The 72,089-nt window shown below is 39.5% G+C and overlaps 1 protein-coding gene across 1 annotated transcript; it reads left to right on the forward strand.

The window, feature by feature from the left end:
- Positions 1-29,048: 29,048 nt before the first annotated feature.
- Positions 29,049-53,942, forward strand: LOC130416963 (NACHT, LRR and PYD domains-containing protein 3-like). The gene is given in 10 exon segments (XM_056742323.1): positions 29,049-29,304; positions 37,381-39,175; positions 39,602-39,772; positions 44,736-44,906; positions 48,150-48,320; positions 52,485-52,655; positions 52,731-52,895; positions 52,985-53,031; positions 53,193-53,275; positions 53,278-53,942. Coding segments are annotated over 10 exon segments (3,519 nt in total). The 3' UTR covers positions 53,767-53,942.
- The last annotated feature ends 18,147 nt before the right edge of the window (positions 53,943-72,089 follow it).

Below are 72,089 nucleotides of genomic sequence, written 5' to 3' on the forward strand. Positions count from 1 at the left end.
TCAGGTATTGAAAACACCTGTGGATATCAGGGGGCAGCAATAAAGCCTAATAAGCACCAATTAGGCAGCTTTAAAATGACTGTGATACTCAGCTCCTTCTAGACATTTACTGGTGTGGTTACAAACATGGTGAGGTCAAGAGAATGGTCCAGGAAGACAAGAGAACAGGTGATTACTCTTCACAGGAAGGGCAATGGCTATAAGAAGATTGCAAAGATGTTAAACATACCAAGAGACACCATAGGAAGCATCATTCACAAATTCAAGGCAAAGGGCACTGTTGAAACGCTACCTGGTCGTGGCAGAAAGAAGATGCTGACTTCGACTGCTGTGCGCTACCTGAAGCGTAGAGTGGAGAAAAGTCCCCGTGTGACTGCTGAGGAACTGATAAAAGATTTGTCAGATGTGGGTACTGAAGTTTCTGCTCAGACAATACGGCGCACCCTGCGTAATGAAGGCCTCCATGCCAGAACTCCCAGGCGCACCCCCTTGCTGTCCCCAAAGAATAAGAAGAGTCGACTGCAGTATGCCAAAAGTCATGTGGACAAACCACAGAAGTTTTGGGATAGTGTTCTGTGGACTGATGAAACAAAATTAGAACTGTTTGGGCCCATGGATCAACGCTATGTTTGGAGGAGGAAGAACAAGGCCTATGAAGAAAAGAACACCTTGCCTACTGTGAAGCATGGCGGGGGGGTCAATCATGCTTTGGGGCTGTTTTGCTTCTGCAGGTACTGGGAAGCTTCAGCGTGTGCAAGGTACCATGAATTCTCTTCAGTACCAGGAGATATTGGATGACAATGTGCTGCAGTCCGTCACAAACCTGAGGCTTTGAAAGACGTTGGACCTTTCAACAGGACAATGATCCCAAGCATACCTCCAAGTCCACTAGAGCATCGTTGCAGATTAAAGGCTGGAACATTTTGAAGTGGCCATCGCAGTCACCAGACTTAAATCCGATTGAGAACCTCTGGTGGGACTTAAAGAAAGCAGTTGCAGTGCGCAAGCCTAAGAATGTGACTGAACTGGAGGCTTTTGCCCATGATGAATGGGCGAAGATACCCGTGGATCGCTGCAAGACACTTCTGTCAAGCTATGCTTCACGTTTAAAAGCTGTTATAACTGTAAAAGGATGTTGTACTAAGTACTAAGATTGAATGTCACTTGGGGTTGAATAAAACTGATAATGATGTGAGCTCAGAAAAGACATTTGTGGTTATTTCATTATAAATGTTATGTTATATTTGTCTGACCTACACGTGCCTCTGATTTAATTGTAAGCAGGATGACTGAATGATCATAATCAATGTCAAACCGACCAAAACAATCAATTTCAGTGGGGGTTGAATAATTTTGAACACAACTGTATATGGTGATAACAACACCAACAACAACTTCAGAATGTTTAAAATAGAGAAAAACAATCAATCCTAATTATAACTTACCCATTACTGGGTGTCCAATCAAGACCTTGAAGATCAAAACATCCCCATCTACATCTCTTCCGGATTCATCAGATAAGGTGAAATGACCCTCAGTCTGATTTTCATGTGAAAATCTAAATTTCTCTGTTACTAAAAAACCAAAAATTGCCCCATTAAATAATTCAATCCAAGTATAACACCACAAAAACCCTTCGTACACTGCAAAGGTTTGACCCCCACGTTTATCAATTGTAAACCTTGAATGCACTGCATATCACATTGAATAACAACAAATTTAAATGTAGAAAGTATTTATTTAGACAGAATAGAATGAAAATATGTGTATTTAATTACTAAAACATTTTGCATAAAATACTTACTTTTTTGATGAAATCTGTCAAAGTCAAACCTTTCTTCAGTCTGAGGTATTGTTATATTTTTGTGTACTCCTCTAAACTCCACTTTAGCAAGCATCTCCTGCATGCATATAAGTATTTTTTTAAACCAAGAAAAAAAAACTGGATAGAAGCAAATGTCTAACTTACTTTTCCGTTAGGCTCACATTGTGTACTGATGTACAGACAATAACAAGTTTTAGCATTATAAGGATCATGAAATTAAAAATGTCCATGATATTTAATAAAAAATACTAAAATGAAAGTATGATAACACTTTCCTTTTTGCATGCATGTATAATGCATTATAAAAGTATTTTTAAATCTTTGTAATGCACCTTTTAATGCATTTGTGTCTCATAATGTATTAACTGGAGAAAAAAATATTTATAACACTTGGCAATTCATTGTTACACTACACATTTTAAATTGCTTATAATTCTTCAACAACATATAATGCATTACAACACACATTATGAAGAATTATAATGCATTGTACCCTTTAAAAACTCTCCATAATGCATTATACATAAATGATTCAAGCAAAGTCTTATCATAGTATTGTATATCAAGGCTACAATAACTTTGTTTATTGAAATGCCGCTTACATTACGTTACACAAAGCTTACCTTAACGTTAAAGTCGATACTGACTGTCCGAGAAGAGAAGCTTCGGCTTGATCAGTAGAGCCCCCTGAGAGCGTGGTGGGGGAGGGCTTCCTTATTTAACGCTATTTAAGGAAAAAATATATTTGTTATGAACAGCACTAAATCAATGCCTCTTTCTAAGCACTTGTGTGCGGGGTTTCTTTAAAAAGCCTTTATTACATTTTTCTTTATCATCACCCTAATCATAAAACAGTAAAAAAATCCCACAAATTATAAACATAACAGTTATTTACAAATGTGTATTAAGTACCACTTAAATTAATCAAAAACTGACAATGCTTATTCGTTAACGGTAAAGTCGATACTGACTGCAATTTAAAACAACCCCTCATAGCGATCGAATAAACGCTTACCTTAGAGCTGAACTCAACCATAACATGACAGGCAAGTTATATTGCTATAATATTATTGACTGACCTTTAAAAGACAGAGATGAGTGTGAACGTGGCTTTCTGCCTGTGAATCCGATTTATTTAACGCTCTTAGAGTTTACAACTGCCAGTCACGGAGCACTGTTGGAGTTATTTTTTTATTTAAGTTTCACACTCTGTTTAGACACCACCTCTTCATTTGATTCAACCAACTACAGTGTGGGGTTAACTTTAATTAATGTTAAATTAACTCTAAACTCTTAAACTTTCCATCAACACCATCATTTTAACTCTGTTGAATTTGCTGTGTACTGTTTTTTAAGTCAATAGGTAGATATTATTCTAATTCAGTATGTACTGTTATACTAGAGGTTTCCGACGCAGTCATTGACTACATCAGGAATGTCCACACTCATGGAGGAGCACTATTCTGCTAGAGTTTAGCTTGCCTCTACACATCCCTTGGAAGTTTGTAGTAACATTGGAAAATGTTGTCTCTAGTAAGACCTTGATTAGATGGTTCATGTGTGTTTAATTGGGGCTGGAGCTTATCCAAAGATATCAATATGAACTTAATAAGTTCATAAGTTCAATAAGTCACTAAAATTTTAATGAATCGGGAGGAACAAAACGCTCAATATGGCTCCCTCACGAAGCTTTTTGCATGCTATTATCTAAAGCAACATGAAAAATAATGTTTTTAAGCGCATTTGATCATAGGAAACAAATGTGTACAGTTTACGTCATTTTTAAATTTTGTTTTTAAAAATGTTGTTTAATTTAGCCAGTGATTGTTTAAATATCAGTATTCCCTATTCACGTCTTGTTTGAAATACATAATAACATCCCTAACTGTCGGAGGCGTGTTGCAAACATGGCCACTGAGTGGCATGACTTCCCTAAATAGTCTTTATGCTAAATTCAGCATTCAGTGGCCCTCCAGGACCAGGATTGGACCCCCCTGGAGTACCTGTTCCCTTTCAGTCGTTCTCTCGACGTTGTGTCGAGAACGACAGATGGGGTTCACCCTTGAGGACCAATCAACTCTGACTACCTTAGAAAAGGCCAATGAAATTTGGCAAATGAAATTTGCATGCTGGTCTCCGCCCCCGGATGTCAGGTATAAAAGGAAGCCGGCGTGCAGCATTCATTTACCTTTTGTCCTTAGCTTATGACTACGAACAAAAAGAATTCAACGAATTCTTTTTCTACATTGCCGGATCTACGACGTAGAGCAACGGATCGTGCCTACCTGCAGCGACCTTCCCCTGGGCGTCTCGCCGGTTCCGGAGGTGTTAGAATTTTTTTCTAAAAAGGTCCTTTTCAGGACTGACCATTCTCCAGCGCGGCATGTCCCACTGTTCTCTTGGGTGCGGCACCCTCATCGAGGAGGTGGATGGACTCGCTCGCTGCGTTAGGTGTCTGGGCGTGTACGTTGACACATCTTGCCCGCCCTGCGGGTCACGGGTGGCTGTCTTCATGCGGGAACCAGCTACCCTTTCGTCTGCTACTCGGGCTGTGACATCTGTGGCTACGGCCCCGATGACAACCCACGTTAGCAGCGTTAGTGATATGGGGAACTCTGCGAATGTAAACCCGCCAGCCAAGTGCTCACGGGCCGATCGCAACCCGATTCGCTCTTCTGAACGTTCCCCAACCGGCGGTGGCATACCGTCCAGATCCTCAGGAACACACTCAAAACGATGTGTGACGTAGATGAGATGTCACTCGCAGCATCGGAGGGAGACTGGCATCCGACTCTGAAGAATCCATGCTCCACCCCCAGCGGTCGAGTACAGGTGGAAGCAGAAGTGATGTCATACTAAGGTCATTCCTGAGGTTGGAGCGTGGTGCAAACCGCGCCCACCCCAGGTGCCATGTTTTTCCCGGAGGTTCATGAGGAGCTGTGTAAAACTTGGAACGCCTCACTCACGGACCGTTCCAGTGAAACCAGCTCTGGCTTCCCTCAATGGTGGGGCAGCCAAGGATTACGTCGAGATCCCCCGGGTGGAATGTCCGCCTGCGGTGCACCTGTGCCGCGGACGGCTACCACCTGGGGGGAATCGGCCACGCCTACAGTCCAAAGCGCGTAAGACTTCGTCATCATTGGTGTCGAAAGCTTGCGATGCCACAGGCCAGGCTGCCTCCTCTCTTCGCCATGGCCATCCTGCAGGTCTGCCAGCCAAGGCGTTGAGAGAGCTCCACGAGGGTAAGGCGGACCCGGGTATAATGCAGGATCTCCGTGCCGCCGCTGACAGCGCTCTACGGGCGACCAAGGCGGCGGCACGGGCCCTGGGTCGGACGATGTCCACGGTAGTGGTCCAGGAGAGACACCCCCGGCTGTACCTTGCGCAAAAGAGTGACACCAAGGAAGTCCGCTTTCTTGATGCACCCATCTCGCAGGGTGGGTTGTTGGTAACACCGTCGAGGACTGCGCTCAGCAGTTTTTGACAGTGAAGCAGACAGTGGCAATTAGCCACATTTTTCACGCCGAGACTCGGCCGCCTAGAGGCCTCCGAGATCCCGCGTGACGTCTGCTTCCCGTCAACCCTTCTGTGCCCCCACAGGCGACAACCCTGAAGCGGAGGTCGAGGGGGAAACCTCCACCCCATCAGCAACGTTCTCGCGAGACGTGACACTGATGGGAAGACCCCAGGGGAACAACATTGGGCCCGACCTTCACAGCCACGGATCTGATTGGTCGGTACGGGACGGCTCCTGCCTCGTCACCAAAGCCGGGCCCTTTTCAGGGCCTGGCGCCCACTTACTCGCAGAGTTTTTCCGTTCTCCCCGGGTGTACTTGCAGCCGATCGCACACTCTACTGGACTGTGTCCGGCAACCCGACCTCACTCCCTGGTGAGGTGTTGGGTCGTACACACAGGACAGCTGCCACCACTGTCAAACCAACAGTGCGTGCCGTTGTCACTCCAGGCAGGCAAAAAGCCGGAGCCAACCATCCCTCTGATGAAACCCCCGCGACATACGATTGGCTCCGCCGGCCAACAAACCACCCTCCGTTGGAATGGTGAAGCAGGCCGTCCCCTTGGTCCCCCTGTCACAGTCCCTGGGAGCTTGGCAAAAGTTGCCCACACTGTCTCGGTGGCTGATGCGGATGGTCTGTCTTTGTGACGCGAGCCAGTTCGCCAGGAACCCTCCCAAGTTTCGGGGAATCATCTCTCCCTCTCTCAGAGGCAGGGACGCCTCTGTACTTTGGGCAGAGGTCTCCACCTGCCTGGAGAAACAGGCAATCGAGTCTGTCCCTCAAGCCAAGATGTACAGCGGGTTTTACAGCCCGTACTTCATCGTTTCCAAAAAAGACGGATGGGTTGCGCCCCATTCTGGATCTGCGTACCCTGAACAAGCTCCTTCACAAGCTGCTGTTCAGGATGCTCACACAGAGGTGCATCTTGACATCTATCAGGTGTCAGGATTGGTTCGTGGCAATCGATCTGAAGGACGCTTACTTTCATGTCTCTGTCCCCCTCGACACCGGCCGTTCCTACGGTTCGCGATTCTAGGGGCGGGCATATCAATACAGAGTCCTCCCTTTCGGTCTGTCCCTGTTTCCACGGGTCTTCACGAAGATCCTGGAAGCCGCCCTGTCTCCCCTTCGGGAAAAAGGTGTGCGGGTACTAAACTATCTCGACGACTGTCTTATCTTAGCACACTGTACACAGAGGGACCTGGTGCTCCGGCATCTACATCGATTGGGATTTCAGGTCAACCGAGAGAAGAGCAAACTCTCCCCAGTGTAGAGCGTCCTCTTTCTCGGTATGGAACTAAACTTTGTCACCATGATGGCACAGTACGCGCCCACTCAGTGTTGTACTGCCTGGAACACTTCAGGCAGTCGGCGGTCCCTCTGAAACAATTTCAGAGGCTCTTGGGCATGGCGTCCTCCGCGGGGGTAATACCCTTTGGATTGATGCACATGAGACCACTCCAACACTGGCTACAGAGTTGAGTTCCGAGGACAGCTTGGCACACCGGCAGCAGGTGCATGGTGATGATGCCCTGCTGCCAACGCACCCTAACCCATTGGTTTTCCATGACCTTCCTCCGAGCGGGGATTCCCCTCGGGCAGGTTATGAGGCACGTCATGGTGACGAGGGACGCCCCGCTGCAGGGGTGGGGCGCAGTGTGCAACGGGCACGCAGTAGCCCCTGTCTGCGCTGGCATATCAATTGCCTAGAGTTGTGGGCTGTGGTGCTTGCGCTGAGAAGGCTACTGCCTCTAGTGCAGGGCCAGCATGTGCTGGTCCGCCTGGACAGCACGAGAGCCGTAGCGTACATCATTCGCCAGGGTGGCGAATGCTCACGGCAGCTAACATGACTTGCCTGACGCCTCCTCCTGTGGAGTTAGCAGGTGAATCGCTCCCTGCGGGCCACACACACCCCTGGCGAACTGAACCAGACAGCCGACGCGCTCTCTCGTCAATATACGCCTTGCGGAGAGTGGCGACTTCACCCCCAGTCCAGCTCATTTGCTCATTTTTCTACTGCAACTTCAGGGAGCTTGTTTTATCTACAATGAGTTATTCATTGGAGCACAAAGAGTGAAATAAAAGTGAAATTAATTCTTACCACTAAGAATAACTCTTTCATCATGCTGTACACTCTCCTTACTGGACACCTCATCTTTATCTTCCCTTCTCTGGCCCAATCCCACAGTCTCCTATACATCTTTAGGAGCTTGAGGATTTTGTGTCACATTTGGGCTCTCGACGGTCTCTTGATCCATATTTTTTCCTTCTCCTTTGCACTCTTTTACTTGCCATGGTGAACCTGAGTCTGCACAGGAGATAAGCTGTAAATCACATCATTAAAACAATGGGAGGGAGAGAGATTTTGACAATAAAACGAAGCAAGCAGTCAAAAGCAAATGCAATGTGAGTGCAGTCAGCAAAACTAACTTATACAGAATTAAATACATGTCACCTTACTCTACAATCATCTAAACAAGTTAATCGTAGAACAGTTAAACAATGGATGCAAGCACCATCACGTACCCATTTTGCGCCTCAATGATTCAATGCGATTCCGGTTTTAACCAATAGAGACCTTTACAAGGGTCACGTGATAATGCAGCACACAGACGTACAGTCGAATATGGAAAGTGAACGGGGACAATACTTTTAACACGAAACGCATGAAATTTGAACGCGTCAACACAATCACTATGTACGCATAAATACGAATGTTAAGTTCGGGTGTTTCGCGTCAGACCATTAACCAGCTAAAAGCGTTGCTCTGTTTAAGATTACATTTGCATTTGGGATGCGACAGCACATTGCTATACACATATATAAACATCAGATGACAATTATTTGGGTGAGAAATAATGCGCTGTTAGCATGGGCGTTAATCCCGGGGGGATGGAGTGGACATGTCCCCCTCTATCCTAGGGTTGTCCCCCCCTCGATCAATAAAATTTGCTATTGTCATAAATATATTTCTATTAACCTAAACTAATTGTGTAATTAGAAGAAAATAAAAACGTAAAAAATGCGTTTAAAGTAAAAAAACTGTTGAGTTCCCCCTCCCCTGCTCTAACAGTGGGTTGGCCCACTGCCTGCTCTCCCCGTTCATCTCACCTGATAATTGCGCAACACATTCAGTCAGGTATGCGGTCCAGTTCATCAGTGGTTGTTGAACTCTAGGAAGAAGGCTATTTTATTCACCTTAAATGAAGTGATTCTCTTTAATGTAGTTGATGCTGATTCATAAATAAATTAGTTGTTGCAAAAAATGCTGATCACCGATGTTTTTTCCATGAATCTGCTATGTTATCGATTAAAACGTTACTTAGCTAGTAAACGTTAGCTTGTAACATAGGATGTCACACACTGCAACTAACACGCCTAAGCCGTTGCCCATGCATAGTTATATTTTAAGCGTTCAGGGATGACGTGAACATTAACTGAGCATCTATTGTGAGCATCTATTGTGTGCAGTATGTGCGCGGCAGATAAGATAAACATTCAGTTTACTGAAACTCGGGCGATTCATCAACGAGTGTTATTTATACGCAATTGGTGCGAATGGGCACATTACATATAGACAGGCCTATGAAGAGATATACAGTATGGTGGTCAAGTCTACATACATCTGATTCTTAATACTGTATAATATAACCTGGAAAATCAATGCCAGTGTGTGTGCGGTTTTGTGATAGTTGTTTAAGGTTTTCTTGTTTGTCCTGGTCCATTAAACTGTTCACTGGTCTTTTCTGGATTTTTTTGCATTTTCTGCATGTTTGACCAATGTCCAGCAATGACTATACAATGTTAGATGTAATCTTTACACACTGACAACAATAACTCATACACAACTATTATATGTCAGTGTGTAAAGATCATCTCAACATCAGAGTTACTGCTGGACAGAGGTCAGACATGCAGAAGATGCTGAAAATCAGAATGTGCAGGACCTGAGGGATTTGTATGAAGATCAGTTTACAAGTTAAATAAACAAAAAAAACTTAAACAACAGTTAGACAACACTAAAACTATAATTGATTGTCCAGGTACATCATACAGTATTATAAGAATAAGTGATATGTAAACCATGAACATGATTCTGTTTTGTGGTCTATATGTGAAATAATTTGTTTAGGGCAGAACTAAATTAAAAACAAATCTTCAAAATTACACATATTTTAATAAATTAGATTTTATTCAAACATTTTCAGGATTCTGCAAGGTGTATGTAAACTTTGGGCCACTGTGTATATTCCATGTGCTATCATACAAGTAATTACAATGACATCCGCACACTCTTGTATTTATTCCTTTATTCTGTACAATGCAAGAAGCTGAACGTTTTAAGACAATGCGGTGAAAGGTTGTCCTTTTATGGGCTGTTTATCACTGCTTTCTGAGTCAGTACAAAGGTCTCTTTAATGTCCTTCGGTATTCTAACCGTGACTTCAATTGCTCCCTTATCCACATATGTGCATTGTGGTTGAAGCATGAAAAACATAGTTTGAACCCTTTCAATAAATACATTTTATTTAGGAACATCTGTAAAATTCAGTATTAGAATTTATATAAGACATAAGTGATGACATATGCTCGAATATACAAGTGTGTGTGCAGGGACCTTTAGTTGTATATAAAAAGATGTAAATATACATATAAGTTATACACCATACAAATAGAATATAAATATAAGCGTACCACAAAAGACGCGAGATAAAAAGCAATTAAATTAGAGATTTGAATTTATTTATTGACCTAACTAAAACAGAAAGATTAGTATGTCACGCATCAAAATAAGAGTCAAAATATTACACGCTCAAAAATGACCCGTTTACACAAAAAAAGTGTTTAAACACAACTAAAAACACTGCAAAAAATATTGCGTTATGGTGATACAAACGATCGTGTCTTCAAATAACAGGTCCGAAAACTTCACGTTTACACGGTGCAAAAAGTCACGTTTAAACGGTCACAATGACGCGTCCAAATTACACACGTTTTGCATTTTAAATATTGTCCCGTTCGCGTTCATTAGGAATGCAGATGGAAAGGAACAGTCTTTTGGTGTGGAATTTCACAAATGGTGTCTCTACCTATAGTATTGCAATTTCACAACAAAAATTATAAGATAATGCTCATTACATGGATGCAACGGAAGAAATTACTGGCCAAAAGAATTCGATGCGTACACTGCAGAAGAAAAATGAAGTTTGTCAAAGACAAGAGCAAAGATGGATATACCTGATAAGTAGGCCAAATAAAAGCATTAAACAGTTTTCTTGTCGTTTATTCATTTATGTATTAAAATGCAGGGTATGCAGTCGCAAACAGAACCACGGCCAACCAAGGAAATAATCTGTCAGGACTTGATCGATTTTTAGATCCCACATAGGACTACATGAGTGGCTGCTGTTTGTTTACCGGTAATTTATAAATAATACAAAAATGTCATTAAACGCCAAAAGTACCATTGGAGATATTACAGGGGTTCTCCTTAAAAAATATGAAGTGAATTTTGATAAATAATGACAACGTTTAGGTTATTTTCTATTATAATTATATACGTTTAACGAATAACTGCTTTAAACAGTACACTTCAAAATAAGAATCCTGGTGAATAAAGTGCTTATGATTATGCATATAGCCCCTCTTCACTTGACATGATTTCTATATTCTTATATTTCTAATATCGACTCAAAAGTCTTTTAATGCCTTTCTGTTAACACATTGTTTATTTCTGGATAATCCAATATTCATCAACCTCTACATATGGACTAATATTTTACATAAAACTATTTTATTATACATGTAATTATATAATGAAAACTGCTCAAATTCACTTTGGAGTGCATAACATTATCTATAAGGTCCCACTGGTACAAAGTTTTTCTTGATCTACCAATTCTATCTAAATTACAATATTTAAAATTCACAGCTGTTACAATAGGTGGCAGTAAATTAATATTTTATAAGTCTGTATATTAGCACTTTGAGGGATGCTTTACAATTTAAAATACTAAATTGTTTAATTTATAGGTTTGCTCAAGGATTGAGATTACACCAGATTGACATGTTGGAAGATTGAGTGACTTTCAGTTCAACAACACTCACAAAAATGACAAATAAACTCCGGAAGATACACTTAAGAAATAAATTCCTATTTTGTTGAATTGAACTGTGGTGTGCACTGTGAAATTGAGGAGTTTGTAAAAAAATGTATAATCCATGTGCTTGAACCAAAACAAGATGATAGAGTTTGTTATTTCATTAAAAGGTATGCAGACTATGCACAAAGGCATTGAGAAGAATGACCTAATGCACCAATTCAAAATTGGTGGACAATCAAGACATCAGTTTGTTGTAATTGATGAGTCCAAAGTCACTCATAAAAGGAAGGTAAATATATACATTTACTTAAATAAATGTCTTTTTATCAATCACAAATCTAGTTCAGTAATTTAATGCATTTGGTTAACAAAAATTTTGTGTGAACATTCCCCTGAAGTTCACCCAAAATAGAAAATTCTGTCATCACCCTCAGTTTGTTCCAAACCTGTATACATTTCTTTATTCTGCTGAACACACAGGAAGAAATTTGGAAGAATGCCAGCTCTAACCCCCCATTTACTGCCATAGTAGGGAAAATAAATATGTGGCAAGGGGGGCGTGGTTTAGTGACGTCTGTATCGGGGAGGAGAGACACGGGAAAGACGGTAAGCAAGTAGGTTGATTGCAGATTAAGATCACCTCCGTCTCATTTCAGTGATTGGTGAGGCAAGTTTAGCGGAACATGGGCAAGACAAGGATGGGTGTTTGGTCTGTTAGAAGTGCACCACAGTAGCCAAAGACCTATTCTTAAGGTGGACCCATCACGATCACGCAGAACTCAGATTCCAATCATTAAACGGCATGTGCGAAAGGGTTCAACAATATACAGCGATTCCTGGCAGGCATATATGTTCGGTCCCTGACTATACAAGGATATCGTCACTATCCAGTTAACCACATAAACAACTTTGTGGATCCACATACTGGCAGCCACACTCAGCATATTGAGAGGTGTTGGGCAACAATTAAAGGACAAGTTTGGAGACTGAGGGGGAACCGCACACAGAAGATGCTAAAAAGTCACCTGAATTTTATTGAATGGACAAATTTACACTGAATGTTTACATGCAGCAGGAAATACATGTTCATTTATCATATCAATTTAGCTCTGTACTATTGAGATCATATTTTTTATTGCAGTGGCCTCAAACTCATCAAAACTCCTGAAGGTCCATTAATCTACACAGTTAAGCTCTAACCAGCTCCAACTCACCTGCTTGGAAGTTTCTAGTCATCCTGAAGACATTGACTAGCTGGATCCAATCCAAATCAAATTTCTTTATTGTCTCTTAACCATATACACAAGTGCAACAGTAGGTGAAAAACTTAAGAAAACCGATCAAACAGTTGAGAGGCCTTTCCATATAGAAACAATCAGAACTATCAGCAGGCAGTGGTCCTTTGCATGTGAAAATGATTCCACAGTGATTTGAATCAGTTGTCTCAAATCCGTGGCACATATATTTGTTAAATGAATCTTTGACTTAACCCTTGAACACTAAACCATTGTCAGACAACATTGCCATGTTTAGTCAAACAAAAACTCACATTCAGACCCACTCTTCCATTACCAGGAAGAACATGACCAGTAAAAGATAGTTTATGGCACATTGATAAGAATGCAGTCCAAAGTCTCAAACACTTTTATCATTTGGTAGATAAAAGTCAGTTCAAAATTGAAAGTAAAAACAACTATGACGGTTCGCCATTTCAAAGATTAAGAGTGTCGTCAAACAAACACAAACTACACGGTAAGAACTAAACCATAAACTTCCCTTCAGCTTCTGATCTAATGTCTTTATATCTGATCATGTTTTTATTTCACTTTTTGTCCTGTTAATCGATCTGAATACTTATTTAAACCGATGAGATGTTGAAGAGCTCGAGGATTATCATGAAATCAAACATCAGAGAATTTTCACATCTGAAATAAATACATGATACTAGTGTTTGTTGTTATACTAAATTATTCAAATCATTTACTTTGTTTATGGTGTTTTGGGGAAAACTATTAAAGGTGCAATTTGGAAAAAAGAATGATCTATTGACAGAATATAGTAATATACATACTGTAACTATGTCTTCAGGGGTGTACAGTAAGGATGCACTGATACCATTTTTTGAAGACCAAGTACGAGTACCAATATTTTTTTTCTGGTGCTCGCCAACACCGATACCTGTATAATGTAAAATGAGGTTTATAAACCAGTATCTTACTGGTACATTTTTTTTCTTTTGTTTTTGGGTCTACTTAAATTTAACTAAATTCAAATTTTTTATTGATAAGTAGCACAATTTTACTAGCACATTTACTTCAGCTTGCTGAAGTAAACAATTTATGCTGTGGTCGAATTATAAAAAATTCAAGGTGGGGTGTGGTAAAATGTGAGTGTATTATAACTTGTTCAAGTAAACCAGACTTTTATTTTGACGGGATGCCGTAAAGCATGTTGTTTAAATTATCCAGTTTTATGTTGTCGGATCGCCGCAAATGGTGTTTGTTTATGTGTTTGTGTCCTCGTGCAGTGAAACGCTGGCTCTGAAAGCTTCACAAGCAGAATGCATTCTGGTTCAGTAAACGCAACCGTACCACTCTTTCACACACAATGACGCAAAGTAGAATACATATTTAAACAGTCTCCGTCACTATACAACTGTCATGAGTCTGCCTCATCATGTCATGTCTAATCTTGGTCTGGTGGCAGATTCATGATAAAGCCTTATGTTTTATGTGAGAGAAAGATGTTGACCCTATCTGCCTTCGATACTCTCTCTCCGGTCCTCGTCTTTGTTCCCGCCATCTTGTTCCTCGTTACCTTTCCCTAAGTGTTTCATCCCAAACACCTGCCCCTTGTTAATTATCCTTTGTATGTCTCCCCTGTAGTGTATTTCGGGGAAACTATGAATTTGATCAAAGTAAAACACAGATAATTAATGATGATTAACTATACCTATTTTATACACCTTTATCGGATTCAGCAGACCTAATAATATCGACAAACTAGATTCACTCGTCCACCAAGTGATCAGCAGATCATATATCAAAGAAATATTTATTTCCTGGCCTTGGAAACATAACACCCTTACTGTAGTACAGTACCGCTTCCAGAAATTATAACGAAATCAAACAGTTTAAGGGACGTCAATACGTGATAAAGAGACACAGCAACAATTCAATTGTAGATAACAAATGCGGGTTTATTGACTATACTAACGAGGAGAAAATAACAACTGACTAGATATAACACGTTAAGACAAACGTAAAATGAAACATAAAACAGTAAAGAAAAATAAGAGGTTTACAATCAAAAGGGTGGCAGGATTACAAACGGCTATTCACATCTGCATGAACCATCAAAGACAAAATCCTTGAAAAAGGGGTTACGCTTAAACGCAGCTGTTTAGAATAATTTCTAATACTTGCATTGGTCTCCTTCGAGTGTGCTTGGACAAGGTCGTGTGCCCGTGGAAGGTGGTTTCCAAAGTCTTGATGGTTTCGATCCATCGGTTTCCCTCTTGTAGCCGGACTGGCGGATGAAGTCAGAAGCGAACTTTGCCGAAGGAATTCTGCCGAAGAAAATCTGTCTCCGAAGAGAGAGACAGGTCTCAGGAGGTGGTTCGAACAGAACGCGCGAACAAGAAAGAGCTGAGCATCGTTTGCTCCGTTCACGGATGTTTTAAGCCTTGGGGGGTTCCACGCCCCTCCAGGTGAGTTATCCAATGTGATCAGCTGATTTTGGAGCGAAGCCCCGTTTCTTTGTTTTGCTTAGTAGCTCATTTGCATTTAGGATCACTTAGAGGTTTGGTGCTGTAAAACTCTTAGAATGACATAAAATCGATATGATCTAAAACACATTTTTGTGCTATACATCATCTTTCCAGTAATGAAGAGAGAAACATTTAGATATAAAACATGCCAGGGTTATAAGTACATTAACATGAAGTTCGTACAAGAATGGAAATATAAGCAGTATACAACCAAATACACATGCTTTTGAGGTTATAGGCGAGGCCGAATAACATGGGGACAAAGATACAATGTGGAGATGTAGGTTTAAACCCGTTTTAAACTTTTCTTTTGTGGTTAACAACAGGGAGACTTTCAAGACTTGACTGACCATTTGCCCTCATTCCTGTTTAACACATCTGGTGTCCATGCTTAGTGACAACGACCCCATCCTCCCTGTTGGGATTTCTTTGAAGTCCACCAGTGTTTGTTGGGATTTATCCCTGTCAATTAATGGATGTGTTACAAGAGGACAGTTGGATCAGACTTGCTGGCGCCGATTAGAGTTCCACTGAGAGGTCATGGTCTTAACGACCCTCAATGGTCCTCTTTATTTCAAAGCCCAAATCTGCTGACGCCGATTAGACCCATATTGAGAGGTCAGGGTGTTTTACAATGCCCAAAATGGTCCTCTTTGTTTCAACACTCGGATCTCTAATCACTGGTGCGACCCCTATTGAGAGGTCAGGATATTTTACGATGCTCCAAATGGTCACCTTTGATCTGGATAAGATCCGACACCCCATAAAACATCCTCATCTTCATAGTTCTTTGCTCTTGCATTGTATTTTGTGAACCTTGTATACTGTGTACTGCTGGTCCTGTTGAGCTATATCATCTGTCCAGTCTAGTAAGTGTTCTGTCTAGTTTATGTCAAGTGTAGTTTTAGTTAAGTGTAGTTAGTCCTAGTCCTCTATTGTCCTATTATTATTATTACCATGTTCTGTTGTCATACCCCCTCATGGGTTTTTGCTTAGTTTTTTTGTAAAATATAACCCTTTTGTTACCCTGTACGCTGCCTTGCAATTGGGTTCTTCGGAGCGATCTGTGACAACTACAACACCCTTTTGGAAGATTATTCTTCAAAGAACTCTGCGTGTCACCTTTTTTGGTGCTGTTTATATTGTCTTGAACCGTGTTAAAGGTCTAGAGTGGGATTTATAGCGGCCATTAGCGGTGATTTGCAACCAATCACTCAGTCCAAACACAACGGTGGCCACCACAGTACAAAAATATGTCGTTGCTTGTCTTCTATTGTTGACACAGGGAAGAGATCATGCAGCCATTAGAAAGACTGTAGAAAGAGCAATATATTATTTATTATAAATTTATTAAAGGGTCTGTGGATTTTAGGTATGAGTTTTTAAAGGCTTGTTAAATGTGCCAAAGGCCTTATCGTGTAGTTATCATAACATGTTAAACTGTGTCATTTGTAACATGGCCATTTATAATGGGGTCGTTTCTTAAATGGATGTGACCAAGTGAACCTGAAAAGTTGATTCCTCTTATGTGTACTATATGTGAATATCTGTGTAAGCGTGCGTAGTCAATATGAACCATTACTTCTTTTACAGATTGCAAAATAATCTGCCAATAGGGTAAGAAAATTATCTTGAATTGCGTGACTAAGAACAAGGTAAACCTGAATTCAAGATTCTATTTCTTACCATATTGGTAGATTTTTTTGCTTGTATAAGCACCAATAAATATAGGCCTACACAGAACAATATTGTTGGGATCACTTTCAGAAAGTGATTTTTCTGTCTGATGAACAATAAAACATTATATCAGTGTAGTACCTGAGACCGATCAGACACGCAATAACTAGCTAGATTTCTTAAATATTACAATAACCCCCCTCAACCAACCAGCAAAGTAGTCGGCATGGGGTCTTCACCCAATCTGCAACTAACACCTAGGCAGGACCAGATCTCTGGTGATCATACCAACCCACACCAGAGTATTTTACAACCGAATGGAATGTAGTGAGTTCAACACTCTTTACTCACTTTGGGGCTAGACACTCAATCCTAAATACATTTATATGGAAATAAACATATATTAATTTATACCTTTCCATGTATTGATGTTCTTGTTATGTCTGTTTTAAACATTTATTCAAAGTATCCATGAATGGTTGTATAACTACTAGAATTCATAAGTTCACCTGAGCAGATAATGAAGATAGCAGGAATAGTAAAGTATGCGTGTTTGGCGTGCTGTCCTGGGTGCAGGTTCTGAGCTCGCCAATTCCATCCGATCCCGGAACGCTCCCGCCCCCCAATAGGGGTGAGTGCGCCAAGCTCGGAAACGGCCGAACCCAGAACTCACCCCCCAAAAAGTGCAAGGATATGAGTTGGACAGAAGCCAGGTAGCGCATACACCCCAAAAACAAACCGCTGAGAAAAATGCTTCCTGGATGGTGGCTTGCAGTCGCCATGGGCTGGGGTGTCGTGCAGGTCCTGATGTAGCAGATGTTGTCATGGCCTCCGGATGTGGATATCCGAGGGAGTTCTTCTGTGATCGTGAATTAGGATCATGTTCCTGGGGAGCAACGAAGCTGGCTAGCTTCGGCCGGGTGACTTTTGCCTGTCTGCTGTGGCAGAGCATTAGTTGGAAGCACGGGCCTCTGTGGAGTTGTTCTCTGTGGCGTTGTTCTCTGTGGCGAAACAAGCTTCCTGATGCCAGGCGTCTGCTGAGGCAGAGAATGGTTTGAAAGCACGGGCCTCTGCTGGGCGGTCGCTGTGGCGATGCTGGTTTTGAGGATGAAAGGTGTTTGCTGAGGCAGAGCGTGAGTAGGAAGCAATGGTCCCCTGTGGGGCATTTGCTGCAGGCATGTTAGCTTCGAAATGCGTGACATCTGCTGTGGCAGAGTAAAGATTGGAAGCCCAGGGGTGGTCACTGCTGTGACTCCGGCTTCTTGTACGGATGGGGTGGAACATGTTCTGCTGCGGCAGAGAGAAGTTTGAAGCAATGGGCCCCTGCTTGGGCATTTGCAGCAGCAAAGTTACCTTCGAAATGCGTGGCGTCTGCTGCAGCAGAACACGAGTTGAAACCACAGGCCCCTGCAGGGGCAGTCGCTGCAGGGATTCTGGCATGAGCATGCATGGCCTCTGCTGCAGCAGAGCGTGAATAGAAACATAGGCCTCTGTGGAAATGAACTCCGCGGTGAAGCAAGCTTCCTGACGAAAGACGTCTGCTGTGGCAGAGCATGGTTGTCATTACGGCGATGCTGGCTTTGAAGATGAATGGTGTCTGCTGAGGCAGAGCATGGGTAGGAAGCATTGGGCCCCAATGTGGATATTCGCAGCAGCGATGCTGGCTTTGAAATGCATGTCGGCAGCTGAAGCAGAGCATGGTTTGGAAGACCGGGGCAGTCACTGCGGTGACTCTGGCTTCTAGCATGGGTGGGGGTTTGGAACATGTTCCGCTGCGGCAGAGAGAACTATAGACCAATGTGCCCCTGTGGGGGTGTTCGCTAACGCGATGCTGTATTCGTGCTGCTTGGCGTCAACTGCGGTAGAGCCAGGGATGGAAACCCGGGAGTGATCTTGAGTGAGCAAACGTTAGCAGCGAGCCGGCGTTTAGGAGCGAGCTAGCGTTTGCAATGAGCCTGCGTTTAGCAGCGAGCTAGCGTTTGCAATGAGCCGGCGTTTAGGAGCGAGCTAGCGTTTGCAATGAGCCTGCGTTTAGCAGCGAGCTAGCGTTTGCAAAGAGCTGGCGTTTAGCAGCGAGCTAGCGTGCCGGCAGCCATTCCATGTGGGAATAAACGAGGTGACTTGCATGACGTAAACAAGCGGGGATACGGAATCGCGTCCCGAATCTGCGGGAAGATGTATTTCGAAAATGTTGCCTCACGGTCTGGCCCTGCTGCATGACTGCATCGTTTTCAAACCCGTATGATCCCTTGAATACCTTACATCCTTCCTGTGATGTGTAATCCTTTAGAGATGGCTTCAGGTAAGAATCTTTGTCTACTTATGTGCAGAGCATATAATTAAGCCGGTCTTAATTTTATGCTCTGGCTTCTCCCGAACTTTGTTAATCTATAGTCATCCATTAAAATCATTTATTAGATTTGTAGAAACTCATTTAACAAAGATGATATTTAGATCATGTTTGGTGTCTATGAGCTACATTTAGGATTTCCTTAATGTTAATGTTTATTTTCGTTGAACAGCTTAAAATCCGTCTGCGTTTTCGTTTACACGTCCATAGTCATGCCGTTTCATCACGTTTCGTAATCATAAATGCTCAAACAAGGTCAAGAAGTGATTAGTTCTTGGAAACAGTGTTTGAACATGTAAACTGCCAATCTCATTCACGCGTCAGTGCGGTCTTACTTCCGTTTCATACTGCACGCGTAAGCAGAGCATGAGCAGAGCGTAGTTTTTTGAGGAGGGGGAGTCTGCAGACCTGGAGCATGCAGTTTTACGACCCAGGCAGTTTTACGCCCCTGTTGTTCCGTTATTTCTCCAGTAGAGGTTTGCTGTTCATTATGAGACACCGGTACAGACCTAGCAGATAACTTCGTCGTCTATCGCGAGTTAGAGGTATGGTAAATAATCGTTTTTGTTACTAAGAAATGGCCCAACATGCATAGTTTTTTAACGATTAATTGATATTTTTATGAATTAATTTTAACATCTTAACATATATATATATATATATAATATAGTTATGTGTGTGTGTAATTTAAACTCAAAGACAATACAATTAATACTTATTGGCGGCCAGGTCAATATTGTGTCTGGATCAACATTAGCTAACCACGTGTATGCCAACTCAATATCTTTTACTCATTTTCATATTTTTTTTCTTTATAATTTATTCTCATTTTTTCTCTGTAGTCAATGCGAGATGGCCTGTCCTGGTAAGATGTTCTTCTGACCCTGTTAACTTGCATTATATATTATATATAAACCATTTCAGTTTAGCTGCACACGTATTCAAGTTTTTTTTATTAAAAAATCAATAATTGAGCACCAATACCCACAAACATGTTCAAACTCAAATTGAAAACATAAGTCCCAAATGGATCTTGATTTGAGTTGTTAAAGAGATGATCCAATTAACTATTGTACATACAATATACCTCTTTGATATTTTCCATTGAATATTTCAACTTTATGATCTGGATTAAAATGTATGTGAACCTTATGTGGGTTTTATCACGTTTGTGATTGTTAGTGCTCAATTAATTGTGTATCTTGTTTTCTTAATAGGAGCGGCGCTTAAGCAGCAGTGCAGCGACCATTTCGGTGCTGAGTCTATTTTTGCTGCTCTGCTCAAGCGCAATTAAAGTGACAGTACATTGTAAAGGTCCTAAATGCAATTTATTGACGTGATAAAATCATCTTAAAAGTTTGTCAATGACATTTAGCGTGTTTTAAACAGTCACGAGGACGTTTATAAATGTCCTAACAAGTCCTGTTAAGCTTACAGACATATATAAATATTTATTGGCAGCGAATCAGATTTCATGCTGACATCAGGCATGATAAACAATTGCATCTGACTGTATACGTAGTCAATTAGTGGGGAATCTTCAAGATGACATAATGGACGACACTCATCTCATCATCGAAGTTGAAAAACTAAAAGATATTTATGATCCACAAGATGTGATGTACAAGGCTATACAAGTAAAAGAAAGAGCATGGGAGGCAGTGGCAGTTGCGGTTGGTGTGTATGGTGAGTAGTACATTTGATCCTTTGATAATACACGATCTAACAAATGAGTAAAGACATGACTAAGGACAAGAGTTGAGCCGGATTCTCGGCTGAAACGAATATCCGGTACGGATAAAGCACTTTTGCCGAGTACGAGTATCATATGAGTAATACGAGTCAATATCTGTGCTCGGATTGAATAAAAATCCTGTGATCTTCTGTCTAGTCACAGCGCCCCTCCTCTACACATATACAGATGTATTGTTGCTGACAGTGTCCGCAGCTCTCTCTCCCTCTCTCTCTCTCTCTCTCTCTCTCTCTCTCTCTCTCTCTCTCAGTCACTCAGGTTCGCGGGTCTTTTCCGTTAACGTTTAGGGTTTCTTCAGCTTCAGGTTTGTTTTTTACTTCGGTTTGTAGTACTTACTTATTAACCAGTAGAGTTTTGATAAACGTGGGGTTTGTTCAGACATGGTGCTTGTAGAATGCGACTCGCGTTGCGTCTCTGCCTACTTCATAATTGCAACCGCATGTGTTGTATTCATTGTTGCAAAACTTATTCTGTATATAGTTTGTTTGTCATCGTGACCAAAACCATTGATCTGAAGTTCAATGCTGATGCTGTCATGTAAATATTTTTCTAATCAGCATTAAATATAACAATTTCTGATCAACCCATATCAATTGCATGCTTAAAATAACATACCGGTTAAAGCCCCGCCCATCTCAAGACAACCCCACCCAATCTCCGGGTTAAATCCCGCCCAAATTCCGGGTTAGGGCCCGCCCAGTCCGAGTACAGATACGGATACAGATAATTCATATGGTTAACAGATACAGATAATGCTGTACTCGCTCATCCCTACTAAAGACAATGCCTATTATATTCTACACACACCACGTTAGTCTATGATGTAGTGAATTTGAAAGTGTGATTTCCCTCCCCGGTGTTTAAAACGTTCACTGATTTCAAAGACATTTAAAAGATAAATAACAGAGCTTACAATGGCGATTGTCTGGAAATTGCTGTATATTAAAATTTGTATCAGTTATCCCTATTTTATTATATGCTTTTGCGTTTTAAGCACACATCATGAACAGTTGTGCTATTGTGCTATTGCTAATATGCTGGTAAATCTAACATGAACCTAACGTGATGCTAAATATTCAGTTTTTAATTATGTATGTCAAGGTTGTATAAATAGATTGACTATTTTGCTTGACAAAAACATAAAAGGCTTGTCATTCTCTTCTAATTATTTTTTTTCATAGCACATGGCATTTTGTGTTGACAGAGGATACATAACAATTAAAAAAAGTATTTTATTTTCTTATCAAAGAGGAAAAGTTAATCAATTAAACGTTTTGTAACAATCTTTAACTATCAAACAGTACAATCAAGCATATAAAAGAGATTGTATGTTATGTATGAAACGTAAATACTGGTTAAAATATATAGCAGAAACTAAAGATTATTAGATGTCGTATAAAATAACTTGAGAAGCGGTGGCTGGCAAGAGAAAAACTCGCTCTGCACTGGTAGTAGAAGTGAAGCAGAATGTTTCGCTTAGTCGCCAAGGCTTATTCAGAAAGTAGCTAGATTTGTCGCTAGTCGCTTTTTGAAAAATCAGTCGCTAAAGGGGTCTGAAAAGTCGCTAAAAATAGCGACAAAGTCGCCAAGTTGGCAACACTGGTTGCGTTTTGCCCCATCACACAGCTAGAACCTCTCCGTCTTTATGGAACGTGAACGGGGACAATATTTATAACATGAAACGCGTGTAATTTGGACAATTTTAAATATGACTTTTTGTTCCGTGTATACGCGAAGTTTTCTATCGTCTTTACGCGAAGTTTTCTATCGTCTTTAAGCGAAGTTTTCTATCGTCTTTACGCATAGTTTTCGGACCTGTTATTTGAAGGCACGATCGTTTGTATCACCATAACGCACTATTTTTGGCCGTGTTTTTAGTTGTGTTAAAACAAACACAACTAGTTTTTCGTGTAAACAGGTCATTTTTGAGCGTGTAATATTTTGACTCTTATTTTGATGCCTGACAAACTAATCAGGTAGGTGGAGAGTCCCTGCCTCAAGTGGAGGAGTTCAAGTATCTTGGGGTCTTGTTCACGAGTGAGGAAAGGATGGAACGGGAGATTGACAGACGGATCGGTGCAGCTTCTGCAGTAATGCAGTCGCTGTACCGGTCTGTCGTGGTAAAGAATTACCGGTTTACCGGTCAATCTACGTTCCTACTCTCACCTATGGTCATGACCGAAAGGACAAGATCCTGGTTACGGGCGGCCGAAATGAACTTTCTTCGCAGGGTGGCTGGGCGATCCCTTAGAGATAGGGTGAGAAGCTCGGTCACTCGGGAGGAGCTCAGAGTAGATCCGCTGCTACTCCACATCGAGAGGGGCCAGCTGAGGTGGCTCGGGCATCTTTTCCGGATGCCCCCTGGACGCCTTCCCGGGAAGGTGTTCCGGGCATGTCCCACCGTGAGAAGACCCCGGGGAAGACCTAGGACACGCTGGAGGGAATATGTCTCCCGGCTGGCCTGGTAACGCCTCGGTGGCCTCCCGGAAGAGCTGGAGGAAGTGTCTAGGGAGAGGGAAGTCTGGGCATCCCTGCTTAGATTGCTGCCCTAGCGACCCGGCCCCGGATAAGCGGAAGAAAATGGATGGATGGATGGATGGACAAACTAATCTTTCTGTTTTAGTTAGGTCAATGAATAAATTCAAATCTCTAATTTAATTGCTTTTTATCTTGCGTCTTTTGTGGTACACTTATTTTTATATTCTATTTGTATGGTGTATAATTTATATGTATATTTACATCTTTTTATATACAACTAAAGGTCCCTGCACACACACTTGTATATTCGAGCATATGTCATCACTTATGTCTTATATAAATTCTAATACTGAATTTTACAGATGTTCCTAAATAAAATGTATTTATTGAAAGGGTTCAAACTATGTTTTTCATGCTTCAACCACAATGCACATGTGGATAAGGGAGCAATTGAAGTCACGGTTAGAATACCGAAGGACATTAAAGAGACCTTTGTACTGACTCAGAAAGCAGTGATAAACAGCCCATAAAAGGACAACCTTTCACCGCATTGTCTTAAAACGTTCAGCTTCTTGCATTGTACAGAATAAAGGAATAAATACAAGAGTGTGCGGATGTCATTGTAATTACTTGTATGATAGCACATGGAATATACACAGTGGCCCAAAGTTTACATACACCTTGCAGAATCCTGAAAATGTTTGAATAAAATCTAATTTATTAAAATATGTGTAATTTTGAAGATTTGTTTTTAATTTAGTTCTGCCCTAAACAAATTATTTCACATATAGACCACAAAACAGAATCATGTTCATGGTTTACATATCACTTATTCTTATAATACTGTATGATGTACCTGGACAATCAATTATAGTTTTAGTGTTGTCTAACTGTTGTTTAAGTTTTTTTTGTTTATTTAACTTGTAAACTGATCTTCATACAAATCCCTCAGGTCCTGCACATTCTGATTTTCAGCATCTTCTGCATGTCTGACCTCTGTCCAGCAGTAACTCTGATGTTGAGATGATCTTTACACACTGACATATAATAGTTGTGTATGAGTTATTGTTGTCAGTGTGTAAAGATTACATCTAACATTGTATAGTCATTGCTGGACATTGGTCAAACATGCAGAAAATGCAAAAAAATCAAAGACCAGTGAACAGTTTAATGGACCAGGACAAACAAGAAAACCTTAAACAACTATCACAAAACCGCACACACACTGGCATTGATTTTCCAGGTTATATTATACAGTATTAAGAATCAGATGTATGTAGACTTGACCACCATACTGTATATCTCTTCATAGGCCTGTCTATATCTAATATGCAGGGCAAATTTCAAAGTAAACATAAGGCAATATGATGTTGAATAATGCTTGATAATAATAAAATCCTCATCTGTGTGATAAGAGGAAGCCAATCGAATGCAGTCCGTAAAGGTTCAATTCAATTCAGTTCAAGTTTATTTATATAGCGCTTTTCACAATGTGTATTGTTCCAAAGCAGCTTTACAGGGGCAAACAGGAAAACAGAAATGGTAAAACACAGCACAGTTCATGGTGTTTATAGAACAAGCAAGATCATTCTAATAAATAATATCTAATTAATAAATAAATAAATGAATGAATGCAGTCTCCCGGTGAGTAAGCCAGCACTGCCCTGCTGTATAGAGGAACCCAAACTCCAATGATTGACTAATGGAGAAAAAAAAACTCAGGAGAAACCAGGCTCAGCCGGGAGAGCCAGATCCCCTTTGACGTGTTATAGCTGCACTCAGTGACCCCGACCAAAAGCAACAGAGCAAATATCCACGAGGAAGAGGGAGAGCCCACCAACCGCAAATCAGAAAATCCCACTCGCCGAAAACCATGCTGGTCCAACCCAGTCCCACTCCACCATCGACACCAGAAAACAAAGGAACAACCAGGGAAAATAGTAATGCCATGTTGTAACTTTATTCCTCTGTTGTCCGACATCGACCACAAAACAAGACCAAACCAGACCCGCAAAGCCCCAAAAAATGAATCCCCCCAACCACAACCAACCTCATTCCACACGCAAATAATTGTCATCTGATGTTTGTATATGTGTATAGCATGTGCTATCGCATCGCAAATGGAAATGTTATCTTAAACAGTGCAACGCTATTAGCTGGTGAACGGTCTGACGCGAACAACGGAACTTAACATTCGTATTTATGCGTATAAAGTGATCGTGCTGACGCGTCCAGATTTCACACGTTTCATATTCAAAGTATTGTTCCCGTTCGCGTTCCATGCGTCTTCACTGAACGCATCAAAGCAACTGTTTCAACTCGCGCTCAAGTGGTTTAAAAACCTGTACACGAATAAGAATGTGATTGTTAGATTAGATTCAACTTTATTGTCATTACACATACAAGTACAGTATAACGAAATGTAGTTTAGGTCTAACCAGAAGTGCAATTAGCAAGTGCAGGATATACAGTGTGAATAAATACAGAATACAGTATTAGGAAAATACTATACAATGGGCTTGTACTATGAAAATATGACAGTCGGTATGTACTATGAACAATATAAACAGAAGGCTATATACTGTGAACATTAATGTACAGGTGGTTATGAACAGATAACAATATAGACTATACAATAGTGCAAGTGACTTAAGTGTGCATTAATTATAGACATCAGCTACTAAAGTTGCAGTGCAAAAGATGAGTTAATGCCGTTATTAAAGGTACGGTGCAGTATATGAGTTAATGCAGTAATTAATAAAGTTACAGTGCAGTAGATGAGTTGATGCGGTTATTAAGGTTACATTGCAGTAGATGAGTTAATGCAGTTATTGAAGTTATAGTGGATAGATGAGTAGATGCAGTTAATAGAGTTACAGTGCAGTAGATAAGTTAGTGCAGTTATAGAAGTTACAGTGCAGTAGTTGAGTTAATGCGGTTATTAAGGTTACAGTGCAGTAGATGAGGTAATGCAGTTATGAGAGTAATCCATTAGTGCAAATAAGCATTCAGTATAATATTCCTGGTGTGCAAGTGAGCAGTATAGAGTGGAAATTATGTGTGTGTAAACAGTCCGGTAGAGCAGATACATGAAGAGCTGGTGTGTACAGTTCAGTCATTCATGGCAGCCCTGTAGTGCAATGTAAACAATGTAATAGCAGCAGTTATGAGGGGTAGTGGAATCAGTGGGGGCAGAGTTCAATAATGAAACCGCTCTGGGAAAAAAGCTGTTTCCTAGTCTGCTGGTTCTTGTCCGGAGGCACCTGAAGCACCTACCAGAAGGCAGGAGAGTAAACAGTCTATGAGCGGGGTGAGAGGAGTCCTTGATAATGCTGCGAGCTCGACGCAGACAGCGTTTATTCTGGATGTCCTCAATGGAAGGGAGTGTAGTCCCTGTTATGCGCTGGGCTGTTTTCACCACCCACTGCAGTGCCTTGCGCTCAGCAACAGAACAGTTCCCGTACCAGACTGTGACACAGTTGGTCAGGATGCTCTCTATCGTGCAGCGATAGAAGTTCATCAGGATAGTTGAAGACAGTTGGTTCTTCTTCAGTGTCCTCAGAAAGAAGAGACGCTGGTGAGCCTTCTTGACCAGGCATGAGGTGTTGGTGGTCCAGGACAGGTCCTCCGAATGGGTCCCCAGGAACTTAAAACTGGAAACATGTTCAACATGTTAATGTGGATGGGGTCGTGTGTGCCTCCTTTCGCCTTCCTAAAGTCCACGATGATCTCCTTTGTCTTGGAGGTGTTAATGAGCAGATTGTTGTTTGAGCACCATGTGGCCAGGTGCCGGACCTCCTCCCTGTAAGCAGTCTCATCGTTATCGCTGATGAGACCAATCACTGTCGTGATAAGGTAATGCTAACCGAAGGATGACAAAACAAATGGATGCTGCGTTAATTGTGTTAAATATTTTTTGCATGCATTAAAGCGTTAACATTGTTAGCCCTAATTATTATACAATAATATATATTTATGAAATGAAATTATAAATAGTTATATTAGCCAGCGACTTGCCAGACCGATCAACAAACACAAACCAGAAGTAAATTGCGGTCCAGACGCACGCCAATGATAATATAACACCATCTATTTCTAATTGTTGTTTGGATTTTTTTACGTCCTCTTACACAATGTCAAATATTTTTTTAAAACAAAGATCTGCAATCTGGGATTTACAATCTGATATCTAGCGGTGCGATTTTTAATGCCCTTGACTCATCTGGAGGTGTGAATAAAATTTGTATGAACTCCTCTTATCTTTGAAAAAGATAAAGATAACAGGAGTGTTTGCTCCTGTTATTTCATTTTGTTTCTTTGCAAAACATTGGACAACAGCCAGTTGTCTACATCTGTGACTGTTAGACAAAATATCTCTTTCTGGGGTGATACATCACAGGCATTGTTTTGTTCATTTGAAGTCATATTATCATTAAGTGTTAACTTTGCTCTTGTGTTTTGTCATCAGAAGTTTGTGAGATATTTATTTTGTGTGAACTTTCAGTTAGAGATTAGATAATAAAAAAAAAAAGTTCCTTTACCAACTGCTTCTGTTTCAGATCCAAATACTATCTTGAGTTGTTAGTATGACAGGTTTAGGTCTAAAAACACTTGTTTGTGGTTTATCAGTTTACTACAAAAGTCATGTTTTGCAACAGTGAAAAACAGTAGTAGTCTTCTTGTTCAGGAAGATTGAATTTGAACTATGACCTCAGACAGATTTGATAATGTAACTCCGTAAAGGTTTGGTCATCAGTATTTATGTGCTGTTTAGTGTCATTGAAGGTTACAAATGTGACCCTAATGTGTGAAATATAAAACAATAAGATGATCTATTCGGATGGTTTTTCTAACAGTAATGTTTCTCCTTTTATGAACACAAAGTGGGTGTCAGTCATTCATTTAATCATTTCTGTCCAGCACTCATCATGTCTACTCACAATAGAACACAGTTTCAATAGGTCTATAGTCAGTTTATGGTGTGTGTGTCAGATCAGACAGAGAACACAAGTGCGCACTGATCTCAACTTGACTACAGTATTTGATTCAGATCATCAAATCTCTCCACCATCTGAAAAACATGTCGAATGTGTTAAGTCAGTATGAACAGAGAGAGACACATGCAGAAGATCAACAGCTCACTATTATCTTTTATGAACCACATTCTAGGTTTGTTTTTTACAGATGTTAAAATTACTCAACATGTAATGAGTTTAGAAAGCAACAGACCACATGGATGCTTACCATATTAGATAGCCCTTGCTTTCCTGTAGCTCAGTGGTATGAGCATTGGTTTATTGGTTTGATCCAAGGGGATTGCAAATACCTATGTAAAATGTATAGGATAAAGCAATGTAAGTCACTTTGGATAAAAGCGTCTGCCAAATACATAAATGTAAATGTAATGTAAATGTTATAAAAAATAATAATCACACAAATCTCACCCTGTATCTCAGTATCAGACTCATGACTGATCTCGTCTCAGCATCATTTCAGAATGAAAACATTGTCTCACCTCCAGAAACTGTCTGAGATATTTTTCTTCTTGTCCTGCAGAAGTGACTCAGTGCTGGATGATGGTGTCTGTTAAAAAGCTCCTCATAGACTCACTGGATGATTTGGATAAAACTCAGCTAAAAAGGTTTCAGTGGCACCTGAGGAATGATTATGAGGTTCCAGCTTCTAAAGTGGAGAATGCAGATGTCTTAGATACAGTAGATAAGATGGTGGAGCGTGAGAAACAAGAAGGAGCTGTGAAGATCACACTGGACATCCTGAAGAAGATGAACCAGAACCAGCTGGCTGAAGAACTAGAGAACAAACTCAAAGAAGGTAAAGAAAGAGTTTCATCTGATGTTTAAGTTCATGAGTCTATTATTCTCTATGAGTCCAGAAACAGACTGAAGAACATCTTGAAACAGAAATATGTGCACTTATTGAACGGTAATGTTGAGACTGTACTGTATCAGTCTGAATAATGTTTAGACTGCTCTCCTTGCTGGTCTTGCTGCAAAGGCTATCTAACCACTCCATCTGGTTCAGAACGCAAAAGCACGCATCACCTTCCAACAGCCCAAAAGGGCTCACGTGACTCCCCTTTTCATCTCTCTCCACTGGCTACCGGTTGAAGCCTGTATCAGATTCAAGTCACCAATGCTTGCCTACAGGACTATCACTGGATCTGCACCGGCTTATTTTCACACCCTCCTGCACTCCTACACCCCGTCTAGATCCCTGCGTTCAGCAAACCAGCGGAATCTTGTATTGCCTTCCCATTTCTCGCTCATTCTCCTTCACAACTCCTTCCTGGTGGAACATTCTTTCTAACTCGGTCCGGTCAACCACATCTCTTACAACATTCAAAAAAATACTTAAAACCCATCTCTTCTGTGAATACAAGACACTAATCTTAATCTTAAACACAAACCCTCTCTCTTTCTCTCAACAGATAGTGGTGTAGCTTTTGTTTTAGAGTTGCCGACAGAGTTGCTTATATTTACGATTCCAAATATTTCACGAGCGTCTGCGACGCGTTGCCCACTCTCTCAGATCGCGTCTTTGATAACAATGCGTGATTGTCACTCACGTGAAAAAGCACCAATTTCCCTTCAACTTCGGAAATTTGTCAGTGATTTCTCAAAACCTGTCAGCAACTAAAATTTGTGGGCACAATCATGCAGTGTGAACTCGGCATTATCCAATTGTGATCTGATCCACCAAAACGCATATTAATGTCAGGTACAAACAGGACCTCAGACGGCCCAGATCTGCATTAAAGACACAAATGAGCAACAACTGACCCACATCTCAGCTAAAAATAACTCTGCAATAGTAGTGTTTCACTCAGAACTCTTGATAGGAAAACAGTATGAACAAATAACTATTCCTTCATTCAATTGACTAATAAGACCAAGTTACTGTGCGGTTGAAGCATGAATAACCATGCAGTTATCACAAGACAATCATCACTGTAATGCACAACAACAACAAAAATAGATCACCTGTCAAACAAACAACCCAGTAATTAATGTTAATGCCAATTTATTTCTATCGCACAAATAAACACAACAGCTGTCATGGTTGTTTTATGTTTTGGTTTCTTTTTTCCTTCTGTGTCTGATTTCATTATTAGTTAATCAGTCCCTCACCTGTTTCAGTTTCCCCTTGATTATGTTTTCCTTTGTATTTAAGCCCTGTGTGTTCCTCAGTTCCGTGGCTGGTATTGTTTATGTTTCACGTGTTCCAGTTTTAAGAACAAACTGTTTGAGGGTAGAAGTTACGAAAGTGGGCTTAAATGCCAGTTGTAATCTAAGTTTCCATAATAAATAAGTAATCCAACTCACGCTACGCATCAAATTTCATGATTGGCCCATTTTATGAACCCCCCTTCGGCGTTTTTTTCCATCAGTCCCATAGGCATTCTCAAGGGCGAACCTGGGTCGGGCAACGTCTACACTCGTGGTCCAGGAGAGACATCTCTGGCTCAAACTGGCACAGATTAGTGACCCCGAGAAAGTCCGCTTTCTCGACGCATCCTTCTCGCAAGGTGGGGTGTTTGGGGACACCATCGAGAACTTCATCCACTCTCGGCGAAAAAAAGTAGACGGAGGCTATTAGCCACATTTTACACCGCTGTGACTAAACCACCAATAGGCCTTCGATATCGCGTGCGGCCTCTGCTACCAAACAGCACCTATCCTCTCCAGCGTCAGTTCCAGCTCCAGAGTCCCTTACCCAGATGGTCCCCCAGAAGAAGACGTCGAAGAGGAGACCGTCACCCCTTCAGCAGCCATCGCGGATGCGACGGGAAGACCTCAGGGAGACTCCAGGGAATTTAAGAATCTCCCCGCCGAACGGGGCGTCAGGAAAAGACACATTGTTATAACTTGTTGTGGTTTTTTATTTAGTCCACAAAAAACAGGTTACAAACCTGTAGAAATAGAAGGGCTACAGTGTAAACAACAATATTGATAGTCATATAAACAATATACCATCAGTTCTGAATATACAAATATTAATAAAGTATAAATTACAATATGGTCAATATTTAATATTATAAATATTATAATATACTTGGTGTTTAAATTGAATGAATAAACAAAGCACATGCATCTAAACACAGAAATACAACAATTTCACACACAACAAGTATACAATGTAAATGTTACACATTAAACCAATAGCCAAAGGTGTTCTCAGTATGCTGGCTTAAAGTGAAAAACAGTGAGTGTAGTTTTAAGTAGCATCGCTGAGCATAGTAATCCATTACCAATGTAAAGTGATTAACTACATTACCCGTCCAGCACCGCAAACAGGAAGTAACTCGCGTGACAGTTAAACGCTCCAATTTTAAACATTTGCTTTTATAGCCAAGGATACTATCGAGTCGACAACATTAAACATCAAACCGCTCACAAGGTTTTATCAGCGTGACCAAAGTAACAGTTATTAAGTATGTACAAACCGCGCACACATACCATGGCCGCACAGCCGCAGCGCAACAGACGACAAACTCAAAGGATAGAAACAGCAGCTTACCGGTGGCATATCTCTCCTGACGAGAAAACATGCAAAACTAATAGTCGCTCCCGCTTATAGCCCGCGTTTATTCATTACTGGATTCTAACACACCCTTTTGGGATTTTACTGGTCCACGTTTCAACTTTTGACTGGTCTGTGCTTCAATCAGGTAAGTGAACCTCCCAACTATATTCCTGCATTACATTTCCGCTGAACAACTGTGACGTAGTGAATGCGACAGAGACCAACACTATCGGGCCGTTCCATCGCTGGTTGGTTGATCTGGGACAGTTACTGCCCCGTCTCAACATCAGCTGGGCCCCTTCGGGGGCCTATCGCCCATATTCTCACAAAAAGAAATTCCTATCTCCCTGGGTGTTCCACACAGCCGGTCTCACCCTCTGCAGGATGGTGCTCGGCAACTCGACATTGTATCAGGGGTGTTACTGTACTTCGGGACGAGGTCACCACTCTTCTTGCGAAGGAAGTGATCCAGATGCGCATCCTGGCATCGGTCAGACGTAAGGATTAGTTCGTGGCAATTGACCTAACGGACGCTTACTTTCATGTCTCGATTCTCCCTTGTCATCGCCCGTTCCTACGGATCGCTTTCGAGGGTCAGGCAAACCAGTACAGAGTCCTCCCCTTCGGTCTGTCCCTGCCTCAGGCACTCAGTGTCAAGGCGGGCGCCTGCCTGCACTGGCATATCAACCGCCTAGAGTTGTGGACTGCGCTACTTGTACTCAGGAGGCTACAACCTCTCGACAGATAACATGACTCGCCCGTCGCCTCCTGTGGAGTCACCAGGTGATCCGCTCCCTGCGGGCCACACACAACCCAGGCAAACTGAACCAGACAGCGGACGCACTCTCTCCCTCCATGTCTGGCCACTGGACGGGAAGATCCTGACTGACCATCACTCAGGCGACTCTAGACTAACCTCTCCCCTTCCTCACTGAAATTGTATTTAGCCGCCATTGCCGCTCATTACAACAGTTGCTGGAAAGTCAATGGGGCAGGATGACCTGATCACTAGGTTCCTAAGGGTTGTGAGAAGGCGGAACCAGCCTCGTCCACGTTCCATACCCTCTTGGGCCCCCCTTTGCGCCCCTCGAGAACGCTGCTCTTCCTCATCTGTCGATGAAGACCGTTCTCCTGAAAGCACTCGCTTCAATCAAGAGTGTGGGGACCTACAAGCATTCTCTGTGTCCCCTGATTGCCTAGAATTCGGGCCTTGTAGTTCTCACGATGTCCTGAGACCCCTGCCTGCCTACGTGCCAAAAGTTCCCACCACTCCCTTTTGGGACCAGGTGGTGAACTTGCAGGGCCCTCCCCACTGGAGAGCAAGACACGACCCCGTCCTTGTTGTGTCCATTACGTGCCCTGCGCCTCTATTTGGACCACACACAGAGCTTCAGGAGCTCTGACCAGCTCTTTGTCTGTTATGGAGGTCAGCAGAAGGTGAGGGCTGTCTTCAAACAGAGATTGGCGCAGTGGATTGCAATATCGCCTGTGCCCACTTGCAGTGAGAGCTCACTCCTCGTGGGAGCTGGCTAGAGGCACTTCTCTGGCAGACATCTGCAGAGCTGCGAGTTGGGCTTCGGCAGACACCTTCGTGAGGTTCTACAACCTTCGCGTAAAAGCGGTATCACCCCGTGTCCTGCATGGCAACATGTAGCGCCACCAGCCGATAGGGTGTACACCTGCGAAAGCACCATCCCCCCTTCTCAGGTGGGTTAGCCTGCTGCCTGGCCTTCCTTCTTGCCCCACTGGGTGAAGAACAGGCATTTCATCCATCACTAAGCAAGATCCTGGGAAAGGCTTGGCAGAGCAGCCCTGCCTATTAGGCCGGGTACCATCGGAGTTATACACACATAGCTCTAACCAGACCTTGTGCTACCGGACGTTGTAACCCCCCAATCGGGCGGTTTTGTCTGATGAATCCTCATGATTGGTTTCCAACCCGGTAACCCATGACCTTCCATAGGTGGACCTCCACTCCCTCCCTCTTTGGTAGTTGGCGCTTACCCAGTGGCCCTGACCGGGCAGCCTCTCGCCGGTTTGAGGAACAGGGTCCAGTCCGTAACGAACGGTGGTCGGGGCCTCCCTACTTTTCTACAAGAAAGCTCTGGGACCCCCAACCTATTTCACTAGAAGGTTACGATTTCGGGAAAGTGCCAGTCACCAGGCCAGTCACACGCCCAGGCCAGTCACCGTCGCTTCACTAGAAATTGTGATGCGGCACAACGTTGCGCCGTTTTCCATAGGAACCCCATCTGTCGGTTCGATAGAATGTTGAGAGACCGACAGAAAGGGAACGTTTCGTCACGGTTGGAACCTCAGTTCCCTGATGGAGGGAACGAAACGCTGTGTCCCTTATGCTACAACACGTGCAGCCGGCTGCAGCAGTCGTGAGAGGCTCTCAGGCTCCTATGAACTACAGGTGAATGAATGCAACACGCCGTCTCCTTTTATACCCGGATATACGGGGGCGGAGCCAAGCATGCAAATTTCGTTCACCAATTTGATTGGCCTTTTCTAAGCAAGTCGAAGTTGATAGGTTTCTCAAGGGAAAAGCCCATCTGTCAGTTCGACACAACGTCTCGTTTCCTCCATCAGGGAACTGAGATAACATCCGTAACCAAGACGTTTCGGGGGGGTATTACCAAAGCCGCTGGTTTGCATCTAAGTGGAGTCTCCCTCAGTCTTCCTAGGCACTGTTCCAGCTATAACCATTGGTCATTGCAGCCTTTCTGTGGGGGAAAGAATGGTCAACCAACAACATCCCAGTTCACTGTGAAAATGAAGCATGTGTGCAAAGCATCAATAAAGGCCTTTCCCATTCCCCGCACTAACACCTTTGATAAGACGTCTAATTTGGATATCAGCTTTCGACCAATTTATAATAACCACAAAACACATTCCTGGGTCAAAAAACAAATAGCTGACTCTCTCCACATTTTGCTTTTCAGAAGTTCAGGCGGCTGGCACCAGAAGCGAATCAACTCAACCCAGTACCTCCATATTTGGAACTAATATTCCCCTAAACCACCCGCTGAAGCCCCTCCTCAACGTCTCTCTCAACCATATCATCCACTATGTATCCCCCGAGACCCTACAATCGTACCTCACAGCTGATATAGCTATCAAAATTTGATCATGGTTTCAATATCAGTAACAAAACGTTACAACTGCCCCCACCCACATGTCTGATGCACACAACTTCTTGTACCGGAGTCATAAAAAGTTTGGTTGAAGACTTTTCTTGACACATCAGGTGATTAATAAATTTGAGTAAAATATATATTTAAATCGCTGACACTGCGGAACAGTAAATACAATATCGCCCCTTTACTGTAACTCATTGCTACAGGTCAACATCCCCCCGTCATCTTCGGTCATCTTTAAGTAACGTCTTTAGATACTACAGCAGTAAAGAGATTAATAAAGCAATAAGCCCAGGGAAGCAGTGGGTTACAATGCATTGTATAACAGCTAACGGGTGTTGTTAGGCACAACGCGAAGCGTTAAAAAACACTGTAGACACACTGTAGCCCTCTGCTCCTCGGGGCTTATTGCTTTTATATAATAGTTATTCCATATGTTTACCAAGGTTCCATAAAATTAAAATAAGACTTAGGCTATTGCAATGCAAAACAAAGTTGGGCATATGCTAAGTAATTATGATACAAATATGAATACATTCTTTAAAGGGAAAACAGAGGGTATTAATTGTTTTTGTCCTACTTTAAAAAGGCCGTAACTCAGACTGTCATGGTTCCACTATCAGTGTCATGTTTTAATCTTGTATTGCAGTGGAGCCATGGCATAGTCTTTAGTTATGTGGTGGGAGAGAGACTATTTTGGCACCTACTTGGCCATATTCTCTCTCTCTCTCTGGTCTACGCCATTGTTCCCGCCATCTCGTTCCTCGTCAGCCTTTCCTTAGTGCTTAATCCCCAGCACCTGTTCCTCGTTAATCACCCTTTAAAACATCCTCGTGGTCACTGTCCTGTGGTCGTTCATTGTCCTGTGCTTGTTGTACCTTGTTCCTTGTGCTTGTATGCACCTTGTTCCTTGTGCTTGTATGCACCTTGTTCCTTGTGCTTGTATGCACCTTGTTCCTTGTGCTTGTATGCACCTTGTTCCTTGTGCTTGTATGCACCTTGTTCCTTGTGCTTGTATGCACCTTGTTCCTTGTGCTTGTATGCACCTTGTTCCTTGTGCTTGTATGCACCTTGTTCCTTGTGCTTGTATGCACCTTGTTCCTTGTGCTTGTATGCACCTTGTTCCTTGTGCTTGTATGCACCTTGTTCCTTGTGCTTGTATGCACCTTGTTCCTTGTGCTTGTATGCACCTTGTTCCTTGTGCTTGTATGCACCTTGTTCCTTGTGCTTGTATGCACCTTGTTCCTTGTGCTTGTATGCTGTTCACTGATCGCTGTGCCTTGTCCGTCCCAAGTAAGTCTAGTTTAATTAGTGTAAGAGTTTATATTCAAGTGTTTGTTTTCTTAGTTGGGTTAGTCTGTGTCCGTGTTCCTATTTTTATATTATCTTTTATTGTTTTCCCCATCGTGGGTTTTGTTTTGTCCTTTTTCTATAGTATTATATTGTAAATAAATATCTGTTTAAACCCCTTCACCATTTGTCTCTGCTTGCAATTGGGTTCTCCTACCATGTCTTCCCGAGCAAACCATGACACAGACAGTTTCTGCATGGCTCATGTTAATCTTGAGTACTTACAGAATAGTATTGCACCCTTCAAATATCCTTAGAGTTTTAAGTTTGATCACATTTATAAAAGACCGATACAGCTGTACGATTATTCGGAAAACAGACTACGACAATCCAGGGTTATATCCACCATTTATATAACATTCATCACTCAAATGCAGTGAACAACAAACGTCCGTGCATGCTCCTTCTCCTGCTCTCCCTGGTTGACATGTGGTCATGCTCTTTCTTTTGGCTCTGGCGGTTTGACGTGTGGGCATGCTTTTCCGAGAGAATTGTCCAATAAGGAACTAAGAAAAGTTACTATGAAACGGATTTTGATGTTCTAAGAATTTTTTTAGAAACCTTTACGGACGCTGGGGGAGTGTATTGAGCACAAACATACTACGTCATACGTCCAACAAGTTGAGAATGTCAAACATAAGAAGACTGCACGTTTTACTGTGTAAAGAAGTTGAAATGTATGAAACACCGTTGCACATCCCCTTTAACTTTCTAACTATAAAAATATAAAAGACCCCATTACATTTAAACTGCTAATAAGAGCTGGTCACTATCACTCCTCTTTCGTATTAAGGAATTAAACATAAGGAATGTAATGATGTAATGTCTTAAATGATCAAGGATTTAATATTATGGTTATTTTGTCTGAAAGGTGCAGCTGCAGTGGACAGTAAAGCTGTTGATGTTGATTACAGTGAGTTCAGCAACACACTGAAGAAGTTATTAAAACAGGATTATGAGAGAATATTGGATGGTAATTCAGACCAGAAGACATACTTGACTGATATCTACACTGATCTCTATATAGTGAAGAATCACACGGGTGGAGTAGTGAATGAACATGAAGTGAGACAGATTGAATCAAACAGAACTGCTGCTGAGGACACGTCAGTCATGTGTAATGACATATTTAAAGTCCAGCGTGATACAGGTCGACATAACAGAAAAGTGCTGACGCTGGGCATCGCAGGTGTGGGCAAAACTGTCTCTGTCAGTAAATTCATCCTTGACTGGGCTGAAGGAAGAGAAAATCAGGAAATCATCTTTATTTTTCCTCTGGCCTTCCGTCAACTGAATCTGATTCAAGAGGAATACAGTCTAATGGAACTGATTCATGAATACTTCAGTTGTACTAATCAACTATCATCACTACCTAAAGAAGAAGATAAAGTGATGTTCATCTTTGATGGTCTGGACGAGTGTCGTTTTCCTTTGAGCTTTGAGAAGAGCAAGAGATTGACAGATGTTCATAAAAAAACAACAGTGGACGTCATTATAACAAACCTGATCGAGAGAAATCTGCTTCCGTCTGCTCTCATCTGGATCACCTCCAGACCAGCAGCAGCCCATCTGATACCTCCAGATCACATTGATCAGGTGACAGAAATCAGAGGATTCAATGATGAGCAGAAGGAGAAATACTTCACCAGAAATAGCAAACCTGACATGTCAGAGAGAATCATCTCACACATCAAGAGATCCAGAAGTCTGCACATCATGTGTCATATTCCCGTCTTCTGCTGGATCTGTCTCAGTGTTCTCCAGCCTCTGATGACTCAAGAGAATCAAGACAAAACTCCCACTACTCTCACAGGGATGTACATCTACTTCTTACTCTCTCAGATGAAACAGATGAAATCAAGAAAACAAAGTGCCAGTCTTCCTCAGTCTTTTGAAGATGTTGTTCTTAAGCTCGGGGAACTGGCCTTCAAACAGCTTCAGAAAGGAAATCTGATTTTCTATGAAGAAGATCTTGAGGAATGTGGGCTGGATGAACGTGATGGTTTGGTTTTCTCTGGGTTATGCACTCAGATGTTTCAGGCAGAAAAGCCAGTTTCTGGGAGAAAGGTCTTCAGTTTTGTACATCTCAGTGTTCAGGAATTCCTCGCTTCTCTTTACGTGCTTTTCATTTACAAAAACAAAAAAACAAACCCATTCCGTCTCACTCTAGTAGACAAACTGAAAATGACATTCACAAAAATTTTACTGGTTGATCTTCATAAGACTGCTGTTGAAAATGCTCTTCAGAGCGAGAACGGACACCTGGATCTTCTCCTTCGGTTTCTCATGGGTCTCTCTCTGGAGTCAAATCAAAATGACCTGAAAGGTCTTCTGCCCTCACTGAAGATCAAAGCAGAAGACATGAAACAGACTGCTGAATATATCAAACAGAAAATTAAGAATGAAGAATCTTCACAGAAGAGCATCAATCTCTTCCACTGTCTGAATGAACTGAAAGATGATTCACTGATAATAGAAATCCAGGAGTTTCTGAAATCAGAAGATCTTTCAGCACAAGATCTCTCTTCTGGTCAGTGGTCTGCTCTGGTGTTTGTGCTGCTGATGTCTTAAGAGACTCAAGAGATGTTTGAGATGCAGAAATACAGAAGATCTGATGAAGCTCTGATTCGACTTCTGCCAGTGATCAGAAACACCAGAAGAGCTCTGTAAGATTCATCTCTACATTCATTCATATCAACACAACACTGACACAATTGAGTAATCTGATATAATGCAACTTTACATCAAACAACATATATTAATGTAAAACATTATATTTCTAAACCTGGACAATGTTTTTACCCTAAATGTTTGAATTAAATGTAGGTTCTGCTGTATGTACATAAAAAGTATAATAAGGTTACATTAGTTTGTCTGTAGATTGACAGCAGCGGGTAAAGTTATCAGAATATATGAACAATCTCAATATAAACACAAACAAGAATTTGTGTTCAATTCTAATTTGTAAACACATGATGCTTTTAGCTTTACTGCTGCTGTTTGTTCAGATGATTTGTGTGTTTTATGTATTGGTTGTTTATTAAATTAAATTATTCCTTTGAATGTGTTGTTTGTGTTTTTCCTGCACACAGTCTTCAGAACTGTAATGTGACTGAAGAGTGTTGTGTTAGTTTGTCTTCATGTCTACAATCATCAACATCCCTGAGAGAGCTGGACCTGAGTAACAATGATCTGAAGGATTCAGGAGTGAAGCTGATCTCTGATGCTCTCAAGACTCACAACTGTCAACTACACACACTGAGGTCAGAAACTTCCACTGAAAATTCTTTAAAAATAATAAATGATACTGTCATACAGTAGATGTTCTTCATTCACTTAAAGCCACAATATGGAATAATTTTGTTATGAAATATCCACAAATCACTTGCACAGTGTTATATGTTTCATGAAGTTGTGTACTTACATTATCCAAAATATTGCAAAGAATGTGCCTTCCTGTTGCTCAGTGGTGAGAGTATTGTGTTAACAACACAAGGTTGTGGGTTGGATCTCAGGTGATTGCAAATACCTATGTATGAACGTATAGGACAATATAATGAAAGTCGCTTTGGATAAATGCGTCTGCCAAATGCATAAATGTAAATACCAGATAAATTTCTATTTAAAATAATGGTCTTGTCTCCCTTGTATGTGTCACACACCAGTGACTTAATATCCGCTGCTTTGCATTACCCTCAGTTTCCAGTTGTAGAAAGTACGGCAGGCGTTTATACAGCATGTGGGTCGCAGCATTTGTTGTTCTGGTATTTTGATCACGGTTTCTCTTTGTTGAGTATTGGAAACCCAAAAAAGTGTAAACGTAGTTTACTTTTTAAATGTTGACTGTATGTTTTAAACACGTTAAACTGTGTAGTGTTACGCTACCAAATCAATTGACAAAGTCCAATATCATTCGCGGGCTAATGTAGCATTACATTCCACGTTTCTTGCAAGCTAATTCAGTACGATGACCTAAAATAAAACATGATGGGCGATCTCAATACGCCTCTGGACGGTGTAAACGTGTCCAATAATTCCACTCTCATAAATAACGTCATTTAGCTTCACCTTTTGTTGTTGTTGTTGTTTCGAAAGTTCACTATCTAGTGGTCCATATGTACACATATAATGGCTTTAATCTGGAATGATTGTGTTTCTGTTGACATTTGGTTATTAATATGAGTTACAGCAAGTCATCACTAGACAAAATTAAAACTATTAGATTAATTTAAATTGAACATGTAATTTGATGAAATTTAAAAATAAAATGCTAGGGTTTTGTTTTAAGATTTTAATTAAAATTACTCTAATTTTGTTACAGTGAATATAATTATTTAGATTATTGATATTAATTATTTTTATGGGTTGGTATGGTTTATTGGGAATGTAGTGTATGTGATAGTCCGGGTGCTGTTTATAGTGCCCTCTGGTGGAGCTCAAGGGTGTGACAGTCTTCATTTGAATTTTCGATTAAAGTTTATAATGTTTTTTCAGACCCAAAACTCACGAAGTACACAACTTTCTTACTTTAGTGAAAGTACAGATACTACTGGTCAAATATTACTCCACTACAAGAAAAAGTAAAGACAGATTAATTCTTAAGTAAAAGTGAAAAAAAGTAAAAGTACGTGCTTCTAAAGGTACTCAAATATTAAAAGTAAATTTACTTTATGTCAGTTGTGCAATGTTTTATTGTCATATACCTTATGCCTCTGAGCTACTCAGTGTATTCAGGAAGTTGGTTCACGGTAATCAATTCACTTCAAAATTTGCGCCCATTGACTTTCCATAGTCATTTTTTTCCTACTGTGGAAAGTGAATGGGGGCAAATTTTTCAGTGAGCAAGTCCTTTAAGAACGTTATTTATTTAGCACATATATGTTTAGTTTAGATATAATCCTGTATGATCATTTAGTCTCATTATCCTCATTAGCCCCCTAGGCCTATATGTATTTATGAGTAGTGTTTTTTTATTTTGTATATTCCCTTTAACAGTTTTAGCAGAAATGTACCAGTAAGTAGTAAGTTTCTGGTAAATAGTAAAGTGTAGAAGCCACGTTTTGTTGGATTTATTACCATTTGGATTACCATAATTGAACTACAAACATAAACTATATCTAGTATAATGAAACTATTGTAGTACTGAGGTTTTACTAAAGATTATTAATTGAAGTATGGTTCCTATATAAAGAAAATAGTAAATATGCTGAAACTGTGGTTTTACTGCAAATACCATCCCTGCTGAAAAAAACAAAGATTTTTTTAATAAGAATGAGATTTTCACATTAAATTCCTCTTTGATATGTGTTTTGGGTTTTATTCCAATAGGATTTACCATCCCAACAATAGAATCCATCACATACAAGTAGACAACACGTATCCATTCTACAATTCCCATTATAACCATTAAATCCATTACATTTCTATTGTTTTTATTTCAACAGGAACACTTCAACTATAGTTACTTAAGTAATAACATCATTGATTTCGCAAATCTCTTTAAATGATGTAGCAGCAGATCAGAAGTTACCACACACGCGTTGCTCAAGGTGTATGTGATGCTTATTTACCGTTTAGGTGTTATGCCGATCATTTTCATGACAATGTTTCTGTGATCTTTGACTGATCGTAACCTACAGAAGATTACACCACACTTCAACATGTGCCTTTTCCTTTTATTGTTCTATTTTCAATTTCAGAGCTTTCAACGGTGTAGCAGCGCCTACGTTTACATTAGTTTCGTGGGAAGATCCAAGAGTTGCTAGATTGTCTAAGAAAAATCTGCCAAATGGATATTCAAAGCTTGCCGGAAATCTGCCAGCTTAGAAAAACGGAAAAACTTGGCAACAGTAAAGGGCATGACACATGAAAACCCGCTGCAAAGAAATCATTTTCTACTTTTTGACCTTTTATAAATGTAGTGGAGTAAAAAGTATGATATTTGTCTTTCAAATGTAGTGAAGTTAAAATACAAGTAAAAAAAAATAATACTCAAGTAAAGGACAGATACTCCAAAAGTGTACTTAAGTACAGTACTCAGGTAAATTTACTCCGTTACTGTCCACCTCTGCACATATGAAAACCACAAGCGTGCACTTGATGCAAGCGCACAGAACAGTTCCACGAGTCAAAACGCACCCTCTTGAGAGTACATTTATGCTCCGCAAGTGCGCAGAACAGTATTCACTAGTAAATTCAATGTGTACTTGCAAAAACTCAAGTCTGGGAGCACAGGACCGTGATGACCTCTCACACGATTCTCTCTGTTCTTGAAATTGATGGTGTATAATATAGTTGAGCTTACATTTCATGTATGACCTTTTTAAATTCAAATGTACTATAATAATGTGACGGAGCTCAGGGGAGGGGAAGGAAGGGACAAATAAACAAGAAAAAGGGAATTGATGTAGCCGACTACGTCACCCAGTATACCTATATGGGAAATATTGATGCAGACACACAGGTTCAGATTTCTAATAACTTTACAGTCAATGAGACGTGAATATCAAAATGTAATTTATTTTTATTTAATAATTTGGGGAAACCCAATGCTCATTTAAAACTGTAATAATTGTAATTGATGCAAATAGCAACATGGGTCAGAAAACAGTAAAATAGCAGAGTTTAGATCTGCCAACCAGAGTCTAGGGATCGCCAGCAGGGAGGCAGGCTAGGTGTCCAGCTTCAAACAGAGCCACACATGCTACAACTAAATCAAATACAAAATGTGAAATTCGATCGAACAGCACCCGATCGCTGCACCACATACACAACGACTCGTATCACTTTTGACGTACACTAGTTAAACGAAAAAAATGTAAACTTCTGCTTACCAGCCAGGAAGACAGCAGCCACACATGCGGTAATGCGACAAGAGGTAGAGGTAAGGAGCTTTACCGCCACGAAACGGTGGTTTTCAACGCGGCCAAAAGAATAGGCACCCACCAAACAGACACCAGCCTTTCCAAAGAAAGGCAAACAAATCAAATGCGATGGCCCAAACCTCAACAAGGGTGAATAAGCTGTGGTGAACAACAATATTCAACAGTTTAGGGTCAAACTGGGAACAGGGCTCGAGCACTCGCCGGGGAAAATAACAAGGGAAGTTCACAAGAGTCTGGATGGATCCATAGGACAGAGCACACAGGGGAGAGTAACTCTAAGTTCCGTACCCCAGCGGGGAAAGTTGATAACTCCGCTTGAACGGCCCCGGAGGGAGAATCATAACTGAGACATAAGACACACATAACAAACAGATGCTCAGACCCGGGCCTGACAGTTAGATTGTCAGATGTAGGATCTGGCCAGACCAAAGGTCATCATTTGGGCATCCTAACCGGCGCCAGCAAGTCTGATCCAACCCCCCTCTCTTAATGCACCCATCATTTGACCAGGATGTAGTGCTCCCCCAAGGAGTACACCATATGACGGCAAATAGTTCATCTTCTCTTGAAATTGTCTGTCTTTCTCCTTAACCACAAAAGAATGTTCTATATGGATATACCTCTATATCTCCACATTCTATGTTTGTCCCCATGTTATTCGGCCTTGCGAATAAAGTCAAAAGCATGTGTGTTTAGTTGTATTCTGCTTACATTTTCATTCTTGTACAAACTTCATGTCAATGTACTTAGAAACATTTAGAAACAAAACATGCCAGGATTATCTCTTCATAGTCTTTCAGTTTTTATATATTTATTTATATTATAAACCATTTTAAGTTGCACTACATACATCACACTTTATTTTATTTTCGATTTTTTTACATACTTGCACTATTTGTATAAAGCCCATCTGCAAATGCTTTGACAATGTGAATGGACATTTTGTCATGTCTAAAAACACACTTACATTGACAAATTGAGTGTTGAGCAGTTGTGAGAGCAGAGAGAGAATTGTGTATGTGCTTGTAACAGCCTCGTGTCTGCGGACTGCATTTGTGCTTGTGGAGCAGAAATGCACTCGTGGCGGTGCGTTTCCCCTCGTGGAACTGTTCTGCACTCAGTTTTCATGCTTGCAAGTCTTGGGTCTGAATGAACGCCATTAATATTACAGGTTACAAAAAGTCTAACAGAAGGAATAAATGTAGTTTGAGAAAAACTAATAGAATTGGTTGTAACAAATGAGAGTATTTTCTGTTAGTTTGTCCAGACTTTCGTTTTTTCAGTGTAGGATTTGTGTTTTTTTAAAATTGCTTTTGTGTCATTTTGTTTTGGTTGTGTTTAGATTTTCCGGGTGTAATGTGACTGAAGAGTGTTGTGTAAGTTTGTCTTCATGTCTACAATCATCATCGTCTCTGAGAGAGCTGGACCTGAGTAAAAATGATCTGAAGGATTCAGGAGTGAAGCTGATCTCTGATGCTCTCAAGACTCACAACCGTCAAGTACACACACTGAGGTCAGACACTTTACTAACAAAATTTAACATGATTTTGAAATGTTTTTTTATCTTTTAACACCATACAGGTAAAATAAGCTTTATGAATACATTTATAATGATGTGCCAGGTTCTGAGAGGCATAAAGCATCTGGCACACACAACTTTTCAATCAGGTTGATCAAAACCATCCCTTTCCCAGGAGAAGTAGCTGGAATATAAGAATACTACATGAAAAGAAGTGAGTTATAGACCTTGGAAACTATAGCAGTAAAAGAGTCCAGCTGCTCCCACAGAGGTGTTAGTGACCCAGAGAACACAATCAGCTTTAACAGCTCATCTCAGTCTGAAAGAGAGAAACTGAAATGATTTGAGACTCTTGTCACTGAAAATATCTTTCAGGGTGTAATGAGCACAATCACAGCAGGCTTTCAAACACAAGGTTTTATTACTACAGGGATCAAGGGAGAAAGACTTTTGGATTTGTGTTTCTCTGCATCATTAAGAGACATTAAAGTTGATTTATTATAATTAATTGTGAATCAAAATGTCTGAAAGATTGAAGCATTCAGGAATGGATACAGAATTATTGGAAACGGAGCAAAATATTGTCATCATAAAGAGAGATTTGACGTGAGGTATTGACAAAAATAATGGGTTTGTTCTTTGGCATCAAGTCCAGGACCAGTTTCACTTCATCAAGGGACAATTGAGCGTCTCCTGATAGTGTTCATCAAGTTTAGGAAGATGAAACAGCTGAAGCACAGATAGATGGAAGTGTTCAGAAGAACTTTTAAAGCTCTGATTTAAATCTCAAGGTTGGGTGAAGAAAACACCGTCTCTCTTTACAACATGAATGTTTGCTCTAGATTCCATCTGTTTGATCCGTCATGCTCATTCTTTACTTGACCTCTCACCAATGAAATCATGAGATTTCCTTGTGCGATGTTAAATGAATTCAGCTCTGTGTTGATGGATCCAACTATAGATATGACTCGCAGATCTTATAGATGTAAAGAGTCCAGTTTCACTAGATCTGACTAAATCTTTACTTGAATATCAGCTCTGTTATGAGTGTATACTTCAAATCAACCACAAGGTAGATACAGAATAGAAGAACAGCAGCTTGACACCAAGTGATGTGAATAAAATGAATATAATTCAGTGAATAATCTCAGTTGTGCTTTACAAATAAGGACAAAATCTGACAAATAATAAGAGTGAATAATAACATGATCAAATAAATGAATGAATATAAAGAATATGATAAAAGAAATGTACTAAAATACAACTCAGTAAATATATAATGGAATTAATGCTCAATGAAATAAAATAAGCAAATGTGTGTTTCTGCTCAGATCTATGGGTGTAAAAGTGTGATCTTTAGCTCAGATTTAAGTGCAGGTCATTATTCTTTCTTTGTTTGATAGAAAGTGTTTTTAAGGTCCTGTTCCACCTCCTGAACTCGTCTCTTCAGCTCATTTCTGCGGCCACTCCTAGATTTCAGAGGAAAAAACATTTCCCTCTCATAAAATATTTTGTTACCTCCCATAAGGATGGATACAAGGAAGACAGACACGATCCAACAATGGGTTAAGTGATACAGGTTTACTTGGCACACAAAGTATTAACAGACATGCACGGGAGACATATAATATCCAGGAGTACATGGAACAGACGCTGAACTTGGAACAACATAATGAAGGAAAGTACAACTAGACTTAATACATCTAGACCTGACAAAGACTGATGGTGCAAGTGATGGTTTGATGGTCATATGCCATGTGGGTGATTGGGTGCAGGTGTGACTGATCAGTGTAAATGAGTGAGTGCACAGAGTTCTGGGAAGTGTAGTGTAACTAAAAGTCCAGGGATAAAGTGAGATGATATCCAGGTGCCAGGATATCCAGGTGGCTGGTGCCAGGGGCGTGGTCAAGGTTGGTCTTGCGGCTGTTATAGGAGGATTATTTATCAAGTGAATAAACTCGACTAGAGAAGTACGAAGCTGTGATCAAAGTTCTTGATTGTGGAGATAAGATCGATTAAATCTCTAACGGATTCATTTAGAAACAAAACAGCGTTGTGTGTTGTCCAGAGTAACACAACAATTCTGCTTAGTTAAGAATGATTTGAATCATTGAAATAGTGAGAAAACAGTCATTGTTTACTATATGACAATGAAATTTAATTATGATTTCTTGTTTATTGAATTGTAGAACATCATTTACTTTTACAATTGTGCTGATAATAGGAATCATTGATATTTGGTTTCATTCTACATTGCTTTTTGCGTCCTTAAAAGGCAAAACAAAAAGGCTACGGCACTTAAAATGGCAGTTAAAGCAGAACGTCTTCAACAAAAAAATCTCAAATAATGTTCTGCAATACATTTTCTTATAAAAATGTGAGTCGGGCTTCATAGCAAATCACGGCACTGGGCATTCACTAGGGTGATGACACATAAAGCCACGAACGAATCTAACCAGTCGCCATGTCTGTAAAAAGTTCTGATGCAGAGATATACGTCTGGCTAAAAGGTTGCTAGGCTAACCTATTTGGTTGCTATGGGCGTTGCTTAGCATCTGCCAGTTGATGACACTCTTAGCTATGAATGAAACGAACCAACCCCCATGTTTCTACGATGTTCTGATGCCAATACATATATCTTGTTAACTGGTTACTAAGTTATCATGTTTTGTTGGTATGGGCGTGGCTTCGTAGCTTAATGATGTGTCTGTGATACTGATTGGTTGCCTGAGTGAAATGAGCCCACACTCTTGTTTCTAAGTGGTTGTACTGCAAAGTTATTCAACATAAGATATTTATAATGCCTTATATGGGCATGTTTCCTGTCCCATGTCAAGTCAATGGGGAATTTTTGTGAGTTGTGATTGATGTTCTTACAGAGCCTGATGGCATTTTCAAATGTGGTGACCCGCATGTTTCTACACAATTCTCACTCTGAGCTACGACTCGTCAAAGTTTGTCCACAATGTTAAGTTAATGGGATTTTCCGGGTGTTTTTTGCCCCCCTATAGAAGCCTGATCACTTATAAAAGTCCCATCACACCTCTCCTCAGTAAACACACCATCTGAGCCTCATTCATGAGTCACGAGAGGATGAGTTACACCAGACAAATAAACACAACAAGAAGAACAAGAGTGACACTTTACTACACCAATACCACCAATACATGAGAGTGTGTGTCATACACAAGATGTTCTTTACAAACTTTTGTGTCATTTTGTTTTGGTTGTGTTTAGATTGTCCGGGTGTAATGTGACTGAAGAGTGTTGTGTAAGTTTGTCTTCATGTCTACAATCATCATCGTCTCTGAGAGAGCTGGACCTGAGTAACAATGATCTGAAGGATTCAGGAGTGAAGCTGATCTCTGATGCTCTCAAGACTCACAACTGTCAACTACACAAACTGAGGTCAGACACTTTATGAACAAAATTTAACATGGGATTTTTTTTATCTTTTAACACAATACAGGTCAAATAATCTCTATTTATACATTTATAATGATGTGCCAGGTTCTTAGAGGCCATAAAGCATCTGGCACACACAACTTTTCAATCAGGTTGATCAAAACCATCCCTTTCCCAGGAGTTAGTAGCTGGAATATAAGAATACTACATGAAAAGAAGTGAGTTATAGACCTTAGAAAGTAAAGCAGTAAAAGAGGTCTTATAGAGTCCAGCCGCTCCCACAGAGGTGTTAGTGACCCAGAGAACACCATCAGCTTTAACAGCTCATCTCAGTCTGAAAGAGAGAAACTGAAATGATTTGAGACTCTTGTCACTGAAAATATCTTTCAGGGTGTAATGAGCACAATCACAGCAGGCTTTCAAACACAAGGTTTTATTACTACAGGGATCAAGGGAGAAAGACTTTTGGATTTGTGTTTCTCTGCATCATTAAGAGACATTAAAGTTGATTTATTATTATTAATTGTGAACCAAATGTCTGAAAGATTGAAGCATTCAGGAATGGATACAGAATTATTGGAAACGGAGCAAAATATTGTCATCATAAAGAGAGATTTGACGTGAGGTATTGACAAAAATAATGGGTTTGTTCTTTGGCATCAAGTCCAGGACCAGTTTCACTTCATCAAGGGACAATTGAGCGTCTCCTGATAGTGTTCATCAAGTTTAGGAAGATGAAACAGCTGAAGCACAGATAGATGTAAGAGTTCAGAAGAACTTTTAAAGCTCTGATTTATATCTCAAGGTTGGGTGAAGAAAACACCATCTCTCTTTACAACATGTATGTTTGCTCTAGATTCCATCTGTTTGATCCGTCATGCTCATTCTTTACTTGACCTCTCACCAATGAAATCATGAGATTTCCTTGTGCGATGTTAAATGAATTCAGCTCTGTGTTGATGGATCCAACTATAGATATGACTCGCAGATCTTATAGATGTAAAGAGTCCAGTTTCACTAGATCTGACTAAATCTTTACTTGAATATCAGCTCTGTTATGAGTTTATACTTCAAATCAACCACAAGGTAGATACAGAATAGAAGAACAGCAGCGTGACACCAAGTGATGTGAATAAAATGAAAATAATTCAGTGAATAATCTCAGTTGTGCTTCAATGCTCAGATTAGCTTCGTCTGACTAGAAACAGATTCAATATGTTTTATTATACCATACAAGAATGAGCTTTCAAAACATTGTCTCGTGATGTTATCATGAACCTTGAGATGAAGACACAATACATCACCTAACATAAGATTCAACAAGATTAAAAATAAGGACAAAACCTGACAAATAATAAGAATAAGAGTGAATAATAATATGATCAAATAAATGAATGAATATAAAGAATATGATAAAAGAAATGTACTAAAATACAACTTAGTAAATATATAATGGAATTAATGATCAATGAAATAAAATAAGAAGCAAATGTATGTTTCTGCTCAGATCTATGGGTGTAAAAGTGTGATCTTTAGCTCAGATTAAAGTGCATGTCATTATTCTCTCTTTGTTTGATAGAAAGTGTTTTTAAGGTCCTGTTCCACATCCTGAACTCGTCTCTTCAGCTCATTTCTGCGGCCACTCATAGATTTCTGAGGAAAAGGAGAAAACACACACATTTCCCTCTAATAAAATATTTTGTTACCTCCCATAAGGACAGATGATTATTTATCAAGTGAATAAACTCGACTAGAGAAGTACGAAGCTGTGATCAAAGTTCTTGATTGTGGAGTAAAGATCGATTAAATCTCTAACGGATTCATTTAGAAACAAAACAGCGTTGTGTGTTGTCCAGAGTAACACAACAATTCTGCTTTGTTAAGAATGATTTTAATCATTGAAATAGTGAGAAAACAGTCATTGTTTACTATATGACAATGAAATTTAATTATAATTTCTTGTTTATTGAATTGTAGAACATCATTACTTTTACAATTGTGCTGATAATAGGAATCATTGATATTTGGTTTCATTCTACATTGCTTTTTGCGTCCTTAAAAGGCAAAACATAAAGGCGACGGCACTTAAAATGGCAGTTAAAGCAGAACGTCTTCAACAAAAAAATCTCAAAAAATGTTCTGCAATACCGTCGAGCTTCATGGCAATGTGCGGTACTGGGCATTCACTAGGGTGATGACACATAAAGCCACGAACGAATCTAACAAATTGCCATGTCTGTAAAATGTTCTGCAGAGATATATGTCTGGCTAAAAGATTGCTAGGCTAACCTGTTTGGTTGCTATGGGCGTGGCTTGGTATATGCCAATTGATGACACTCTAAGCTATGAGTGAATTGCACCAACACCCATGTCTCTACAATTTTCTGATTTAGAGATATATGCATTGCTAAATGGTTGCTAGGCTAACTTGTTTGTTTGCTGTGGGCGTGGCTTAGCATCTGCCAGTTGATGATACTCTACATCGACACAATTCTAACATTTTTGGCTCTATACACCACCACAATGGATTTCAAATGAAACGAACAAGATATGCTTTAACTGCAGACTGTCAGCTTTATTGTGAGGGTATTTACATCCAAATCAGGTGAACGGTGTATGAATTACAACAGTTTGCATATGTGCCTCACACTTGTTAAGGGAACAAAAGTAATGGGACAGAATAATAATCATAAATCAAACTTACACTTTTTAATACTTGGTCGCAAATCCTTTGCAGTCAATTACAGTCTGAAGTCTGGAACGCATAGACATCACCAGATGCTGGGTTTCATCCCTCATGATGCTCTGCCAGGCCTCTACCGCAACCGTCTTTAGTTCCTGCTTGTTATTGGTGCATTTTCCCTTCAGTTTTTTCTTCAGCAAGTGAAATGCGTGCTCAATCAGATTCAGGTCAGGTGAATGACTTGGTCATTGCATAACAGTCCACTTATTTCCCTTCAAAAACTCTTTGGTTGCTTTTGCAGTGTGCTTTAGGTCATTGTCCATCTGCACTGTGAATTGCGTCCAATGAGTTCTGAAGCATTTGGCTGAATATGAGCAGATAATATTGCCTGAAACACTTCAGAATTCATCCTGCTGCTTGTGTCAGCAGTCACATCATCAATAAATACAAGAGAACCAGTTCCACTGGCAGCCATACATGCCCACGACATGACACTACCACCACCATGCTTCACTGATGAGGTGGCATGCTTAGGATCATGAGCAGTTCCTTCTCCATACTCTTCCTTTCCCATCACTTTAGTACAAGTTGATCTTGGTCTCATCTGTCCATAGGATGTTGTTCCAGAACTGTGAAGTCTTTTTTAGATGTTGTTTGGCAAACTCTAATCTGGCCTTCCTGTTTTTGAGGCACACCGATGGTTTACATCTTGTGGTGAACCCTCTGTATTCACTCTGGTGAAGTCTTCTCTTGATTGTTGACTTTGACACACATACATCTACCTCCTGGAGAGTGTTCTTGATCTGGCCAACTGTTGTGAAGGGTGTTTTCTTCACCAGGGAAAGAATTCTTCGTTCATCCACCACAGTTGTTTTCCGTGGTCTTCCGGGTCTTTTGGTGTTGCTGAGCTCACCGGTGTGTTCCTTCTTTTTAAGAATGTTCCAAACAGTTGTTTTGGCCACGCCTAATGTTTTTGCAATCTCTCTGGTGGGTTTGTTTTGTTTTTTCAGCCTAATGATGGCTTGCTTCACTGATAGTGACAGCTCTTTGGATCTCGTCTGGACAGTTGACAGCAACAGATTCCAAATGCAAATAGCACACTTGAAATTAACTCTGGACCTTTTATCAGCTCATTGTAATTGGGATAGTGAGGGAATAACACACACCTGGCCATAGAACAGCTGAGAAGCAAATTGTCCTATTACTTTTGGTACCTTAACAAGTGGGAGGCACATATGCAAACTGTTGTAATTCCTAAACCGTTCACCTGATTTGGATGTAAATACCCTTTAATGTAAATTAAAGCTGACAGTCTGCAGTTAAACCACATCTTGTTCGTTTCATTTGAAATCCATTGTGGTGGTGTATAGAGCCAAAAATGTTAGAATTGTGTCGATGTCCCAATATTTATGGACCTGACTGTATATACATTAGATGTTGTTTACAAACTAACTTTTGTGTCATTGTGTTTTGGTTGTGTTTAGATTGTCCGGGTGTAATGTGACTGAAGAGTGTTGTGTAAGTTTGTCTTCATGTCTACAATCATCATCGTCTCTGAGAGAGCTGGACCTGAGTAACAATGATCTGAAGGATTCAGGAGTGAAGCTGATCTCTGATGCTCTCAAGACTCACAACTGTCAACTACACACACTGAGGTGATTCTCTCTACACACTGATCTCACAAAAGAAAAGTGAAGAGTGTGTTGACATGTTGATGTGTGTGTTTGTAGGTTGTCAGGTTGTATGGTGACAGATGAAGTTTGTTGTTCTTTGGCTTCAGCTCTGAGTTCAAAGCCGTCACACCTGAGAGAGCTGGATCTGAGCTACAATCACCCACAACACACAACACTTCAGCTGCTCTCTCACACACTCAATGATCCAAACTACACAATCAAGTATGACACACAACATACACATGATTCACACACATCAGACCAATGTCACATCATCTTTCTGTCTTTTATGTGTGTGTGTGTTTGTGTAGTGTGAGTCATGGAGGAGAGAGAAGAATTACAGCAGGACTACACAAGTGTAAGTCTACACACACACACATCCAAACATACCCCACACAAACACACCTGACACACACGCGCACACACACAGAGATACTATAAACACAGACCCACCTGACACACAGATTGCTTTAGTGATTGTTGTGTTGTTGTGTTATAAACGTGTCTTCTTGTGTTTAGATGTCTGTCATCTCACAGTGGATCAAAACACAACCCACACTAGACTCAAACTGTCTGAAGAGAACAGAAAGATCACAGGTGTATTCACAGCGTCACAGCGTCACAGCGTCAGTCGTATCCTGATCATCCAGACAGATTTGAAGTTCGTCTTCAGGTGTTGTGTAGAGAGAGTCTGACTGGACGCTGTTACTGGGAGACTGAATGGAGCGGATCAGGTGTTAATATATCAGTGTCATATAAAAGCATCAACAGGAAAGGAGGGTGTGATGACAGTGTGTTTGGACTCAATGTAAAATCATGGAGTCTGGAGTGCTCTGATGACACATTCACTGCACGTCACAATAAGAAAGAAACACACATTAGTGTCTCTTCAGGTGTATGTAGAGCAGGAGTGTATGTGGACCAGTCGGCCGGCACTCTGTCCTTCTACAGCGTCTCTGACACACACACACTCACACACTTACACACATACTACACAACATTCACTGAGCCTCTCTGTGCTGGATTTGGTGTGTATTATAACTCGTCAGTGTGTCTGTGTGACATAAACAGCCTCTATAGAGCCTCCTGTTAAACACAAGAGAGACACACACATAACCACATGAGTTATTACACAAATACTGTCAAATCTTTCTCTTCTGGCTTCTTTCATCTGGACATTATGATCTTTTATCTCTGTGTGTGTGTGTGTGTGTGTGTGTCTGGAGCAAAGAAATCACAATAACTGTCAATAATGAGTAAATATATAGATCATAACATCCATTCAACTGTATTTACATTATTTATATGTTTGTGTGTCAATATGTGTCACGTCAGACTCTTAGTCGCTAGTTTGTTTCCATCAGAGACAAAAGTCCTTGTGTGAGTGGAGGAAGATTTTCTTTGTAGTTTTCATCAGTTTCTTGTTTCTCTGTCACTGATGTGAAAGTTCTGCAGATTCATGTTATGTATGCATTCATCATGCATTGGTTCAGATGAACTCTGTTTATATATGATCATATATGACACACATGAACTCTGTTGTGCTCTTTTACTCTGTTTATATATCATCACATATGACACACTTGAACTCTGTTGTGCTTTTTTACTCTGTTTATATATGATCATATATGACACATGAACTCTGTTGTGCTCTTTTACTCTGTTTATATATGATCATATATGACACACGTGAACTCTCTTGTGCTCTTTTACTCTGTTTATATATGATCACATATGACACGCGTGAACTCTGTTGTGCTCTTTTACTCTGTTTATATATGATCATATATGACACACGTGAACTCTCTTGTGCTCTTTTACTCTGTTTATATATGATCACATATGACACACGTGAACTCTGTTGTGCTCTTTTACTCTGTTTATATATGATCATATATGACACACGTGAACTCTGTTGTGCTCTTTTACTCTGTTTATATATGATCATATATGACACGCGTGAACTCTGTTGTGCTCTTTTACTCTGTTTATATATGATCATATATGACACACGTGAACTCTTTTGTGCTCTTTTACTCTGTTTATATATGATCATATATGACACACGTGAACTCTCTTGTGCTCTTTTACTCTGTTTATATATGATCACATATGACACGCGTGAACTCTGTTGTGCTCTTTTACTCTGTTTATATATGATCATATATGACACACGTGAACTCTCTTGTGCTCTTTTACTCTGTTTATATATGATCACATATGACACGCGTGAACTCTGTTGTGCTCTTTTACTCTGTTTATATATGATCACATATGACACACGTGAACTCTGTTGTGCTCTTTTACTCTGTTTATATATGATCACATATGACACACGTGAACTCTGTTGTGCTCTTTTACTCTGTTTATATATGATCACATATGACACACGTGAACTCTGTTGTGCTCTTTTACTCTGTTTATATATGATCACATATGACACACGTGAACTCTGTTGTGCTCTTTTACTCTGTTTATATATGATCATATATGACACACGTGAACTCTGTTGTGCTCTTTTACTCTGTTTATATATGATCACATATGACACACGTGAACTCTGTTGTGCTCTTTTACTCTGTTTATATATGATCACATATGACACACGTGAACTCTGTTGTGCTCTTTTACTCTGTTTATATATGATCACATATGACACACGTGAACTCTGTTGTGCTCTTTTACTCTGTTTATATATGATCACATATGACACACTTGAACTCTGTTGTGCTCTTTTACTCTGTTTATATATGATCATATATGACACACTTGAACTCTGTTGTGCTCTTTTACTCTGTTTATATATGATCATATATGACACGCGTGAACTCTGTTGTGCTCTTTTACTCTGTTTATATATGATCATATATGACACATGAACTCTGCTGTGCTCTTTTACTCTGTTTATATATGATCATATATGACACATGAACTCTGCTGTGCTCTTTTACTCTGTTTATATATGATCATATATGACACACTTGAACTCTGCTGTGCTCTTTTACTCTGTTTATATATGATCATATATGACACATGAACTCTGTTGTGCTCTTTTACTCTGTTTATATATGATCACATATGACACACTTGAACTCTGTTGTGCTCTTTTACTCTGTTTATATATGATCATATATGACACATGAACTCTGTTGTGCTCTTTTACTCTGTTTATATATGATCATATATGACACACATGAACTCTGTTGTGCTCTTTTACTCTGTTTATATATGATCACATATGACACACTTGAACTCTGTTGTGCTCTTTTACTCTGTTTATATATGATCACATATGACACACATGAACTCTGTTGTGCTCTTTTACTCTGTTTATATATGATCATATATGACACACATGAACTCTGTTCAGTTCTTTTACTGTTTATATATGATCATATATGACACGCGTGAACTCTGTTGTGCTCTTTTACTCTGATTATGGAGAGCCAGACGAGTTCATGTGTGACATATATGATCATATATAATCAATCACATCAATCATCTGAACAGTCTAGAATTAGTCAAGCCCCCTCACCTCCATTCTCTGGTTTCACCACATCCCTCCTCCACACCACAAGCCCGTCTTTACTTCAGCACCGGGGGATATGATCAGGGTCCGGACACACACTGAGCTCAGAGCCCTCGCCCCGGGACAGCTCGACAAACACACACACACACTATCTGTCCCACTTCATTATCTGTGAGGTGAACTCATGAAGACGAGGACGGAAATATTGACACAGAAGCCATGAACATAATACATTAGATATAAAATACCAATGTAATATTACATGATTAACATTATTTGTTTATTACCATAACTTGTTCTTTGTAAATTCATGTTTCTTTGTTATAAAATAAATCAAGTAATGCTCATTTAAGAATGAAACATGAATGTAGATTTGACATCAAGTGGTGAATGTGTCTGTAGAATAAGAATACAATGTCTCATTTTATGTTTCTGTCTTCACTGATCTTCTGTCTCTCCTGTAAGAGGTGAATGAGTGTCAGTCAAGACTTTTCTTTCATCTTCTCTCTGAACAAATCAATTGATTCTTGACTGCTGTGAGTTGCCTTATTTACTTTCTATAACTGCCAAACGTATTGTTGCTTACATTCACTGATTCACTTGTGTGTGTGTGTGGATGACTTTTAAGTTCACATGAGGATGTAAATATGAGGCATGAGAAACATTAATCATCTAATGTAAATACTCATCATAGTTGTATTACTATCATATGAACGGTTGAGTTGTGAAAATCACAAATCTACATCAGTTGGTGGTTTGACTTGACTAAGACCACCCAAATCTAATCTGGACGTACTTGTAAATCTCATTGTATCGTCGACTGTTCCAGAACTGTACGATCAGAATACCCAAGTGTGTGCAGCTCATGTCACCGATGATTGATTCATGAACCTGTGAGAGATCAAGACCGGCTGTGCACCATGGTTAAAACCACGACAACTTCACCAGGACAGTCTGACGCTTCAGATTCACAGCCTGTGATTATAATGTTATTGTTAAATACTTTGTACCGGACTAACACGAGTTGAGTTTGTTGTGTGTTTGTGATCTGTAAATGCAGACACGCGCTCAACGTGAGAAAACACAACATAAGTCCTAATAATCAGAAATAATCTTCCAACTACAGGCAACAAATGTGGTGTTTATAATGTCATATTATTTAGTTTTTATTTTGGGTTTATTGTCTTTGTTGAGTGATGACGAGACGTGGTTTGATCAAGAAGAGTCAAAGTGCTGGTGTTATTTATTATGTGATCATTCCCTGCTGTAATACCAGCTTGTTTCTATCCCACGCAAACTCTGTAGGATGTATATGATTATTTTTTAGTCTTTATAATGTGGTATATAAAAGTTAAAACAGTAAGATATCGTTTTTAACTATTTAATATAATATATTTTTAATAAAACCTTACATCCTGCTCAAGTCACACTGGCGAAGTTGATTTATCGGCTTGATCATCTTCATTTTCTGGATCAGATTGGGGCTCAAATTGATATAAGGAAGAACACATGACATTTATCATCTGTCAGTACAATTGCTTTGGAACTTGGGCCCGAATGTATAAAGCCACTCAGAGTAAAATTTCACTCTCAAGTCTGTCAAAATTATGAGAAGACGTAATTTTACTGTTATTCTTACACTTAAGAGTTATTCATAAAGGTTCATAAGTGTTAAGATTAGGTCTCAGCTCCTAAATGATTTAGGAGAGTTGAAGAGGTCTCATAACCTATTAAGAGTAACAAGATGGCAGTAGAAAGGCAGATACCATGAACTTTACAACAAAGAAACTATGTGTTAGAATGATATTAGAGACATAATAATATATGATGAAATAAGACAATGAAATAATATAAAAACATTGTTTAAATCCATTTATAAGTATTTGCATCTTTGGTATTTTCTTTATATAGCCTACAGTTGTGAGTGTAATAGGATGTGATTCTGCAGCTTAATTCTATAAAGTTAACTAAATTAAAAGTGTATGAAACCAAGACAAAATGGATACATACTTGTAATATTTTTGCAAAATTTCTGAAACTACGTTTTTTTACTTTTGCATCTCTGTCAACATCTCTGTTTAAACAATGAAGGTGCAGTTAACTTTATGTATTTATCTTCATATGGGTTGAAGTCAACCGATGTTAAATTTCACATATAAGCGTACAGCTCAATATATCAATCACTATTATAAGATTAATATTGTAAATCAGGGGAAGGTAGAAAGAGTTTTCAACACTGATTTTATGTACATGATCAATAACAAAATGATGGTTTATTTTACCCAAATTAGTTATGGATTGCAGCTGTATATATAAATTTATTAAAATATAGATTAATGGAATCTCTGAATTAATTAATGTCTTATTTTAGTAATGAATAAATGACGCCATGATGCTGTGGCTACTCCCTTGCAGGCACCGTATTGGCTGATTCAGAGGTCATTGGCGGCCATTTTGTGTTTAAATCATTGTAGTCCTTAATTTATAACATTCAGAACTTAAGAATTAGTCTTTAACTTTACTAAAAGTTGCTTTTAGCTTCTTTATAAAAGGCTCCTACTCCTAAAAAAGTTATACTTCTTGTAACTCAAAGTTATAAAAAATACAGCGTTTATCAACCTTAAATCCTGTATACACATTACATTACATCTAAAACAAATAATCTTCCTTTCAGTCGTGTCATTGACCCATTTAATCGCTCCTATGAGCGTCTCCTCATTATATGTCTTGTCTTAAAGTCTTCCTCTGCTGGACAAACTACGGAATTGTACCAATAAATTAAACGCTTAAAGGAACCCTTTTAAAAGTAGAAAAGTTTGATAAAATGGTTGTTTATATGCAGAGTAATGATTCCTAAATGATTGTTTATTCTAAAGAGATGAACATCTGGAGTGAAATGATCCTGTAATGAAGTGAATCTGTAAAAACTCAAAATATGAGCTATAAGAGATCCGCTATTGGGTCCATATAAATAGATCTGCTGCTTTGCAAGTCCTGATCTAGAAATGATATCTAGTTCCTCTTTATATGTGAATTATATAAGTATATGGTATTAACATACATAAGTGGAAGCAATGATCAAACCTCATATTGACTCATTCCAGAGGAGCGATCTAAGTCTGGATGAGTGAATATAAATGATCTCAACTCATTAAATTGAAAAACAGTTTACACTCCCAGTTAACACACTCAAACAGTTCCATTAGGTGTCATATCCACAGCCCGACGGTAACTTAAACTGGGGACACAAACATAAACAAAACAAATGTAAAACATTTACCTCACAAACAGTTACAAATCCGGCTTTGCCTCTGATATGTGTTGTTTTTGTCCCCACACCAGATTCCCAGCGGTCTAGTGAGTATAATGCCCTTATGTTCTGCTTAATTCTCATCATATTTTGATTTTGAGCTTCACATCCATACCCAAGTGACTGTATTTATACGCATGATATTTATAAAATACTGTGTATTCTTTATGTATTGTAGTGTAAAGTGTTACTCTGATGTCTTATGAGCTTTTCTTGTGCCTGATTTCCGCTTGAAAGAATTATATTTAGTGCTTTTAAAAGATTGTTCTGCTGTTTTACTTTTACTGACTTTAGCACATTTTCATTCTGTTGAATCACATTGGATGAACTGAACCCCTCTCCATTATGTGCAAGATTATTTTGTTAAATTACAAACATCACTGCCATCGAAGTTCATGTGAGACAAAGAAATAAGAATCTCAAGTGTTCCTTTTGTATTATCTGTTTATAGGACAATGTTCATTGCTTTATGAAGGGAAATATGATAGGAGAGGAGCCTTTGGCAAAGTGTGTGAGGGCTCTCGCAGATCTGATGGCCTAGAGGTAGAAACACCTTCACTTTATTCATCAAACATTTGAAACATTTTAAAGTGGTTGAACGTTCTTCACATGTGTAATGCCATTCATGTTGAGTGTTTTGATCCAGATATGTTGATATACTGCTGTAAAGCTGACATGTGATGATTTCTCTTTGCAGGTCGCCATCAAATATTTTTACAAGCTTTTATCATAAGATTAATGAAAATTGAGAGTTGACAGGATTTCATATGTACAGTTGGGTCCAAAAATCTTTGACAAATTGAGAAGAAATCTGAAAGATTCTGCACTAAACTGTTTCTAGGTTGCAAATCAGATAAGCAAATTTGACATGTAACACCTTTTTGCAAAATATTTCTATGTGTTGCGAAAGATTCAGTTTTTTATAGAAAGTTGAACAGGAAACATCAGGTTTTGTGCACATCGTGCTTGTTTCATAAAAAGAGGAACATAAATGTCCTTCTTACTCACATAGTTACTATAACATGTATTGATTAAAAATAAGGTAACTAGAAAAATACATTTGTGTGATAGAAATGCTGCCTACCGTCTGCTAACCATTAAAAAAAAAAAAAAACAGCTTGGACATGACAAGCCACATCCTTGGCAACATTTCTGACAAGACATGAAGGACGTCTGAAGGAAAAAAAGGCCTGTCATCTCATGCGTCAAGCAGTGAACGCAGCCAAACACTGCATTGACCACCATATCTCTCATGATGACTTAAAGGACGATTGAGCTCAAATTAATGGACTTTGGATTCAGCCATCTAATCCCAGACACTAGATGTGAAGTCGAGATGAAATAGACTCAAGATTGTCCAAATGTACAGTAATGAATCGATCCCATTATACTGTGAATTGAAGGACGTTTGATAATGAAATGTTTGCTCACTTTGGCTTGCGTTACAGAGCGAACTGAAGCGGTTGTCCAGACAGTCTATTTTTGGGGTGATCTGCTCCTCATGATGATGGTTGGAGATGAGGAGAACAGTGTCTGTGGTCCGGATGCATTAGACAACCCGGCCATCAAGGCCCTTGGTTTATCTAAATGTAAGAGACCAGCACTTACAAAACATCCTTGTTAAAGCTATTGTTATGTTTGACCGTGTGTTACAGAGAACATAGATGACTTATCAGTCCACATGACGCCAACAGGCTAACATTAGAAGAGCTCCTAGACCACGAGTGATTTAAGCAGGGTTTAAGGTCAAGAGCAGGCCCTCTGACCCGCGAGATCACTTTTCCTGCTGAGTTTAGCCCCAACTCTGATATAAAACACCTGAACAAGCTGATCAGCATCTAAAACTCTTCAGGTGTTTTATCAGAGTTGGGGTTAAACTCAGCATGAAAATGGATCTCGCAGGCCAGAGTTGAGAACAACTGCTCAAGATTATCTCAATGAGACCAGGTAGGTAAGGTAGGTATTTTAATGCACTTAGCAGGAATTGACGGTAAGAAGTGCCGATGGCTTAGAGCCGGTGTGAATGATGCTCGGGACGCTGACGGAACTGTCACTTGCCCAATCGGGACAATGGTGCATCCCCTATACCCTATCACTTCGCACAAAATATATGTAAAAAAGCCCATATTAGAGAGTGTCCAAATCAAAATCATCATTGGCTGAATTTATGTCTGCTTCTTTCAGGACAACTGTCGTCAAATATTTAAACAATAGCAATATTTTAGGTTGGCGGAATGAAACTCTTCTGGCGAACTCTCCACCTCTTCTTTTAGTCTGGCATATATTTCTCCCTCCTGGGGAACCAGAACAGTTTAAGCCCAATCAGTGTTCTTTTCATATAACACCACGTTTACAATAGTTTGTATAATAATAAAAATGGATGAATCCTTGCACGCATATGAAAACAACTTTTTAATTACACAATAAAATATAAATTCAAATAAATCATCTCAAGTGTGTAGCCTATATTATAACGAGAGTTGACACATTGTTACATTACACGGCTAGGGTACACGGCTGTGAGTAGGCTATGGCCAACCCACAAGTATAACTTAAGCTTTAGTCGCTCTATTGTATGGATTCAAAAGATTCTAGGAGTGACCAGTTGTATGGCCTGTGTTTTCTAGAGAATTTTTGAAGCTTGACAGACATCAGGCCCTAGTTTAACCATCTAAGCACATGTCTAAAGCCCAATGGCGCAAGTGCACTAAGGGTGTGTCCCAATACACTTTTGCCATAGTTTAACGATGGGAAAACGGTCGGCGCGCATGGTCTAATAAGTATTGGGTGTTTTTTGTGCGCAACTTGCAGTACACCAATCAAGAGTGTCATTACATTAAGAGTCAGTTGCGCTCGTGCCATGACGGATTCACTATTTAAACAGCAGACTTTACAAGAGCAAAGACTGAACTCTTCTCCAGAGAGGAAAGGCATTTTCATCTTTATGTCCACAATAATCATCTTTTAGCGTGAACTCCATTTATTTTTATATTTGGCATGTTTGTCTGCTACTGCGCTTCCCTCTGTGTAATATATAAAGTGAAAGAGTGTCTTGGTCCCTCCCAGAGGCGCATTTTCTACTAGCACTCTTTAAATAACACAAAAATATTGCTGCGTGACTCTATAGCAGGTTTGAATTGGTTATGTTCAGTTCAGTAAAACACAGTAAAACACCTCTTTTTTATACCAACAGGCCCATGGGCGCACACATGAGCACAAATGCATTTGCTATTTAAACAGCGCGGAGCAGGACGGGAGAATGAGATCTGCGTCGGGCTGAAACTAGCAAAAACACTTGCGCCGCATTGCTCCGGGTGTATGACAGGGCCCATGGTCATGATGAAGTGATAAAAAGAAAGAAGTCTTCAAAAATTGGCAAATCTCAAACACAGTGCAAAACAAGACCGTAACAGTGAGAAATACAATCTATTTTGTTGTCATCTAAACGTCATGGACTAACAAATGCAAAGCATCAACAGAGCTAGCAGTAAAAGATCTGAAGAACATCTACTAAATATCTTAAAAAGAGCAGCTTTACATCCATTCTGAATCATAAACATTTCACAGATGTCTTCTAGAGGTCTACATGACATCCGACAGCAGACATCTCTGAGACGTATTGCAGATTAACAAATCTGTCAGATGTAAATGCAGACATCTAATTGTCTGCCAGATGTTTGTGTGCTATCAGGAAAGCCTCAAACAGAAGCAGTTTTTAGTTCAATTTGTTTATATAGCACTTTTCACAATGTTCATTGTTCAAAAGCAGCTTTACAGGAGCAAATAAAAAAACAGAAAACACAGAAAGGTAAAACAGCACAGTGCATGGTGTTTATAGAACAAGCAATTTAATTCTAATGAATAATATCGAATGAATAATATCTAATAAAAAAATAAATGCAGTCTCCCGGTGACCAAGCCAACACTGCCCTGCAACATTAGTTTATGATGAGTTACTGGTTACTTGACATCATTCTGCATGTATGAAACCCATATTTTCTTATGACCCTCTTACCTTCTGCTTCATTTGGCGCAGTTGGCCAGTGAGTCACAGCAGCGGTTATGGATGGTCACATTGCAAGCTGTAAAACAATAGAACACAAACAAAAATAATATCTTAAATATTATATCTTAAATATTAACAAACATGATCAAAAAAGAACACTTCACATGAATACTGTGGTCATCTAATGATATCACAAAGCCACTAGACTTTTGTAGAGTTTGTACAGAAGAGGTCAGCTCTAACATGTGAACATGTGTGTGTCTGAACAGCTGGTGGACAGAAGAGAAGACTGTGTGATTGATTGACAGGAGGAGGGATGAGGCTGCACAGATGCAGACGCAGACACAGTGATCTGTAACCAAGAATGTCACATGCATGTCAGTTCTATAATAGCCATATTTATTGTCGAATTCATTTGAACTGATGTAACAAATCACTCATCTTTCTAACAAAGTATTTGCAGATAAACTAGTTGTGATTGCGATTCCCATTCCTGGTTTGGGAATCAATGGGATCGATTCCAAGAATCTATTCCCAGCTGCGGCTTTCAATTCCTGCTCAATTCCCTGATTTACTACAGATTTTAGTTTATTCTTAAAAAAATACACATTTTTAATGCATTTAAATTTTCTAAGCGTTCACATTTTACATGTTGTTTATATAACGAAAACCTTATTCCAATGTTTCATTAACAAATTCATTAATATTCTAATCTACTAGCGCTTTTCAAAAATGAAGCCCATCTCAAATGACTATTTTTCAAATTTCATACTTTAGGAATATAGATAGACTGAACGATAATCAGGTAATTGTATTAAAATATGTAAGAATACTGTAATATTACTGTTAAATGCAAGTTGTGCAGACAGGTGTTGAAAATGTTCTGTCCAGCTTAAAAGCGAAGTCAAAGTAAATATGTTGTGAGAATGTGCTTTATACACATGAGTCTGTGGAAACTAATGTGATTAGTTGACCAATGACATCAGCAAAGGGGCGGAGCTTGTGTTTATTAAGGCTCTTAAAGAGGAGTCAATTCCAACTCTCCATTCTCAACGCTTGGAATGAATTCTTTTTGGAATGGATTCTCAGCCCTATATATCAGCGCTTCATATGGACGCCTTGGTCAATGTCAAACACTACCTGGAGACTAAATTTATTGATCATCTGTTCATTTATTTTAATGGTTTAGACCAGGGGTGGGCAAACGTTTTACCTTGAGGGCCACATCAAGTCCTCCAAGTGTTGTTAAGGGCCGCATTTTATTTGCACAATAAATTCAATCTTTTTTTGTTTATTCCAGACTGAAATTTGATAACTACTGTAGTGTATGTACTAGGGGTGTAACGGTACGTGTATTCGTACCCAACCATCACAGGCAACATTAAAAATATAGCCATCATTCCTATGTCCTACTCCATTCGAAGGAAAGAGCCCTCAGAGTTTAGACTATAAAGTGAACAGGGCATTTGTGTGCCATTATTAAGGTTATTTGGAATGCACTTGGCAAAGGAAGCGATGTAATTTCCTCATTATCTTCAGTTTATTCTCAAGTGTAATAAGCGGGATAATGTACAAGCAGCCGGCTGTTACCGCCAAATAAGCCCCTTCGGTGTGATAGAAGACCCTCACACATTCAATACAGTCAAACCCTTCCAACCCATGACTACAATTATTCACACCTGCATCTGAATCAACACGTCAATGCTGCTGTTGCAAAGTATTCAGGGAGAGAGAGTCTTTCTCAAGCCCTCAGGATCTTCAGGATCTCACACTCTCAAGGTCAAGGCTCATTCAGCTGCTATCAATACAGTGGGAAAGTTACAGAAACACTTTTTTTATGACTCATTTCATGTCCTAGGACAGTGGTCCGCAAGTCACGTGTAGCTCTTTTCAAAAAAAACATTTGGCTCGCCATTTGTCTTACCCTTCACCACCACATTTTTGAGAAGCCATCGCCAAACCACAAAAACAAGGCTGCTGTATGAACCTCTGAATGTGCTCCAAATACTAAACTAACATGCGGCGTCTGACACGCCTAATCTCTTAAGGCCCGTTCAGATTGCAGATGTAAAAAAGTGAAACCGATACCTGACAAACCAAGCTTTCATATCAATGACGAAACGAATTTCGCTTTCTTCTATTTGACGCCCACACAGTAGATGTCGCTGATGTAGAATACATTTCACAACTAAACATTAGGTGGCGCTCAACTGCTGTTCAGGCTTCGGCTTCTGAGAGGAATAAAAGCTTAAAGCTTTGCGCCTACCGTAGCAATACAGGCTACTAGTACAGTTTGCTTTACGTACTTACACCAGCAGAACGAGAAATGGATTTCTTCAGCAGCAGTAAAGATGAGTTTATTGTTCTTTGTCTGAATGAGTAAAGGAAGAGAAAAAGACGACATTGGGTTCACATTGATGGAGGAGTTAAAGCTGTACCACCTTCGTTTTCATCGTAAATTCAGGATGGTGGTCTGGGGTTTAGTTTGCATTGCAGCTGTACTATTTAAACATACACATATGTGTACACTTGACTTGATGTTTGTTTACATGTGCCTGTGCTTTCTTCCTAAAAGCAAAACTACTTAGTTATTGTATAAAAAGACATTTGAAGAAACTGATTATATTTGATGACTTTGACTGGTACACATATTATAGAGAAACAAACAACTTTTTAAAGAAATAACTATTTAAAAGACTAACAAATTAATGAACATAAATCACCAGAATTAAAAAGATGAAAAATTAAAATTAGGAGGGAAAGCAAGTGTATAAAGGTGTGTTTTGAAAATGCGGGAAATCTGAGGAATCTGAAATGACCCTTGAAGAAACATATTTGTCAGTCACTTACAGCTATAAGCAGGAATATGAGGTCACGATTTGTTCCATGTGATTGTTCAAGTTACAATTAACAGCCATCTGTCAACAGTCTGTCTCATCATTATACTGATTGTTAGTGTCTAATGACCTATGTGTGCAAACAAGAACGATATACTGTTCATTCATGGAGGTCAGCGTCAGTCCTATCACTTGTTCCTGTTTCTATGTGTTTACTTTATTGAGAAGTCAATTGATTTGTAGCTTCTTGTACAAGTTCAGCTTTAAATGGGTCAATATAATAAAACTGGAGATGTTGTTTTCAGGTACATATTGGCTTCTATGGTTGCTGTCTGTATAATCTTGTAGCACTTTTTTTTCTTCCAGCGTTGTTGGTGGATGTGAGAACGCTTGTTTCCATCAACACTACCACAAACTAAGATGTAGATGATGCTGAGAGGGACGGCCCAGGTGAAACGTTACTTTGCACACCTTGCAGACCTTCACAAGTAACTATTTATCTATTTGAGAATTTCGAACAAACATTATAACTTAATTTTTTCTATTATAGAATATAATATAATTCTTTAATTCTATTATATTATATTTAATGTATTCTATTGCTTGTGGTGATTTCCCTAGTTAATGTTTTTGCTTATCCTCTTATTTACTTTTTTTATTTTTTTTATTTGTTTGTTTGTTTACAAAAGGTGAAAATCGGGAATTATGGAACCGTCATCGTCTCATCACATTGTTGTGAGACTGCAAATGGGATGGCCGTGGTGCTACTGATGGGGCTCTTCGCTGTGGATGTCCTCCTCAAGTCCAACCTAAAGGAGGAGTCAGCATCCCTCGGCTGATCGTCGGCAGGCTCGACCCGAGGAAACTTCAAGCTTTACAAGGTAAATAGTTTTCAGAGAGGGTGCTTTCCAGTTTTGATTGCATCTCTGCCAAGCAGGGGGTGGGGTCACGATTTTGGCGAACCAGAGGAGCAGCAGGAGGAGTGAGGAGGAGGAGAGTAATGATTGTTGTTCTGTTCCACAGATGCTGTTGTAAACTAGTTTCCGACGGCCAGGAAGCCGATGTCAGAAAATCCATCAACAGTAGAATCTGCGAGCTAAGACACCAGGTGAAGTGCAAAAAATGATAAGTCGTTTAATCAGCGAAGAACCAAGATGGACTCTTAACCAGGATAACGGACTGTTCTTTTGCCAATCTAATCTTTTCCACAGTTCCTTGAAAGTTTGTACATTTTATTATTTATATATTTTGTTTATAAATATTTTATTCATATTTTATAACAGCACTAGTTAAAGTTTGAAATAGACATTGGTCATTGAAATTGATGTAATTTATTATTTATATTTTGTATATTTTCTGTTCAATGGCACTCTTTAAAACTGTTGTACTGTTAAGCAATGTAGAGTTCATTCACATTTCCTTTGTCTGACCATATGCAAGAACTCTTTTTTAGGTTATGGTTTTAATAGGCCTGTGTGTCTCTCTCTACCTCAAATTAGGTTTAGTATTTGTGCCTGATTAAAAGAAAATAAAGATGACCCATTAGACTGTGTTAATATGCGGTATAAAGGTTTGCTCATTGTAGTAGAGTAGGCGGGGGGAGACCGTGGTTCGAGTCCGGTGAGTAATTGTGAATGAGCGCCAGCTGTGCGCACACCGGGCTTGAATCACGTAGGGATTGGGAGCATATAAGAGAACGAGCGACCGGACCGTCGAAGAGAGAGGACCGGGCCCGAACTTGTGTTAAGTTTATATTTATGTTTGTGTTGCCGGCAGTCGTCCGTGAGGGGCTGCCGGCTGTCTTTTATACTTTGTATTATTTGATTAAACTGTTTAAATGTTTGCCGGTTCCCACCTCCTTCCTTCCATATCTTGAATCTTGTTACACACATATATTGCAGGTTTAATATTTATTAAGTATTCATATTTCAGATGTTACAATTACATATACTGTAGATATCACCATATGTTCATACATTGTATGTGCATGTTCTCATAAATGTTCACATATAATATTACATATATTTAAAATGTATTCCACAATATATTGAACTCATATCTGTACATATATTTCATTGATATATTTCCATGTAATTTTACATATATTTAAAATATATTCTTCCATATATTAAACATACATGTGACATACATGAAATTTTCCCATTTAAATCGAAATATATTATGGTTGATATTTATAAACATAATATTGCATATATTTTGGGATATATAAGATATTCAAGATATTTTACCATAAATATATTATGCCATGTATTCTAATATATATCTTATTTGAAAATAGAAAGGGAAAATAATATATTTAAATATATTTCAAGTAATATATTGGTAAATATATTTTCCTTTCGTAAGGGAATCGATTGAGAGAAAGAATCTACACTAGAGAAACCTGAGACGTGCGAGGAGTGCCGTCATTTATAATATTTTTTCCTTTTGTGTTTTTTAAATAAAAGTTGTGTTCTCGCCACACCGACCCCGTCTCCTTCCTTTAATTATATAGAACTTTATTGCAACACGGTACTGAGAACAAATAATATATTCATTCAGAAAAAGAATAACAGGGATGTTTTCAAGCAGGATGCAAAGTACATAAGGATGGTAAGTTAAATACATTTTGCAGATCATATAAAGTTGCACACAAAACAGACACTGTTTTATAATATCCCACATCCACACCCAAACCTAACACCTAAGGTCAGGACACTGAGTATTTGTAGGGAAAATTTTTTGAAGGCGCTCCTTATCCGCACAAAAACTTAACAACAAATATCAATAGCCCTGTTCATCCTAACCCCTCTGAGTGATTGGCATTAATAAACTGTGCGTTAGTTAGGGGTCCTTCAACACTCAAAAACATGCGCTGACGGGTGTTATTTCCTCGATCTCCTATTCCAAACTACAGCGAGATGCTGTGGGGGAGACTGTTGCCTGGCTGCGGCGGCTGATGACGCAATGTGATTTCTGCCCAGTGCTCTGAATGTCAAAGTGAAGAAATTCAAGGAAGTGCAGGTAAACTACAGGAGTAACTGTGACTCTTGACTCAATTAAGACGATCTTTTAGACGGTCCTTATGGGTCATAGAGGGAGGGTTATGCGGACCTAAAGTTCTGCAGGTTGCTAGCACATCAAAAACGCGAACAAAAAAAAAACATGAATCATTTAAAACATGTCTTGAAGGACACTGAAAAATATAAATCTGTCGTTAATTTAGTTCATAAGAGGAGACCGTATAGCAGTAACATAAGAAGTGCTGTTCTAGCACATCACGCTCGTGACAGAACCCAAAAAAACGTTAAAACATCAAATCACATTAAAATCTTATAAATATATGAATTTGTTGTAAATGTTAATGTATCTCATCTTAAAAGACAGTGACACGAAAAGTGCTGCAGGTTGCCAGCACATCAAGATCGCGATGATAACACAAAAGTCCCAGACCTTTCCAAAGATTCAATGTTTGTCATGATAAGATAAGAATTCAAATGCTCAATCTTGAAGTTGGCTTCATGGCTTTCCATTTTTTGATGTTAGTTTTATCATATACAGATTTTTGAATCTTTCTACATAAATGACTTTATGAAACAGTGATGAAATATGTATTTTAGAGTCTCAGACCTTTACAAAGATATAATGTTTGTCATGATAAGATAAGAATTCACATGCAAAATCTAGAAGTTGGCCTCATGGCTTTCCATTGTTTGATCCCAGTTTTATCATATGTGACCCTGGACAACAAAACCAGTCGTAAGTCGCACGGGTATATTTCTGACAAAAGACGAAAATACATTGTTAGGGTCAAAATGATCAATTTTTATTTTATGTCAAAAATCGTTAGTATATTGAGTAAAGATCATGTTACATGGAGATATTTTGTAAATTTCCTACCCTAAATATGTCAAAACTTTATTTTTGTGACTCGATCCCTTAATATCGCGAACAAAAAATGGTCAGAAACATGCCTACAAACTTAACTCGCTGCTGTACGCTCTATGAAAACTACCCATTCAAGTTTGGTATCTATGTAAACTTAAGAGATTCCGCTTTCAAGTTAATCTACTCTCTTCTATGTCATTACAAGGGTAAGCCAATAGAGAGTGTTAAAACAAACCTGTTTCCTCTTAGCAACGGCCTGCTATAGCGTCTCACGTGCGCAGCGTACACAATCCGTCATGATCGCGCTTCAAAACATGGATTCTGATGGAAGCGCGTTTGCTCAATCTAAACGCTAATGACAGCAATAATTTAACGAACCTAGTAAATGATTGTTTCGCAAATCATTGGGAAGATAATACAGAATGTCCAGAGACCGGCTTGACATAAGGGATGCCCCGGAAGACGACGAATTCAATCAATGTTTAGATCGCTTCGACTCCGTGCCATGAAGGAATACAAAGTGTTCACTGCGGACTCAGAATTCAACACGCTTGTGTGGGAAAATTCTTCAAAGTTCAGGTCAGTCAGTCACAAACGTTCTTAAATACCTTCTTTACAAAGTAGTGGTTTTCATGAGTTGTTTATGTCAAAGTTATGCCAATTTTGCACTGACAAAATGTAAACAAAACATCATCTTAGCATGTAGGTCTGCCTCTGTTAATGATGACTCGTGGCCAGCTCAAGTGTAAAATTCAGGTGTAAAATTTTATATGTTCCTGGAAAATTATTTTTATGAAATGTTGTGTGTATAAAGTTTAAGCTGTGGTAAATCAATGGTGTTAGTTTCATTTATTTCCCATCATTAGTAATATGCGTTGCTAAGGACTACTTCTGGAAAACTTTAAAGGCGATTTTCTCAATATTTTGATTTTTCCCACTCTCAGATTCCAGAATTTAAATGGTTATATCTCGGCCAAATAGTGTCCTATCATAACAAACTATATATCAATAGAAAGTGTATTTAGTCAGCTTTCATGTGGTGTATAAATCTCAATTTTGAAAAATTTACCCATAAGACTGGTTTTGTTGTCCAGGGTCACATATACAGATTTTTGAATCTTTCTACATAAATGACTTTATGAAACAGTGATGAAATATGTATTTTAGAGTCTCAGACCTTTACAAAGATATAATGTTTGTCATGATAATGTAAGAATTCACATGCAAAATCTAGAAGTTGGCCTCATGGCTTTCCATTGTTTGATCCCAGTTTTATCATATACAGATTTTTTAATCTTTCTACATAAATGACTTTATGAAACAGTGATGAAATATGTATTTTAGAGTCTCAGACCTTTACAAAGATATAATGTTTGTCATGATAAGATAAGAATTTACATACAAAATATTGAAGTTGGCCTCATGGCTTTCCATTTTTTTATGTTAGTTTCGTCATTTACAGATTTTTGACTCTTTCTACATAAATGACTTTATGAAACAGTGATGAAATATGTATTCTAGAGTCTCAGACCTTTCCAAAGATATAATGTTTGTCATGATAAGATAATCATTCACATGCAAAATATTGAAGTAGGCCTCATGGATATCCATTTTTTGATGTAAGTTTTGTCATATACTGATTTTTGACTCTTTCTACATAAATGAATTTATGAATTTGATGTTTTTTTAATGTACGATGGGGGCGGAAGCTGAAGGATGTCGACCCGTGGATCTGTAACATTTGTCTTCCCTCTAAAAACTATGGCGTTCTCAAGCTTAGACCTGACTGGAGCATTTGTGTTAATGTGTTTTTTTGCAAATAACAGTGCATCTGAATTTGAGCCAC

The sequence above is a fragment of the Triplophysa dalaica genome, unplaced genomic scaffold (genome assembly GCF_015846415.1).
Source record: "Triplophysa dalaica isolate WHDGS20190420 unplaced genomic scaffold, ASM1584641v1 Contig3, whole genome shotgun sequence".
In the NCBI taxonomy this organism is placed as follows: Eukaryota; Metazoa; Chordata; class Actinopteri; order Cypriniformes; family Nemacheilidae; genus Triplophysa; species Triplophysa dalaica.